General features: G+C 38.2%; 2 protein-coding genes across 14 annotated transcripts; both read right to left on the bottom strand.

Annotated features, from left to right (window-relative positions):
* Positions 1-18,660: 18,660 nt before the first annotated feature.
* Positions 18,661-25,981, bottom strand: LOC136225775 (uncharacterized). 7 transcript variants are annotated; one of them, XR_010687307.1, is made up of 8 exons: positions 25,745-25,981; positions 25,207-25,290; positions 23,372-25,100; positions 23,069-23,273; positions 21,472-21,707; positions 20,132-20,406; positions 19,735-19,849; positions 18,661-19,648 (listed from the first exon to the last, which is right to left on the bottom strand). XR_010687307.1 is itself a non-coding variant. In XM_066013883.1 (6 exons), exons 3-6 carry the CDS (start codon positions 25,234-25,236, stop codon positions 21,446-21,448), a joined length of 2,226 nt encoding a protein of 741 aa, XP_065869955.1. In that variant the 5' UTR covers positions 25,237-25,290; positions 25,599-25,656; positions 25,745-25,981; the 3' UTR covers positions 21,290-21,445. The 7 variants fall into 7 exon arrangements, 5 of the variants coding, with proteins under 5 accessions (XP_065869954.1, XP_065869955.1, XP_065869957.1 ...); XR_010687308.1 differs by having other exon boundaries at positions 18,664-19,648; positions 20,132-20,368; XM_066013883.1 differs by lacking the exons at positions 18,661-19,648; positions 19,735-19,849; positions 20,132-20,406 and adding an exon at positions 25,599-25,656 and having other exon boundaries at positions 21,290-21,707.
* Positions 25,982-28,644: 2,663 nt separating this feature from the next.
* Positions 28,645-41,308, bottom strand: LOC136225893 (protein FAR1-RELATED SEQUENCE 3-like). Of its 7 annotated transcripts, XR_010687365.1 has the most exons (8): positions 40,881-41,308; positions 40,537-40,663; positions 38,064-40,380; positions 37,858-37,947; positions 37,358-37,507; positions 34,838-34,953; positions 31,689-34,120; positions 29,015-30,892 (listed from the first exon to the last, which is right to left on the bottom strand). XR_010687365.1 is itself a non-coding variant. In XM_066014030.1 (7 exons), the coding sequence occupies exons 3-6, from the start codon at positions 40,287-40,289 to the stop codon at positions 34,843-34,845; spliced, it is 2,577 nt and encodes an 858-aa protein (XP_065870102.1). In that variant the 5' UTR covers positions 40,290-40,380; positions 40,537-40,663; positions 40,881-41,307; the 3' UTR covers positions 28,645-28,991; positions 34,838-34,842. The 7 variants fall into 7 exon arrangements, 5 of the variants coding, with proteins under 5 accessions (XP_065870102.1, XP_065870103.1, XP_065870104.1 ...); XM_066014030.1 differs by lacking the exons at positions 29,015-30,892; positions 31,689-34,120 and adding an exon at positions 28,645-28,991 and having other exon boundaries at positions 40,881-41,307; XM_066014031.1 differs by lacking the exons at positions 29,015-30,892; positions 31,689-34,120 and adding an exon at positions 28,645-28,991 and having other exon boundaries at positions 40,537-40,654; positions 40,881-41,307.
* Positions 41,309-72,089: the final 30,781 nt, after the last annotated feature.

The raw sequence follows: 72,089 nt of genomic DNA, 5'->3' as shown, positions 1-72,089 counted from the left end.
CGGAGCATAGAGAACATCTTGTAAGAGGAGAGTTTGACCGCCACGTAGACTCAATCTACATGTGCCAATCCCTTCGACTGCAACTCTCGAGTTGTCTCCCACATAGATCCATCTTGAACCGACTGGAATTCGTCGGAACTCGACAAAGGTCTCTCTTTCCTTCGTCACATGGTCCGTTGCACCTGAATCAACAACCCACAAAGGATCATGTTCAGCTATGAGAACAGTGCTAGATACATTTATTTCACTCACACATGAGTTAGTGTAGTGTACCTTAGGAACTTTGCAATCATTTGCATAGTGTCCTTTTTCTTGGCAGTTGAAACATTTCACACATGAAAGCTTCAATTTCTTTCTGTTCTTTGTTCTCTTTCCCTTTCTATTTTCTGTATTCACAGGCTCTTTGGCTTGCTCTTTGCCCTGGCCATAGAAGCGCTTACGCTTTTGCCTTGGAGGATTGGAACGCTGATAGGGGTATTTTACCCCTATCTTTTAGCGTGATTTACGGTTTAATTTGAGACTAAATAAATAAGTTTAATTACAAAAAAAAAAGTGTTTTAATAAAATAACATAGTAAGAATAAAATTCGTAGTGTTAGTTAATAATCTTTGTTTTTGGTTGAATTTATGAAATAAAACGTCAAGCTAACTCGGCCCCTAAGATTTGTATTTCAGGTACGAGCAAGGAGTGAAAATCCACTCAATACGCAAGGCGTATTTCCCTTCACGCGAGGCGTGAAACATGGAGTCAGAAATAATTGTCCTATCCACGAGCACCATGTGGAATCTAGTCAGCATACGCGAGGCGTATGCCAACCTACGCGAGGCGTATGACACATGTCAGAAATGATAAGCCCAATCCTGAAAGTCAGACTGCATTGTCTCCTAGGTCAACTATCGGTACGCGAGGCGTGTTTTGGGATATGCAGGGCGTACATGATGTATTTCAAGCAATTAAACGCCAGGAGCTCAAACACGCGCGGCGTATATCACTATGCGCGGGGTGTGTTTGAGACAACAAGATCCGAATTGGTCCACATGCAGGAGATTTCTGACGGAATGGGCATACACGCAAGGCGTACACCACCATACACGGGGCGTATTATGGGATTTCTACACAAAATGATGTTCCTCCATGCTTGCACCTTGTGGAATTACAATCTTGCCCCTAGCTTGATCTATAAATAAGAGTGACTAGCACTCATTTAAGGAGCTTACATCTTCTACCTTCTAGCACTTAACATACCTTGTATCATATATTTCTTCTTATATACTTTTGTAGATAGAGATTTTGATATATAGTTTTAGATTCGGTTTTTATGTAATAAAACTCTCCCACCTTGAGAGCTTGTTCGTTCATTCCAGCATTTCCTCGAAGTTCTGTTCCACATTCGTTCACCAAGCTCGAGAGTTCCACCTCCAAGTCCTAAGAGACAGCCTTGAGTCCGATTAGCTAGTTCCGAGGGCCGATTCTTCCCTCTTTACTTGCTAATTAGCTTGATCTCATCCTATGTACTAGGCTTGGTTGTATTCTATATTTTTATTCTCCATATGCATAATTTATGATTTGCAATTTCCGTTTCTATATACGTGTTGATGTTTATTGCTTGTTTTGATACTCATAATTGACTATTGTGTAGGGGAACGCGATTTTCGGCGCCATTCGGGCTATCTTTAGGGATTCATATAGGTGTTGCCTTACCGGAAGTGACAAACCGGAAACCGTAGGAATTGACACACCACGGAACTTACGGGCCCTAGTTTCTGATCCCCAGCATTAGACACGCCTTGACTAGGAACCACGTAGTCTAAGTACTTCACGGGTCGGTCGAACTACACGTAGTCGTATTTGTAAGAGTAAATCGTCAACCGAATATATTCGGAGTTATTGCCTATTATATTTATAACTTATCGTCACCCATATCATTCCGTGGAGTTTTCCATTACATAAATCTGTTTCATCTATAGTTAGGAGTAGTTTGTAGTTGTGTCTCACACCAACCTCAAAGTATTCACCGCTTAGATAACGTATAAAACCGAGTCGTCTAATACTTGTAGTTATAAATCCCGCGGATTCGATACCCGGTCTTAACCGGATTATTACTTGATACGACGGGGTACACTTGCCCCTAAGTAGTGACGTCTAGTAAAGATAGAGCACTTAGAAAGATTACATCCATAGTCGTAACGCACTTATCATAATATACATTTCGTCGTAAGAAACACTACACTAGACGGCACACATCAAATGCCTCCCACTTGAGTGGGCTCCCATATAATGGGCTTCAGCATTGATCTTAATCGATGCCAGGCGATCCTCCTCTAGCTCAAGGTGGCGACAAACAACATCAAAGGTTTGAATTGCTTCAGTGTGGGTTAGGTGCACCTTCATGTGCTCCCAACTGTTTGGCAAAGAGCGGATAACAGCTTGCACTTTCTGCTCATTGGTCAACTGATGACCTGCTTCATTCAGCTCACTGATCATGTTGGACATTTCTCTTAAATGCTTTTTCATTGTATGATCAGGCCTCTTCTTGTAAGTGTCAAACTTAATTGTCAAGGAGCGGAGCCTAGTTAGAGACACACCTCCAAATTTCTTCTTCAAGGCATCCCATAGGCCCTTGGCTGACTCAATCTTACAGAATTGCCTAGTGAACTCATCATCCATGGCACTCAGCATGATGATGCGGGCAGTAGAATCCTTTTTCTTTCATGTCGTATAATCTCGGCAAAGCTGAGCAGTTGCACCATCCTCAGGTTCGGCCATAACCGTATCCAAGTGAGCAAGCACATCTTGCTCTTCAAGCACATACTTTATTTTTATTGACCAAACCTCATAGTTATCCCCATTTAATTTCAGGTCTTTGTTGAGTTCAGCAACTATAGACTTTCTAGTTGTTGTCATTGATGACTGATCTACAATGGTATTGCACGACTTAGTAAGAAGTTATTAAAAGGTTCAATACACGCATTAATTCTCTAGACAACTTATATCTAATCAATCAAATTTTTATTCTAAATTTCGATTCGAAAATGAGACCGAAGTGGCTCAAATTACCCTTTACACTTTAGTATTAGATCCAACTAATTAGATACATTAATGCTTAGAGAATTTTGTTACTCACAAGTAACGATTTTGCAACTTATTACAAAAAATATATGATTGTTGTAAGGAATTAAGATGACTTTTGATTTATTATTTCGATCTTAATGTTGACTAATCTTAACTACTAAGATCGAAGATAATCATTAAATCAATAATAACTAATCACTGATTTAATAAATCGCAATTAAATGCTCACATACAATTATTCAAGCTCATCAATTCCAATCCAACATACCAAAAATTATCCAATCAAAATCGAATAATAGAAATCCTAACAAAAATTATAACGCTGGAATAATAAACCCCAAAGAAAAAATTTGTTCCAAAAATTAAATCCACAACCACACCAAAAACAAAAATGGTTCATTTAACCAACATAAAAATCTTCCATCTCTTCCATGTAGGGAATTTCTTGAAGTAAAATAGGCTAACGTATAGCAGCGGAAATATAAAAAATTTAACCTATTTCCATTAACCCCAAGATCCGTTAATCATTATTTCATATAAAGAGGGATAAAAGAAATACCTTTCAGAAGTTCTATCTACCGTTGCAAACGAAGTGCCCACAACTCTTACTTCGAGTTCCCGAGCACAAAACAAAACAATGGAAGATCAAGTTAGAATCAACCGTTTAAAACAACCAAAGTAGATTGTCTCTAATTAATCAACACAAGATCAAGGGTAAAGATAAAGAGATGAAAATCAATTGAACGGAAGGAAGCGGTGGAAAATCTCGTCATCGAGCTAGGGGTCGAAATTCTCTCTCTTGAATCTAGTGCTGAATTTCGAAAATCCCTATAAGGGGGGTATTTATAATCTCTTGTATCTAATCCTAAGTTAGATAGAATTAGGTTATTGAAATAAGAATTTAATTCGGAATAGAATTCTTAATTATTATCCATTAATATATCTAAATATAATAGATAATAATAATAACCTTATTGGATAATAATAGGAGTAATTTAATCTAATTAAAACTCCTAATTTATTTATCCTTTAATTAATTTAATTCATAATCCTAATCTAATTAGGATTAATAAAATCAAAGTAATTATTTATGTATTAACATACATAAATCGCCCCCCTTAGTAATTGGGCCTTATTGGGCTCAGTTGGGCTTCCGTCAATTAATTAACATCTGTTTCTCTTTTGGGTTCCAAGTCTTATGTGGCACACATTAGGTTCTTATTGCTTCTAGCCGTATGCAACTATTAAATTAATTTTCAAAGAATTATATTTAATCTTTTGCATAACGGAATGATGTACAAAGTATGTGATTAGCAAGTCTGTAATCATTCCCCCATAGCTATAAGAAGACAGGTTGATTCTGTCATTGACCTTTCCGTATTAGTTACGATATAATTCGATCATTTATCAACTACGTCCTTGAACTGAATCTTATGACTATGGATAATGTCAAGTCACATATAGCGAGACGTTCGTTTTACTTATTCTGGCCGAGTCAACTCCAATTAGATAGCTTAAGAGAAATCCGCATTTCAATCTTAAGCTATCACCTTGCAAGGATTTAGAGTCAAGTCTTCCACAAGCGATCCATGGACATATCTCCCATTTATCGGGAGTGATAAATGCTCAATCCAATGTATAACGATCCCGCAATTACTTCCTGTGATACCCAACGTCTGCTGTTCACACCCCAGAGTCATCTCTGTTAAGGATCGTGTTACAACAGGATCAAAGCGTCACATTCCGTAATCCAGAATACCAATTAACATTCCTTTGGGTCTGAGGATTATTTATACCTATTAATACCAATGAGATGAACAGGTGACAATGATGAATCTACCCATCCTGTTATCTCAAGTCGGGTCCCCAATCCTAATGAACTTCTTTTCATCGGATCCATGTAACTGTCCAGATATCTGTATATATGAAGCTTGTGAGATCAGCTTTCTGTCGGACAGAAGACATTGTTACATGCAAGTCTCAACAGTGATATGTCAATCCTGAACATATTACTTCACTTGGGGTGGTTTTAAGTTTATTAGTTTATTATAAAGTTTCGTCTCACTTCATGCTTGTATGAACACTTTATAATCACTTTAAACAAACTTACGGATTTCCTTTTATTAGACTTTATTTAGTTCTTTAAAAGGGATTGCCTTTATATAGTTATAAAACATATATCTCATTAAAACAAATAATATAAAGAACACTTCATTTACATTAAGTTTGTATCCTAGAACAATTGTCTATAGGACACTAAACCCCAACATACTCCCACTTGGACTAAAGCCAATTGTTTCTATAACTTATCCCAGTTGAAGTTAGATGACGATCATGTACTTTTTGGGTTAAGGGCTTTGTCAACGGATCTGCAACGTTGTCCTTTGTAGGTACTCTTTCTATTCTCACATCTCCTCTTGCCACAATTTCTCTTATAATGTGGTATCGCTTTAGGTAATGTTTGGATGTATTATGAGACCGTGGTTCATTTGCTTATGCAATGGCTCCATTGTTATCACAGTACAATGTAATGGGATTTACAATGTCAGGCACCACACCAAGTTCAGTAATGAACTCTTTAATCCAAACCGCTTCCTTTGATGCTTCCCTGCTTGGAACTCTTCCAACTGACCGCGCCCCAATTCAAGATAAACATGTATCCTGATTTGGATCTAAAATCGTTCTCATCTGTGAGATGACTGGCGTCTGAAAATCCTTCTATTTTCAGATCCTCTTCCCCGTACACTAGGAACATATCTTTAGTTCTTCTCAAGTACTTAAGAATGTTTTTGACGGCAATCCAGTGCTCGTCTCCCGGATTTCCTTGGTAACGACTCGTTATACTTAACGCAAACGCTACATCAGGTCTAGTGCATAGCATAGCATACATAATCGAACCGATTGCGCTGGCGTACGGGACTACAGCCATGCGCTTCTTATCATCATCGGTTTTAGGACATTGATGATTGTTTAACTTTACTCCATGTATCATGGGTAAGTTACCTTGTTTCGATTGAAGCATGCTAAACCGCTTTAGCACCCTTTTAATGTATGTAGCTTGTGAAAAACCAAGCAGTCTTCTTGATCTATCTTTGTAGATCTTTATACCAAGTATATAAGCTGCTTCACCAAGGTCTTTCATGGAGAAGTTACCTGATAACCATACTTTAACCGACTGTAGTAGAGCTACGTCATTTCCCATTAATAATATATCGTCCACATATAATATCAGAAATGCTACAGAGCTCCCACTTGCTTTCTTGTAAATGCAAGCTTCTTCGCAATTTTGTTCGAAACCAAATTGTTTTATGGTTTCGTCAAAACGCTTGTTCCAGCTTCTAGATGCTTGCTTGAGTCCATAAATGGATCTCTGAAGTTTGCAAACCTTGTTTGCATCCTTTGATATGAAACCTTCAGGTTGCATCATATATACATCCTCAAGCAGGTTTCCGTTTAGGAAAGCTGTTTTCACATCCATTTGCCAAATCTCGTAATCGTAGTGAGCGGCAATAGCAAGCATTATTCTGATTGATTTGTACATAGCCACAGGAGAGAAAGTTTCGTCATAATCAATTCCTTGCTTCTGACATATCCTTTCGCTACCAACCTAGCTTTGTAGGTGCTAACATTTCCATCCATGTCAGTCTTCTTTTTGAAGATCCACCTGCACCCAATGGGTTTTATCCCTTCGGGTGGATCAACCAAAGTCCACACTTGGTTGGTGTACATGGAATCCATCTCAGAATCCATGGCTTCGAGCCATGCTTTAGAATCTGGACTGTTAAGAGCCTCTTCGTAGTTTTCGGGTTTGTCGTCTAACGTGGGAACCTCATCATCATCTCCCACTAGAAAACCATATCTAATAGGGAGTTCACGAACTCTTTGTGATCTACGAAGTGGTGGCACTTGAGTCTCATCTAATGGGACTGCATCTGGATGATAGAAGTAATATCCCATAGTTTCCTTAGGGTATCCAATGAAGAAACATTTATCAGATTTAGAATCTAGTTTGTCGAACGCAATGCGTTTGACAAATGCTGAACAACCCCATACTCTCATGAATGAGAACACGGGTTTCCTACCAACGAACAATTCATATGGTGTGGAATTAGCGGATTTAGTTGGTACTCGATTTAGGGTGAAGAAGACGGTTTCTAAGGCATAGCCCCAGAATATCTTTGGAAGTAATGTTATGCTCATCATGGATCGTACCATATCTAGTAAGGTACGGTTCCTCCTCTTGCTTGGACTGACATAGGACCGCATACATCTGAATGAATAAGTCCTAGAGTGTCTGATACACGCTCACCTTTATTGCTAAAGGGTGTCTTTCTCATTTTACCTTTTAAACATGATTCGCATGTTTCCAATGATTCAGGATCAATTGAATTTATAAGCCCATCTTGATGTAGCTTAAGCATGCGTCTTTTGTTTATATGGCCTAAACGACAATGCCACAAGTAAGTTGAATTATTTAGCTTATGTCTTTTGGTATCAATTGCGAAAACAGAAATTTTGTCATCTAGCACATAAATCCCATTTTATGATATTCCTGAAAAATAGAAAATCCCATCTCTATAGAAATCGCAATGTTTGTCTTTTATTGAAATATGAAAGCCGTCGTCAACAAGACGGCTAATAGAAATAATATTTCTAGATATTCCTGGAATATCCTTAGGCTGCATCCGGTATCAAGTACCAAAAGATTCAGACTGTGAAATTTCAATATAAAACATACCAAATGTTGAAGTCCCGGCTTCTTCCCCTTTTGAGGAAGGCTAGGTACACCAACAGTTTCTTTTCCAATGCCCATCTTCACCATAGAAGTGGCACTCTCCTTTGGGCTTCTTCACTTCCTTTCCCTTAGCTCTAGTGGGCATGGCCCTCTTGCCTTTCTTGGGATGTTTAGGATTGGGAAAATTCTCCTTCCACTTCTTTGATCCCTCTATGACAAGAGCCGGTATTGCCTTGTCTTCCTTCATATTGGGCTCAACTGACTTGAGCTTATTTGCAAGCTCTTCAAGAGAGGTTTACAAGTCATTCATCTGGTAGTTCATGATGAACTATGAATAACTCTTTGGGAGGGATTGAAGAATTAAGTCTATGCTTAGTTCGTTATCCATCGCGAATCCAATACTAGAAAGTTTGGTAATATAGCCAATCATCTTGACACAATGTGTCATCACAGATGTGCCCTCTTGCATCCTGCAACGATATAACAACTTGGATATCTCGTAGCGTTCACACCTGGTCTGTTTCCCAAACAATTCCTTTAGGTGCATGATGATGGAATAGGCATCCATTTCCTCATGTTGCCTTTGTAATTCCGGTGTCATCAATGCAAGTAAGATGCATCCGGCATGATCGTCATCAGCCTTGTGCTTCTAGTAAGCATCAATTTCCTCGATGGGAGCATCATCAGCATGGATAGGGGTATCGTTGTATCAAGTACATACCCTATCTTATCGAATTTCAAAACGATTTTGAGGTTACGAAACCAGTCGGTGAAGTTTGAACCGTTCAACTTGTTATCGGTAAGAATGTTTTGCAGATTGGTTTTAGTCATGATTTTAAGAGTGTGTTGAATTAAACCTGAGAGTGAGAAAGAGTAAACGTATGTTATTCATTTGCTTTAAAGTATATCAATCTAAAATTATAGGCCTTTTAGTTTATTTTAGATTGCTCCCACTATTTTGCCAAATTAATAGCCCTCCATATTAATTCGAAGAATTTCACAAATCCTTTAGTGAGCTAGGATCCTAACTCCTGAGATTTCGCCTTGAGTTTACTCAACAAGCTAGTCTCATTCGTTAGGTAGATTCATGTAATCAATCACATCTTTAATGTGATTCCTAGGTTATTACTAACCACATTAGTAACTAATATGCTATTCATATTAATCCCAACCGTATTGCCCATTAGTTTATGAAAACATGAGTTTACTCATCCAATTATCATAATCTAATTTAAGTATTACCCCATATTCATGAAAAATGATTTTCGATAATTCAGGTGTTACCATAAGACCCCGAGCTTGAGTTTACTCAACAACCCAAAGGCCGTCAGTACTGCCGGCTGAATTATAATATTAGGGAGGGACAACCGATTTTAATAACTTGCTTATTTACTTAACTTTTAATGAGGGATTTTATTTTAGGTCTCATAATCTAACTTAGTCTTGATTTGCTTTAGCATACGTCAGACACATACATTGGCGTTATGGACATATCATCTAAATTATTCCGTCGAGCCAGAGAAGGAATAAAAAGGCCAAACCTAAGGAAATACTAACTATTACATATTTCTCTTTAGGTCCTCCGTCTTCTCCATGGCGCCTTGAAATTACATATTAATTTCTATACTACAAAAGAAAACTTCAATTAAATTGAAGGGAATTAGATGAGAGGAGAAATTACAATAGATAGTAGAAAGGCAAGACTCGCAGGCCCTATTTCAAAAATACCAAAAGACTAAAAGAGGGTCCAAATATGTCCATAACTCCAAACATGCATAGACTCAATTAAATAAATTTAATTGGTTGATTACATAAGTATTTATGTAATATTTAGGTTAATCACATTAACTCATCAAATTAACTTTCATCCAATTTTACTTCTAACAGTTTCATATCTTCTATACAAAACTTTAATTATACACGTCCCAATTATTTTGATTTCAATTCATTTAATATTTTGATTTACAAATAGGTAAAACAAACTTTTAAATAAATTTTCATTCGATAATCAAAAACAGAATACTATTAATTTCTGAAACATATATATATATTTAAAACTAATTTTAAACGATTTAAAATCAAGTGGGTCTCGGGCCGGGCCCGAGGTTGGGCTGCTGCCGTTTGGCAGCAGCCCTAGGCGTCTGATCCGCCGCTGCCTTGCGGCAGCGGCGGTCAGGCGCCGCGCGCGATTGCTGCTGTAATTTTTTTTATTATTATTATTTTTTAATTACGAATATATATATATATATATATATCAGTTTTAAAACGATTTTCAGAAACTAGGAAAAACTATTATAGATTTTCCATTTTATCTTTTAGAATAAATAAAACTGATTTTATCAATCTAACCATAAAACTAATAGATTTTGTTATAATGATTATCAACCAAAATTATTAGGAACATGTGCATAATTTATTTTAGTTAACAATTAATTAAAACTTATTTATCTTTTAGAACTAATTAATCAAAACAGTTTTGTTAATTATCCTAACTATAAATATTTATTCAACCTGATTGAAAAACTTCTAAATTTTCATAAATGAAATAATGGATTTAACGCAGGCTCTGATACCACTGAAGTAAAATAGGCTAACGTATAGCAGCGGAAATATAAAAATTTTAACCTATTTCCATTAACCCTAAGATCCGTTAATCGTTATTTCATATAAAGAGGGATAAAAGAAATACCTTTCAGAAGTTCTATCTACCGTTGCAAACGAAGTGTCCACAACTCTTACTTCGAGTTCCCGAGCACAAAACAAAACAATAGAAGATCAAGTTAGAATCAACCGTTTAAAACAACCAAAGTAGATTGTCTCTAATTAATCAACACAAGATCAAGGATAAAGAGAAAGAGATGAAAATCAATTGAACGGAAGGAAGCGGTGGAAAATCTCGTCCTCGAGCTAGGGGTCGAAATTCTCTCTCTTGAATCTAGGGCTGAATTTCGAAAATCCCTATAAGGGGGGTATTTATAATCTCTTGTATTTAATCCTAAGTTAGATAGAAGTAGGTTATTGAAATAAGAATTTAATTCGGAATAGAATTCTTAATTATTATCCATTAATGTATCTAAATATAATAGATAATAATAATAACCTTATTGGATAATAATAGGAGTAATTTAATCTAATTACAACTCCTAATTTATTTATCCTTTAATTAATTTAATTCATAATCCTAATCTAATTAGGATTAATAAAATCAAACTAATTATTTATGTATTAACATACATAAATCGCCCCCCCCCCTAGTAATTGGGCCTTATTGGGCTCAGTTGGGCTTCCGTCAATTAATTAACATCTCTCTCTCTTTTGGGTTCCAAGTCTTATGTGTCACCCATTAGGTTCTTATTGCTTCTAGCCGTATGCAACTATTAAATTAATTTTCAAAGAATTATATTTAATCTTTTGCATAACGGAATGATGTACAAAGTATATGATTAGCAAGTCCGTAATCATTCCCCCGGAGCTATAAGAAGACAGGTTGATTCTGTCGTTGACCTTTCCGTATTAGTTACGGTATAATTCGATCCTTTATCAACTACGTCCTTGAACTGAATCTTATGACTATGGATAATGTCAAGTCACATATAGCGAGACGTTCGTTTTACTTGTTCTGACCGAGTCAACTCCAATTAGATGGGTTAAGAGAAATCCGCATTTCAATCTTAAGCTATCACCTTGCAAGGATTTAGAGTCAAGTCTTCCACAAGCGATCCATGGACATATCTCCCATTTATCGGGAGTGATAAATGCTCAATCCAATGTATAACGATCCCGCAATTACTTCCTGTGATGCCCAACGTCTGCTGTTCACACCCCAGAGTCATCTCTGTTAAGGATCGTGTTACAACAGGATCAAAGCGTCACATTCCGTAATCCAGAATACCAATTAACATTCCTTTGAGTCTGAGGATTATTTATACCTATTAATACCAATGAGATGAACAGGTGACAAGGATGAATCTACCCATCCTGTTATCTCAAGTCGGGTCCCCAATCCTAATGAACTTCTTTTCATCGGATCCTTGTAACTGTCCATATATCTGTATATATGAAGCTTGTGAGATCAGCTTTCTGTCGGACAGAAGGCATTGTTACATGCAAGTCTCAACAGTGATATGTCAATCCTGAACATATTACTTGACTTGGGGTGGTTTTAAGTTTATTAGTTTATTATAAAGTTTCGTCTCACTTCATGTTTGTATGAACACTTTATAATCACTTTAAACAAACTTACGGATTTCCTTTTATTAGACTTTATTTAGTTCTTTAAAAGGGATTGCCTTTATATAGTTATAAAACATATATCTCATTAAAACAAATGATATAAAGAACACTTCATTTGCATTAAGTTTGTATCCTAGAACAATTGTCTATAGGACACTAAACCCCAACATTTCTCCTACACGGAACGGGCGAGGGAAGGAATGAATCACAGATCTCCTTAACATTTTAGGCATCTCCCCGAAAACCCTCCTGTATTGGACAGACCTAAGTTGTCTCCCGGACCTCAGTCTTACTCCATCGTCACTTACAGGTAAGGTGACATTCAGCTCATCTAGCTCATTTAAGAACAATAACACGGAATGTTCATAATTCAAGCTAGAACTATTAAAGCTATGCAAATATAGCCCATGGAGTCTTGGAGAGGACTTTAAGGTTTCAAGAAGGCCGGAGAATAATATTATTTGATCATGACCTCCGTCAAAATCTCCCATAAGGATGAGGCACTGCATAAGGTCTTGTACCTCGATCAGGTGACGCACAATAGCATCTGCATCATCCCATCGCACTTCCTTAGACTTTCTGCATTTCAAAAGTCTAATGTGAAATATCTCCCTGATAGCCACTTGATTGTCCGTTACAGGCTCCACTGGGGTGAATCTAATGATTGTCATGACTATCCAAAACAAAGAAACACCATAAAAGGTTAGTGCCACATTCATAGACCTTTTCCCAATCAAAACATATCTCGATTGTCATAGTGGTAGGGACCTCCTTAAATCTGATTTAAAATCATTTATAACACATAAACAATTTTATAAAATATTTTTAGAGAGTTTATAAAACATTTATAACACATTTAAAATATTTAATATACTCTAATTAAAAGAGATTGTATAAACTGCTCACCCAAAAATTTTGAAAAAATACCCAAAAATTCAGAAAAAATTCAGAAACGCGTTTCTGTAAAAAACGGGAAAAAATTGGTCACGGGAAGAGGCCCCACGCGCCTGGCACGTGTGGAGGGCCTCTGCCACGTGGCGCACGTTGGTTGGTCTAGCTGGCGCCAGCGCGGCACCGGCTGGCCAACCAGCGCCTGCCGCGTGGCGGGCTGGGGGGAGACACGCGTTTTCTGCCACGCGCCGCCTTCCCGGCCGATTTCGGCGACGAAAAATTTATGGAACCTATGGTTTTTGGGGTCTCTGGACTCGATGGTGTGGTCGGTTTTTCGATTTGACGAGCGGAACGAAAAATCAAAGGGTAACAGAAACCTAAAACGGGTTTAATTGAGTAAAAAACGTTTAAATCGAACCCTAATTCAATTTAATCACGCAATCAATCAATTCCAGTGTATAATCATAAAAAATAATAACAATGAATTATTTTTAATCTTTCAAAAAAGATTCAAACGCAAACGGATTCGCGGTAAAGACGGAATACTAGATCTAATGGCTCTGATACCAATGTTGGGATAAGAATATATTCACAACATATATTTATCCGAATAAGTAAAATACCTCTTGTAGCACGGATCCCGTTCTTGATTTGCAGCGGAAGGATTCAGATCAATCACTTGATCTAGTATCATCGGTCAAGCCTTCAACCACGCCAATAGAATTGGGAGAGGAAGACAATTGGTTCACGAACTAAAGCGACGACGAATCCCAAAGAGAGAGAGGGGGCGGCGGCCAAAAGGAGGAAGCAGGAGAGAAAAATTCTCTTTTCTGTGTTTTTGAGATACTGTATCTCTAAAACCTAATTCCTTATTCTCTTAGAATTAGTGTTGGTTAGGGTTTCTATTTATACTGAATAAATAGATAACTTAACCCTAATTCTTATTGGGTTTGGGCCCGTTCCATTTCGGGCGGGCCTAATTGGATCCATATCCAATTAATTCCAACAAGGCTCATTTTTTATTTTAACACACCAAACTCCTAATCATTTATTTTGAGTTGTCTAAAACCATCAACTAAAAACTAGCAGCAATACATCTTCCGATAACAAGTTCAACCACATACCTCAATGATGATTTAAGGAATTTGCAAATTATATACCAATAACATCTAAATTTTGACAGAGTGCGATGGTTTTCACCTGATCGGATGAAAATTAAGGGCCCGTTTGTTTTACCTATTGTTTGTTGTTGTTGTTTGCTGTTGCTGGTTGCTGTTTGCTGTTGGAAAATGCTGCTTTTCAGGTGTAAAAGACAAACAGGAGGTCACTAACCAAGCACTTAATGTTGCTTTTCAACTGTAAAAGGCAAACAGGAGAAGTCTAACTAAACACCTAAAAGTCTGCCTTTAAAAATGAAAAGGCAAATAGGAGGTGAAAAGTAGATAAACAAACACCCCCTAAGTAATTCCAAGACTTATATCTAATAAGTCTAGATCTAATGATAACTGATCAAATTTACTTAATTAATAGTGTTAGGGAACATATTATTTTTCGTTCAGTCATAGTATAGAATTTCCATTTATTAACTTTTATATTGCCTAAAATACTTATTATTTTTCAAAATACTCTTATTTTTTTCAAACTTTGTATATTTTTTTAAGTTTTTTAATGGTTTAATTTTTTGTTCTTGCTATATATTCTTTTTTGCTGGTTGTTTTTTTTTTCTTTTATCCATGATGATTTTTGCAATGAAGATGAATCGATAGTTTTATCGGTTGTGGTACGATGGTTTCGCAAAGACTTTTGTTTGAGAATACAATTGAAAGAATGGTATGATATCATGTCTTTGGCTTGAAAGGGAATAGGAAATTTTTTGCCCTCTCACTGCCACATGTTAGCTTATCACAGGTCTCATATGCAAAAACGTTGACAGCTTGACTAGCCATCTTCTATTGAAGGGAGGTGTATTAGATAGATGTTGGTTCTAGGCGTGGCAAAAGAGCAGGGATCATCCGAAAATTACGGGTACAAAATTGATGGAGAAAGGGAATCATCGAAAATCTTAAGGATGGGGGCGATTTTTTTATCTCAAAGCCGAAATAGGGATGTGAACGGGGATTAGAGTATTCGTCCCATATAGATATCCCCACCCCGTCCCCGTATAAATCCAAAGGGAATCCCTAAAAAATTACGTGGAGATCCCAATAATAAAATATTTACATGTTTTTTAATATATTTAATAATAGAGTTGTGGGATATTCGGTTGTCGCCCCCTGTCCTTTTCCTCCTAAGTCGGGAACTGTCTCTGTGTATACTCCGACAATCAAGTTAGTATATAAATATGTAGTGAGAGAGAGAGAGAGAGAGCATTTGGTCAATCGACTAATTGACTAGAATGCCCTTAATTAGGTGCTTTAAGTTAAATGTACTATATCTTATAAAACAAATGATAATGAACAATTCATTTACAACTGGTTTATATCCTACAACAATTGACTATAGGACACTAAACCCCAACAGTGTTGACATCAACATGAGTGATCTGGATATATAGCTTGTTGAATTTTTCGATATAATCCCTGAGGGAATCGCTTTCTTTTTGCGAGAGGTCATACAGCTTTTGGCAAGATACGACGAGTGGGATGCTTCCAGCAAACTTAGCACAAAATTCTTGGCTCAGTTGTTCCCAGCTATCTATGGATCCAGTAGCAAATGATTGAAACTAATTGTACGTCGGTCCCTTCAGGGTGGTTGAGAACATTCTACAAAGGATTCCTTCATTGGAACCATAAATATCCATCAACTCAATGTATTGCCTTGTATGTGCTTCAGGATTGTCTTCTCCCTTATACTGGGGCAAATTTGGAGCTTTAAACCTTATGTCTGCTTCATACCCTAGGATCCGTGCTGTGAATGGCGAATTCATATTAACTTCATGGGCGTATCTTTCTGCATTATTTTCTCGCCTATTCAATTCTTCTTGGACACGTCAGTTAACTTCATTATCGGTGTATGCATTATTGAATCGTCGTAGTGAGACTGATCCTTGGTTTCATTCTCGGGACCGTTCTGGTCGGTGCTCTAATGAATGTCTCGCATGAGAGCGGGAACACTCTCGATTTTGATATTGCCCTTGTTGGGGTTCTAGTGAGGCCTCGGACGAGAGCGAGAACGCTCCCAATTTCGAAGGTACCTAATACCCGTCACCTCATCATACGCCATTCCTGCCTAGGAGCGTATCTTAGCGAGTCTGCAAACAATTATCTTTGTATTGGAGCGGCTCCTAATATGGTATGGCTGACAGTTGCATCCATAATGTGTGTGTGAGGAGGGTTCCTATTGACTGGGCCTGTGAAAGAAGAAAGGTGGGCATCTGGCCCAAATACAAATTTTTCTTGAGCCCTTGTGGTATTTGGAACCGTCAAGTCATCCCAATGTCTCTGGTGACTTCCCGATCCGAATCGTTTGCCATATCCGTGGGGTGGGGCGGGGCTCTACCTGTTGCTGCCCCTCCTACGGGCTGGTTTTCCAACATCATCCTTACACGATTAGCAGCATCTTGACCCAGATTGTGTGTTATTATATCCATAACTTGTTCGTTAGTTATTGTACCCAGATTGTGCTGGTTGAATTACTGGGTCCATTGGAAGAATGGTATTGCCAATGGAGAGTGGAACGATGGTCCCTCCAGAGGAAGGGTTTAGCCCCTGCAATGTCATTATGTTCGTGGTGTAAACTCTATTAACTTCAGAGCTCCACCTTCACCACACCAATTGGTAAGTTGTAGAAAATCTTCTACCATAGCTCTTCCCTGGGAGGCGTTGTTGGGTTCAGCCAGGGACACTCTAACGCTTAAGTTAGTAAAGATTCTGAGAGAATAAACTATAAGCATAAAGTAGGAAATTCAAATGTATACCTTGAATACCTCAGAGTGGGGGTATTTCGGTGGAGATGAGACCGCCTAAAGGAATGTAACACATTGGGATTTGATTTTACCAATTTACATAACAATCGAAGACCCAACACTTCCCGCCTTCCTGGAGAGATGGGGGAAATTTATATGCTCATGTTTATTAACTTCGGAGCGACTCACAATTTCATCTCTCGATAGTTAGCTCAACCGTTGGGGTTTAGTTCAACGCCAATGCCTCCGATCAGCATTAAATTGGGTGACAAACATCGAGTCTTTATCCGGGAACACTGCCAGCATCTCTCTATCAATGTGGGTAGTTCAAATTTCACTTAGATGTTTTACTTTTCGATTTGGGTCCTTTTAACTTAGTCTTGGGCATGCTATGGTTAAATTCTTTAGGCGATGGTCTTCACAATTGGAAGTAGCAATGGATGCGATTTCTTTTAAAAGGCAACCAATTGAGTTGTGTGGGATAGGGAGTTATCGAAATGATATCTCAGCCTTTTAAGTTTCTTAGAAGGGGGAGATATTCAGTTGTTAAAAATTACAGGAAGATCAATTCATACAACCCCAAGATGAAAACTGATGCTCCTGGGTTACAGGACAATCAATTGATATAGCTCCAAGACTTTCTTCACCATTTCTGTACGGTGTTTGATCCCCTACCTAGATTACCCCCATGCAGAACACATAACCATGCCATTAATCTTCTATCAATGCACGAAGCAGTCAGTGGTCACCATTACCATCATTCACACTTGCAGAAAGAGGAAATTGAGCGACAAGTGGTTGAAATGCTTCAGTTAGGAATCATCAGACATAGCCCTGGTTCATTTTCCAACCCCGTTTTATTGGTAAAAAAAACAACAGCTAACAACTTTGCCTTGATTATCAACCTTGAACAAAACCACAATATCCCTATTGTTGATGAGCTAGTTGATGAGCTCAATGGGCTAATTTCTTCTCAAGGTTAGATTTAAAATCTGGTTTTTATCAAATCCGCATGAGGAAAAGCGATGAACCCAAGACAACATCTCACATTCATGATAGGCATTATGAGTTTCTCGTTGTTCCCTTTAAGCTTACCAATGCCCCATCAACCTTCCAAAACATGATGAATGATGTTTTCAAACCATGGTTGCATAGATTGGTGTTGGTTGGTGTTGGTTTCCTTTGACAATATTATGGTTTACAATAAGTCTTGGTATGATCATTTGGCTTTGGTTTTTTAGGTGCCATCAGAACATCAATTGCACGTCAATAAGAAGTTGTGTGCTTTCGACTAGACTATTATATGTTATTTGGGCCAATTTATCTCGAGGAATGAGGTATCCATGGATCTCGCCAAGGTTTCAGGGTTAAGTAGTGACATGTTTCTCGCAATGTGAAAGGAGTGAGGTTTTTTTTTTGCCTCATAGGTACTACCATAAATTTGTAAAGATTACGGTAAGATTACAAAGCCCCTAATTGAGCTTTCTAAGAATAATAATTAAAGCCAAAGCTTATAACAGCTCAAATAGCAAAAAGATACATACCATTGCCAGCTCACCAATAGGTTATAACTAACTCTTCCCTACTTACCCCCTACTCTTAACTGTCTATGATGAATTCTCATTCTGCCCTTTGTAAAACTCTCTTCTTCTTATGGGTATAAACTCTCAAAGGCTTGGGCTCAATAATAGGATCCAGCAAATCCCCGTTGTTGGCCCTTTCTCTATCACCATATTACGAGCGATACGTTTTTTGTTTTTTCACTTCAAACTGTAGATTAGGATTTTAAAACAGTAGATTAGGATTTAAAAAAAAACAACTATCTATAGCTATTTGAAAGGAAAACAGGAAAAAAAAAACATTAGACTAAACAGTTTTTAAAAAGGTTAATGTCCATCTTGTTTTCATTATTGAGTTTCCACTAGAAAAGGACTAGTTTTGTTATTTGTTGAATTGTAACTTTAGCCCACAATTTCTATATAGGCATCACACTCATTTGGTGCCCCTCTTCAGACTCAATTAGGACCTTAAACTATCAAAATCATCAAGCACATCTTGAACTAAACAAAAATCATAAATTGAGTCCACATCCTAAGTAAAAATCCTCAATTGAATCATCATCGAAGATCATTTAGTTGAACAGTTTCAGACCCTCTTCCCCAAACTCATTTTGAGTAACACATTAACCATAATAGTCCATGTCAAATAGTTACGGTTTCTGATTTTGGAATAGGACGAAGACTCAATTGATGATTTTTGTTTAGAGCAGAGACCTAATTGATAATTTTAATAGTTTAAGAACTTAATTGACTTTGAAAACTTTGAATTTTAGTTTAGGGATCAAATGAATGTTATGCCTTCTATATATATATTACAAATAACCCCCGTAAAGTATTTTTCTGCATTTGAAGAGCACTTTCTACATGAGAGGAAAATGCTGTACATGCGCAGGATGATTTCAGTTTCTTGCGTCTGCAAAACAAATGATCTCTTACCTTACCTGATAGGAAGAGACATAGTGCCAGAGATCTAAAATCTGTCTATCTTTTTTCTTCCTTGCATTGTAGCTATCTCAAATTCTTTAGTTTTCAACTTGCAGTTAAAGGAAAGGTTCTCTCTCAGTGATACAAGGTTATAGGCAATTCCAAGAAGATGGACACTGTCCAGGATAGTTTCGAGATTGCAGTGCAGACTTCTAATAAACGTCATGCTGCAGAAGATGATTACTGATTCATGCAATCAAGCTCATTAATTGAGGATATACTATTTGCTAGGTGCAAAAGTTGATAATGCCACTATCTGAATTTGATGAGCTGCAGTAAGTATGGAAAATTTGATTTGTGATTTGATCTATTTGATGAAAATAGGTACGGAACAGTTGACATGACTAGAGAAATACTTTGAGATTTTTGCTTTATGAATTCTAAAGGAGATGATGCACTACTTTTCTGCTTCCAGGTTCATCCTTTTTATCTACTCCATTTCTCATTTTCGAAAGCAATCCAAAATGAATTCTGAAACATTATATCATTCTATATATAAAAGTCTGTAACTGAAATTGGAAAAACTACCAAAAAATCAAGCACAAACCTAATAATAAAAAGTTTAGATAAAATGTGAACAGATAAGGTGCATTTCAAACCATCTTGTCTGCAACAAACAGTTCACAGCGAGCAAGTAAAATAAAAGAGCTACTTTTCTCATTAAATTTTTTGGAAAGTAGACATGATACAGATAAATCAGGATGCATAACAAAGGAAGAATTAAAATCTCTACTAAGGGTAAAAGCTAGGTACCTTGTTTGTTCTGTGTCTTGAAGTTTTACACGCTTTAAAAATAAGATATCCATGCCCTTCTCTTTCTCCGGATTCAGGCTTTCCCAGAGGACTGCCTTCGGGCAGGCATTACTGACCGTGGGATACTGGATGAAATACTTGATCAGATGCAGTTAAAGTCGCCTTTGAGGAGTTCAAAGTTGCCATGAAGAAAGAAAGCTCCAGCTCCCTAGTTGATTCACTCCTCTCCGAACTCGGCTAATAACAATGATTTCATTTTCCAATCATGTTAATTGCTTTGCCCATATCATGTTAGGGGCAATAGAAACCGTAACAGAATGAGTTATAGTCTTTCAATTTGCCATGAGCCATGAAAATAATGACATTTTAAGTCTAATATAAAACTCACACAATTACGCCAACTTTATATGCACTAAATTTGCATTGGGTTACAGGAAAGAATCTAATAAACATAACATATGTACAGATACAACTGCTCTCCTCCAAAGAATCAGAAACCTTAGTTTTCTTGGAAAGCCATTACTTGCAACTACTCAATTTTTCTTTTCTTTTTCACTTGAGATAGTTGGAAACATGAGAAGAATAGAGAGCATGAAACAGTAAGAATAAAAACTGCTTAGATTAGACAAATGCACAAGTAAATACCTAATCCTACAAAAATATACAATTATTATTATGCTATTTTTCTGTATACTGCAAACCCACGAATACTAATGCCTCCTTGCATTACAACTATGACTTATCTTAAAGAGGCCAATTGCAACTATGATTCGTCTTGAAGAGACCATTTAAGTGCAATATGTTACATTACGGGATTGTGCTTTTATACAGTATGAAATATATGATTTGCAATAGCATTGATTTGAGCGCTCAAGGCAATTTTGCAATCTTAGGAATGTTTTTAATATGGTTGAACTGATTTTGACACAATTAGTATACACACATGAAACCTCTAATGACAGGACAAATTGCTCCTTGTTGTAGGTTGAAGTTTACAAAATCTAACCAAGTAATATTTTCAAGGGAATGATTGTATATGATAGAGATGTTGATTATGACGCTGTTCAAGTGAGATGTTGGGGAGGGATTTGACTCTAGTGGCTATGTGCTCATTTTCACCCTATCATCATAACTCGTAATTGGTAGCAAAACAAAGTGTGATTAGGAAACACCTAACATTAACTGATATTTTGATGCGGAAAAAAACAACACTTTCATTTGACAAGACTAGGAAAATATCATCAACTCAGCTATTAATGCCTAAAGAACCAAAGAATAACATACAAGTTTGAACATAACAATATAAAGTAGCCACTATAAATCATCATCTCCAGCAATACCTCTTGTTACTTCACTATTCCTATCCTCAGAAGTACTCTCATTGGAATCATCAGCATGATGCACTTCTTGAACCAAAAAGGTCTTCTCACGGGGAACTGTTACGTCCATCCAGCTAAGGTCCTCACCCTCTGCTCCCGAGTCCTCGACCCAGTCTCCCATATTAGCATCCTTAGCCTCTAAGCATATAGGATCAAAGGTACCCTTTGTATACCTAGATGTAGTTGTTTCTGTTCGCCTAGTTTCATGATAATAAAGACCAATATTATAACAAGTTAGCATCTCTGGCACATCATATTTTAGGAGGGAACTTTGAGTCAGTTGACAATATTGAAGCTGTAAAAAGTAAAAGTAATTATAAGACGATAAGACGATAACATGTGTCATCAGGCAAGCTATAATTATCCAATAAAAATTAAATAACAGACAATATTTTTTTAAGTTGACATCAAAATTTGTTAGAAAAACACATTCATGAAAGTGTGTTATATTGAACATGATTCGCAGCAAACGGCATTTTTAAAAAATATGAGACACATGGCGAGCCTTGGCGCAACGGTAAACATTGTTGTCGTGTGATCGAGAGATTACGGGTTCAAGCCTTAGGAGCAGCCTCTTGCCAAAAAATTTGTCAGGGGAAGGCTTGCCCCAATACACCCTTGTGGTGGGACACCTCCCCGAACCCTCGCTTAGCAGGGACGCGTAGTGCATCGGGCTGCCTTTTTATGAGACACAGGTGTGGCAGGGACACTCCAATTGTTATTTATACATTTATATATATAAACCATAAATAACATTCAAATTTCATTATAGAGCGCAACACAAGTCCCACGGATTGAAGTTGAAAGAGAAAACAAATCGGAATTAAAAGAGAAAAGAAGCAACAGCCAGTCCCACCGATTAAAGAAAGAGAGGAAAGGAAATCCCTAGCTGCCACAACGCAAATCGCACAAAGTCAGAAAGTAAATTCAAGTTCCAGTGAGAAAGGAAATCCCAGATCGATGGGTTCCTTTACAAATCGAAATCGCAAGGAGAAACTCAGAAACTTCAAGTGGGTTCTTTAATCACTGGGGTTCTTTTCATCAGTGAACTCTTCAATAATCAGTGAGTTATTTTCTCTCTTCTATAATCGGTTCTTTTCTCTCTTTTCTTTAATCGGTGGATCGGGCTGTTGCTTCTTTTCTCTTTTATTTCCAATTTGTTTTCTCTTTTCTGAGTTGTTTTCTCTTTTAATTTCAATAATTTTTAATTTGTAAAATTATTTAAAAAAGACCTTGAAAGAAGTGTCCCCGAAGTGTCCCAAATTGATCCCGCGGTGTCCCCATATTTTAAAAAAAAACAGGGAGCCCTTCTTTTGCCGTGTCCGGTGCGTGTCCCGCCATGTCGGAGTGTCCGGCACTCGTATGGCAACCTCCTAGAAGTGTCTCAAAAGAAATAAAAATAAAATCCTTTCAGGCTGAGTCCCCATATCCCTATGTTTAGAGATCTGGCAGGCTAAATGTTTCAAGACACCTATACTCGGTACCTATTAGTAAGTTTGAGTAAACAAGGTCCTAACTCATAAAGCAATAAGGATATTACTAAGGGAAGTGAAAGTACCTATCTTGAAGGTACAAGTTATAGTGCACATGTATAACGTCATTCAACCTTTGGTGCTCCAACCTGTTTCTCTTCTTTGAATGGATACGTTCGAACATGCTCCAAGTCCTCTTAGATTGTGTGATGCTGCAGCTTTGATTTAATATCCTTATAGCCAACCGCTGCAGGTCAGGATAATCAGCAGCATAGAGTGACCACCATGTAGCTGTTGTAATGAGAGAAACCCGATAATTGGTTTATTATAGAAATATCTTAAATTGTTTTAAGTAAGACTTATTTGTACCATCTTTGGTAGATGCTAACCTGGCGTTAATGGTTCTCGACTACGTAATGCCACAGGTCGACCAAAATCTCCCACAGCTTCCTCGTAGAATTTTATCTGACTTGTGATTGTAACTTGAGCAGACAAATTAGGTTCTAAGGTTTTTATACAATCAAGTAAACCTTTTTGGACAACTTTATTGGAGGAGAAACTGGGGTTATAAAATAAAGATGGGTTAAGATAACGTGCAGCTGCATAAAGAGGACTATGGAACTCCTCTTGCCAAACATGATCAATAATCTTCAAGTACGCTAGGTAATCCGATTCCTTATTTTTAAATGCAATAATAATGCTTTTTTTGGCTTTCTCTACTGCATCATATATAAACCCAGAAGATGGTTTATCTTGACAATCCAAAAGGTATAAAACAGAAAGTAAGGGCTTTGCAACATTCAAAATTTGATCAGACAGAGACCAGAAACGTGGGTCCACCAATATTTCAGCCACCTCTATACCTGCCCTTTGCTTAGAAAAAGATGACTGCATCCAAGAAGCACTGGTAAACATCTGGTGCATATGGTCCTTCAAAGATACAATTGTTTCCAGTGTCAAAAATATGGAAGTAAACCTTGTCCTTGCAAGTTGGATAATATCTCGTCCACCAGTTCTTTTCCTCATCAGATTGAGGACCCATGCATTATTATATATGAACTGAGTAATTCTTTTGGCCTTTGTTAAGACCTCTCTAACTTCATCAATTTCTCCAATCTCTTCAAGCATTAAGTCAATGCATTCTGCTCCACATGTGCTGCAGAAAAACGTCTTATATTTTTCTGCTAAGAGTTTTCCAGCACTTTTGTAAGAACTATCTGTCACAAAATTGATAATATTCTTTGGTCCTACTTCTTGAATAACACTATCAAATATATTCAGGAGCGCGTCCGTAGATTTTGGAATTTCCGATGCATCCACAGATTTGAGAAACATGGTACCCTTAGGACAATAAACGAAAAAATTTACAACTGTTTGATCTTTTCCATTTGTCCACCTGTCAACTAAGATTGAACAACCTGTCACTTCCCAAGACTTCCTCAGTTCAGCACAATATTCCTCTATATCCTGCATGCTTCTGTTCAATAATTTACACTTCAAAGCATCATAAGAAGGCATCTTATAACCAGGGCCCGCAGCAGCAATATTATCAGCCATCTGTTGAAAATAGTAAGAATTTGCTGCACTGAATGGTATACCAGCTTCATAAAAGAATCCAGCTACAGCATTGTCAGCTAGATCAATGCTCTCTTGAGAAAGAAAATTATGACGCGTTTGTTGAGCAACAACAGGTGCAGCATCCATTGGAAAAGCTTGTTTCTTGCGTCTCTTTGTTCGATTTGAGGTGCCTTCCAAAACCTCCTTGCCTCTTCTCCTGCTAGCTGCCTTCTGCATGGACCCTACATCAACATCATCATCTGCTCTATCTTGCAAGTACGAAATACAAGAATTCTTGCCACAGTTTGCCTCTTTCTGCTTTTTTAACTTCTCCAAAACCTTGAAACCTAAGTGTTGTTGGATCTGAACCTTAACTTCTTCAGGTACATCTTCACATGGAACTACATTCCCCCTTTCACCAGCCAAATGCTGCTTCAGTCTGGAAATTCCACCACCAAGAAAAATTTTATGACAGTATTTGCACTTGATTTTTTGTCGACCACCATTGACCATTGTTCCATGGGCCCAACCAGGATCAGTAGCTCGGGGAGGTGCCAAACTCTGGTAAAAGGAAAATGTATAAAGAAGCTAAGGGTAGGATAAAGAAATGGCAGCTGCATAAACATGTACAATGAACGAATGGTTGGCATTGTTAGGGGGAATATACATTTCTTACTTGGTTATCTTTGTATTGCATAGCTGCAAAAGTTCCAAAAAAGCTGTCGAGTCTCCACCATCAAAGCTTAATTCTCTAGTAAAGAACAAAAATATCACGATGACAGGCAACTGAACAGATGGAATAAGCAAATAAAAGAAAAAAAAAGAAAGTGAAAATGACCAAAGTAGGAACTCTCAGTTGCATAGAACAGTTACTAAAATGCAGCAGAACAGCATTAGCAACTAATCATAATATCAGAGCACAAGGCAAAACCATATGTAAGTACTTAAGACACCAGTAACCAGATATCCACCCCTAAACCATGAGTCAATGAATTCGTTCTAAATCAATATTATATAAACTATTAACCCCGACTAAGAAATTCAGAAAAAATGCAATACCCAGAAGGCCTCTTTTCCGATCGATTCCATGGGAAGGAGTCCATGATGCAAGTCTCCACTGTAAAATTCCTATATTAAAAGGGAAAATAATATGCAAACTCAACTTGACTATAGCTCTAACTGACAAAATAGATGAAACCACTCACACTGAAGAGAAAATTCCAATGCGAAATATCGGAATATCGGATTGAAACGCCGATAGAGTCGGATCAAGCAAGTGACTCAATGGAAGTCGATGGTTTGGTACGGATTTGAATACAAATCACCAACACCTAACGTGGCACCGAAAATTCTATCGGCGAAAAATAGATCGCCGGTCGGAGAATCGGTGTATAGTCGAGAGTGTATTACATTGTATACAATAGGGTGAGATTTCGCTGTATCGTTTCGTTGCCTAATGACGTCACGTGCTTACGCTTCTGTTTCTTCTTTATCCCGTTAACGGATGCTACATAACACACACTAGACTTCCTCCCCAGTATGTACGACCACTAGGGGGGTTTTTTTTTTTTCAAACAAGCATGAACACTAGTTAATATCAAAATGTAGTTACAAAATTTTATGTAATTTTTATATGTAATATAATGTGATTTTATTGTTTAGCAATTGAAGGATTATTATCAACATTAGGATGTTAACAAACCGAACCGAGATTGAACCTTGGTAAGCTCGGTTTGGCCTGAAAGTGGTAAAGTCGAGCTTAGTTTGAGTTCAAAGCTAGTTGAGATTGAAGATTTAGGCTCGACTCGAATTCAAGAGAACTAAACACATGCCTAATTCAAGGCTCAGTGCGAGAACAGCTCGAGAATTATCTTTTTTAATATCAACATAGGGTGTTAACAACCCAACCGAGATTGAACATATGTAAGCTCGGCTTAGCGTGAAAGTGGTAAAGTCAAGCTGGGTTCAAGTTCAAAGCTCGTTGAGATCGAAGATTTAGGCTCGCCTCAGATTTAAGAGAACTAAACACACACCCGACTCAAGGTTCAGTGCGAGAACAGCTCAAGAATTATCTTTAGATTAAATTTGTACTTAAATGTATATGTTTTAACATTTTATTATCTAATTTAAATTTTCTAATAAAATGAAACAAGGGTAAATTACATATCCCATAAAAACATTTATGTCATATCACACTTTAGTGTAAAACCTTCATTTTTCCACACAAAAATACACTACTTTATGGGTGACCTCCCACTCAAGCATACAACTAAAAAAATGACTGGTCAACCCTGTTAACAACTTGGTCAACATAACTCATGTTCGAAACAACGTAACGCATGTTCTAAAAAACATAATGTATGTTCTAAAGTTTATAGTTTGTATTCCAAAAATTAAGTATAATGTTCTAAAAAAATCAGTAGATATCTGGATCGTTTTTTTATTTGTTCTATAATATAATTTATAACTCATGTTGGAAAAAACATAACACATGTTCTAAAAAAACATAACGTATGTTCTAAAAAACATAGCGTATATTTTCTTATATAACATAAATTTTTAATTAAATAAATAAGAAATTTGAGCATGTTCTTATATTTTTTTCTATTAATAATTCATTATTATGCATATTTAATCGATATTAATAAGTGCATGCGTCAAATATTAAACAATAGAAGCTACTAGCACAGTGGTATATTAAGCAGCGTGCGTGATATAATGTATAAAAGAAGCAATTATCTTAGTGGTAAGTATGGTGGAGTATAGATAAGAATGCCCAGGTTCGACTCCCCTATATATATATATATTGATTTTACAAGTTTTTTTTTTTTATCGTTGTTGAGATAATAAGCCAATGTAGATATATTTTGAAAGTATTTCAGAAAAAAAATTATTGTTGAAATACATTGAATGAGAAAATATAGTGACTTTTATTTAATGTTTTTTTTATTTTTTAACTAAATTCGGTTTGTTAAGTCAAAAACCGAACCGAACTGAATATTTTGGTTTGGTTATTTTCAATTTTGCATATTTATTCGGTTCAGTGTCAGTGTAAAACATTTTAGTAATTCGGTATTCGATTTGTTCGGTTTTGAACCGATGCATATCCCTATTTGTAATCTGTTTACCAAAATACCGACAATAATAGTCACTGAGAAAGACATGTAGGCTAGATTTCTATACATGGATAATAATAATAATAATAATAATAATAATAATAATAAAATACATGTCACCAAATCCCGCCTAATTAATTTTATTCATTCTCTGCCTTGCAATTTCTCACATCAACCGAACTTAGCATATATGCATTATTATTATTATTATTTAATCAACATATAATTTTTTTTAATTAAAATGCGATTACCAATCCACCAAAAGTGTCACATGGGTATCCATATATGATCACTTATCAAAATTTACCGAGAATGAAATTATTGGCCCTGTTTGGGAATTAGCTGTTAGCTGATTACATTAGCTGATTTGACTAGCTGTTTGTGTAGACCTGTTTGGTAAAAATTAGCTGATTGATAATAGCGGTTTGTGCAAAAAGACGAATAAGGGCATTTCTTTTTTTAATTTTAGGACCTGCAGACTAAAAGTAGGGTTAAAGAAGTTTATTAATTTTAATATTGCAAAACGCTAATTGAAAAAGCTCTTAAAATGAGCTTTTTCTAAATTAGCGCTTTCATCTCAAAACTCTCTCCCAAACCTCTCTTCACCAAACACTCCAATCAGCGGTTTCAGTGGTCAAACCGCTAAAGTTGGTTAAAACCGCTCTTTTTATCCCAAAACGCTCTTTACCAAACAGGGCCATTATGAACTATGGAATTCTTTTTGTTTTTTGAAAATGTCCACATTCTCTTGAAATATCAGTTAACCTAACAACGGCCAAAGATTAACATCGTCTGCAATCGGTATTCGTACAAAAGCCCCAGTGGATAATATTATTTGAAAATCTATTAACTCAACTCAGTTGACCTCTTGAGGCCATAATGTAAATTACATAATTCCTTGAAAATAATAGAAAACTCCAACTATTGAACAAAAACATAAACTGAAAATTAGATGTCAATAGAACCGAGAATTAAGACTGAAAGCATCATCAGTGTTCAAATATTTAAATATATGTGGTGCTCATTTCAATCAAATAGGAGTGAGTATCTAGAGCTTCTTTACATGTACAAATAGAGTTTCCACCACCACATTTGTTACAAGGAAATTATGTTACAAAGAAAAATATGCTCTATCTAAAAGTTAGAGATAAAGAATAATAAAACATACCTAATCTCATCTCAGCTAAATACAGTACATGTATAAACCTATGATGCCTAGATACTACATTTATATCCAAATTATGTCATGTCATATGATATCATACACGATGCTTTCTACTTCTACACATAGGAAAGGAGCTGCTTTCAACTCAGCTTGCAAAAAGGATGAAATGCTCTGCACAAAACCATTAAACATCAACAGATAAGTACATAAGACTGATACAATGAGTAAACAATGCATAACTCATCACAAAATCAACCTTCATGTTCCAATGTTAAATCTGCATTGCTTTAACAATTCATAATATGATCATTTTAATTTATACTACTATTAAAATTATATTTTAATTTTAATAGACGATAACAGTACCACACCCAAAGCTAAACTCCTGACTCTCACACTCCATTGTTTAGCTTAAAGAAGTAACATCAATTAGCAAGATAAAAGCAATTAAAAGGGTTAGTTCCAATTACTGTTACCAAAAATGTTCTAAACTCCATTTTGTAATATAAAATCTTCCAACTTCTGCTCTTGTAACATCAAAAAGTCCACTTCTGTGTTTGTAGTAACACTGAAAAATTCCTCCATCTCCAAGTCAACGTATTAACATACACGCATCACATATTGCTGCATTAACTCTAGGACTAATTCTAGTTTAATCATTCCTACTGTTCTCCGACCTATAAATTTCAAACTAAATTTGTAACAACCTATGAAGCACCGATACGGGTACGCATACGGCAAACCGCATTTAAAAAAATATGAGATACAAGTACAGTGGGAAGACGCCCAATTATCTCTCTCTCTCTATATATATATATATATATACACAACCATAAATAACATTCATAAGTAATTACAAACCACACATCACATTCATAAGTAGTAACAAACCACACATCACATTCATAAGCCATTATAATCATTTTCATGATCTTCATCTACAAAAATTTCATACTGATTAGCTTTTAGTTTTTTATTTATTTTTTTGCAAATGAAAAGGCGGGTGCGGACTGGTTTAGTTAATTATTTATATTATGGATTTATATTTTAATCCTTATTTTTGTGAAGTTATTTTTATTATTTAAAAAAAATCCTATTTTTTTACCTAATAACTCTGAAACATATCCCTGAAGTATCCCCACTTATCCCCCACCACAATTAAAATAAAAAAAGGGATACTTGTTTTGTTGTATCCCGTACGTATCCCAACGTATCCGTATTCCCTGTTTATTGGATACGCGTATGTCAACCTCTTAGAAGTATGGGTGCTTCATAGGTAACAACAAATCCAACTTTAAATTGTTCTTCACAATTGCTTCATGATTTGGAGCTGTAATTGTTCTCCAATTTTTTTTTTAATTGCAGCTTGGTATGTTCACACATATAGTCACCAACTAGTTGATAATATCACTAATTACCACACTCCCCCTCAAGCTGGTAAATAGGAACCCTTCCATTTTCAGCTTGGATACAATATTCTCAAATAGAGGGCGAGCCTTGGCGCAACGGTAAAACGTTGTTGCCGTGTGACCTGAGGTCACGGGTTCGAGTCTTAGGAGCGGCCTCTTGCCAATTAAATTGGCAAGGGAAGGCTTGCCCCCAATACACCCTTGTGGTGGGACCCCTCCCCGGACCCTCGCTCAGCGGGGACGCGTAATGCGACCGGGCCGCCCTTATACAATATTCTCAAATATTGAGCTACTTAGCCCCTTAGTGAGAATGTCAGCAAGTTGTCCATGTGTTGGCACATACGAAGTGCATATCAAACCACTGTCTAATTTCTCGTTGATGAAATGTATATCCACCTCGACGTATTTTGTCGTGGATTGTAGGCTATGCTTATTGCTGACTTGTTTTGGCAGTAGAGCTCCATAGGACCATCCCAATTGATCTTTAAATCTTCAAGGATAATTTTCAGCCAAAACAATTCACATATACCTTGTGCCATTGCTCGAATTCTGCTTTAGCACTTGAACATGCTACTACCCCTTGTTTCTTGCTCCTCCATGTCACAAGGTTCCCTCCAAGGAAGGTACAATAGCCTGATGTAGACCTTCTGTCAACCATTGATCCTGCATAATCAACATCAGTGTAAGCTTCAACTGTCCTATTTCATTTCTTTTGAACAAGATCCCTTTTCCAGGTGTTCCCTTTAGGTATTGCAGATTCCGTGTGCTGCTTGCAAGTGGACTTCTCTAGGATATTGCATAAATAATATCAAGTCTGGTAGTATGAATAATGTAAAAGGGTCATGTGCTTCTTTTATTACTAAGTGGGAAAGATGCGCGCTTGTGTTTAGCAAGTTCACACGTCTCACAATGAAGACTCTCAACATCTAGTTTTGAAAATAATGAAGGAAAGAAAGATTTAGTAATTCTAAATGATGGATGACCTAATCGATAATTTCTTCATTTGTTAACAAAGACCCACACATGAACGAGTATGGAGATTTATTCTTGAACATGTTCGACTTGTTTGATTCCTCAAGGTAATAAATACCATTCCATTCTCTAGCACTTCCAATCATCTTCCCTGAATCTTCTTCTCCTGAAATACACCGTGACTCGTGCGATTTATAACATTACAAAGTCAATCTTGTGTGGGAATCTGTATAGATACTAGATTAGTGGATAGCCTAGGGACATGAAGGACATTTCGCAAGGTAATATAAAGGTTTATTATGACATTTCCTATGCCGATAATGGTTGCTAAAGATCCATATGTTGTGGCTATTTTTTTATTGCTTGGGCATAGAGAGTATGTGGTGAAATGTTTGGGTGAATAAGTCATGTGGTCCTGAATCTATAATCTAAGATTGTTGAAATGGGTTTTCTGAGGAATTTAATCCAAATGAAAAAGAATGCTTACCTGAATCCGCTCAAATACAGCCTGTCCGCTTCTCCAAGTTAAAGAATGCTCACTCTTTCCACTTCATCTTGATTAAGACCCTTTAAATATTGCTTGTCTTGTCATTGTGGTGTGTCAGTACACGTTCGTTGCCCTTTTGTTGGTATCCTCTTCGCCCCCACTCATGACTTTGAGCCTTCCCTTTGCAGTTTCTTGCACTTCTCCCTTGTGTGGCGTGCCTTGTTCTAGTACATCCACCACAGGTCATCCCAATTTTGAAACTTGGGTGGACTACTTCTTTCGTTGTCATTAATAGTCGTTTTCTTAGTGCTAGCCGAACTATGTCTTGCACCTTCGGCAACCATAGCGAAGCCATCAACAGGTTGTGGATTAAGCATCATGATCCTCCTACTTTCTTCAATCCGAATAATGGCTACTACTTCATTGAAGCATGGAAATCTTAGTTTTCCTAAGTATTGAATTTTTACTTGATCAAAATCAGGTTTAATCCCACAAGAAAGTCATAGACTCTATCCTGTTCAATGAATTCTTTTAGTACAGTTGCATCATCAAGACACTTGGCCTGAATTACTCAATAATGATCAAGTTCTTGCCATAGAGACTTTAGTTGGTTGGCATATGCTGCCATGGTTTTGACCTTCACTTCATACACTTGCGCTGCATCTCTAGCCTTTGAATACGTTTGCTGAATTGCATCCCAAATATCTTTGGTTGTAGCAATAAACATCATGGTATCACTTATTTCAAGCATCATTCCATTCCAAAGCCATGCCATAATCAAGGAGTCCTCTTCATCCCACACATCAAAACCTGGATCTCCTTGCTTTGGTCTTGTTCCCAGCAAGTGACCGATCTTCCCCTTGCCTTTCAATATAGTACGAACAAGTTGCGACCATTTGAGATAATCCAATTTGTAGGCAGATTGAATGATTTGTAATTCCACCGAAGATTGATTCCTAGTTCCTTCGTTTGGTGAAGTCACAATAGCAGATTCAATCTTCTTTGCTTCTTTCATCTTTCTTTAAGTGCAGCTGATAAACCGAACAAAACTAGTCAATAGAACCAGCCTCGCAGATAGAGGTTGATAACCAGAATTTCCAGCAATGAAGGTTGGTCAAGTATACCATAAATACTTTGTTTATGAGCAGAAATAGAGTAAAAGATAGAAATAAAAATGATGGAAGAGATTGGCAACGAAAGCTCAACCCCTGTGATTTCCCAAAAAAAAAAATGAGCCTATAGCTTTGATACCATAACAGAGTTTATGATTGTAACTTGTGTATTGATTCAAAAGAATACACATAAACATTTCTCCTATAATTGCTCCTACTGCTCCATGATTTGCTGTTGTAATTGCTCCTCTATCTTCTTCTATTGCAGCTTGGTATGCTCGCACATATAGTCAACTACTAGTTGATTCATAATTTACAGCTAATTATATTACTAATTCCCAAGACTTGGAAATTATCATCCACTTTATTACTATTTATCATGGACTTAATAAAGAGTCTTAACATTGGTTTAATGACCGTTCTATTCCACAACACTTGAATATCAGCCCACCACTAAAACTGTAACTCCGCTGGGAAACTGAAAACTATTTTGTCCAATGAGTTCATTCTAGGACTGTGCACTAAAACTTCTTTACTAGACATACCACTTGGACTTTATTCCCCTGATGTGCTCCACATTAACACCCCCTCGACTTGCATCCTCGCCATAAATGATTGCCACTATTGTTACTGTTGTTCTTGGTGTCAGATCTAGGCTTCACCATTCTCATTCTAGGAGGATTCTGATTATGATTGAGAACCGGCTGACTAGGATATGGATATTGCAGGGTACTCATACTCATGTTTGTTTGTTTTCTTTTTTCAATTATTAATCAAGAGAGAGTCTAGGGAAATTTTCATGTTAGTGGTGTGGTTTTGAAGATGAGGAAGAACACAGCAATCAGAAAGCTGGAATAAAAAGGAATTGCAATTCAGTCCTTTAACAATGGCAAGCTCCGTGAATGATCTAATAATTTATTATGTAGGATATATAATTTGATACATAATTTGTAGTTAAATACGTGCATCTCAATTCCATTGAGGCCAATAACAAAAACTTATCTTGGCCAGATTCAGTTTCTGTTTTGATAGAATATACAGCAGTAACTGGAATTTTTAGATTGAATGATTTTTTTGAAGGACTATCGGTAGTAAAAAACAAATCATAATTTGCATGCTGGAAAGTAGTCTCATCAAGCACCGATGCTGCCTCAAAGCTTTGGATCTAGTTGAACAACCCCACCACAAACCTCCCCTCCCCATCTTCCCTATTTAGCACCACTAGATACACTGGTTCTGTTTGTAGGTGAATTATGAAGCTCTTATTAAATGGAATTGACGATTGAACAAACTTGGAAGAACCTCGCATTGTAGGTGGGCCTGAACAGTAAATGGATTTTAGTTGAATCATGCCAATTAATTTGATTTTTCCATCTATATAAAGATCAAGCCTATGGCAGGGAGTGAGGTGTAGCTTTATTGCTAGAGACAAGATTATCGAGATATTAGAACTGTTGGCAATAGTTTTAGCAAGAGTAATGTGGAGACACTTGTTTAATTTGGAGAAGTCTGTATTTGAGGAATGAGCAAGAGGAGAGAGAGAAAAAATACAGCAGTAACTGGCTTGTCATGAAATTAATCTATTACGATATGACATATTCGCATGCTCAAATTACAAGAACTATTTGACAAAGGTACTTCACTGTTACAAGAATAAAAGTGGAAAACGTATTATTACATAATGAGGTTTTGAAGGATTGCTACTGATTAGTGTTAATCAAAGACAGCCTGTGAAATCTATACTAGATATCAAGTCATGAGAATATTCATTTTTTATGTTTCTCCATTTGGGTTAGCTTACTGGAAAAAATTTGAACTTCAAATATCAATTATTTTCTATATGACTAGACACCAAGAATAGTTGATCCAGCTTGGATCCTCGAATGGCACTGACCTTGTTTAACATAAATTGATGTAACTCAAAGTAGCTAAAGTGCTCTTATTTCATCATTTTTTTGAAGAAATTAGACAATACTCAAAAGACTGAATTCAATCATGGACATCTTATTAATGTTCATCAGGGAATAGTATGCTTACAGTGATCATAATTGCTCACGGATGTATGCCATGGATCTCAACATGGAAGCCAGTGTATCTCTAGAAACCTGGAATTTCACCTCTGTTTCTCCCGTTATTGTTTTAATATCTTGGAGCTGGAAGGTATAAATAAGCAAATAAATAGGAGGTCAAATAATATCAGGTCAAGGAGCTAAATATTTCAACAAGAAACATGAATCCTGAAGTGCCTATGAGCATTGAAGTCAAGGTAATGAATCCCACAGACATGAACCACTAATAAAGAGAGATACTTTTGTTGCTTTCCAATTGGATGGCAATAGCAATTAGAACGCCTACCCTCCTCTGTGGAGAGAGTATTAAGCTATTTAAAATATTTCAGGGACTGCGATTTTTCTCTTGATGCAAAAAAATAGAAAAAAAGAGTAAAAGGTGCATACTTTCTCAAATGAATTACACCACTAAATCACAGACAAGATTTTGACTATAGTAGTCGGATAATGTGATATGGCTCCTAAATGAACCAAGGTTTAAACCTAATGAGCTAAAATTAGCTTTCAAAAACCACAGGTTTATCTCATCTTAGTAGTTATAACTTATACATACATACACAGTTAAAAATTAAATATTTAAGCATCGCTCACCAAATAAAATTTAAATTAACCCTAGATAATTGGCAAAAGATAAAATTTGGGCCCTATACTTTAGTTTTGGCATATTTGACTCTTACCGTGTTCCTCTTAAAATCCGACCATCAATAAATAGACAGTTTCATTACCAATGCATTACATGGTTCTTAAAAGGTGTGCTCAAACCGTGTGCTTCAAATGTGGGCAAAACCCATATTTTGGCCTATGTACTTGCATAAATTTCTTCAATAAGTCCTTGTAATTTGATTGGGGCTTAATTAGCCCAGATACTCTGATTTGCAGTATAGTCTAGTCCCTATTCTAGTACCTGGCGAATGGTTTTATAAAAAAATTCAGATGAGAGAGAAATTAGATCTGCAAAATGTGTAATTTGTACTGGTAAAAAGGATCTAATACCATATAAAAACATATAAAAATTGGCAGGACCAAAAATCTTCTAAATCACTTTTATCCTCAATTTTAACTAAAATTGTAAAATTTTAACATTTACAGACTAATTCCTCCATCTGAAATTTTTTACAAACTCGTTGGTCAGGGGTTAGATTATCTAATACATGAGCATGCAAGATCTAACTAAGCTCAACTTAAAGTACATGTGCTTAGTACAGAAATATAGGCAAGCATTCGGGCTAACACACGGGATTTGCCATCATTTGCGGTCTGGGTAACAATGTGTATATTAGGGAACCGTCAATCAAGGGCTAGATTTTGCAAACAAAAAAATATGCATGCATGCATACATACATACATACATATACATACACATATATGAAGAGGCAAATATGACAAAGTTGAAACAAAAGGGCTGGAAAGTCAAGTAAATGGGTTAAATGTGTCAAAATTAAAGTACAATGATCAATTTGGCAAATTTAACCAAGTACGGGGGCAAATATTGCTTTTTCTTGTGTATAATTGCAGTTGTCTCCCACCACTAAATAAAAAAATTATATTTTCTTCCAGCACTTGCAAATTCATTGTCCATTGCATATCAATTGCCTATAGAGCTTTAGCCTATATATCTAACCATCAGTTAGCTCACAGTGAAGCAGTAGCAAAGAAGTATTTGTCTTAAGATACTTTTCATGGAGTAAAGGAAAAGAATCCTATCCAAGATGATCACAATGTACTATACAAGCTACATTGCTTATAAACAAACCTAATAATGTGTAATCTCATTTTTTTATGCTTTTCATGTAATAGGATATAGCAGCTTTTTGGGTTCTTTACTGCTTAGACTTATAAAGTATATGGTCTCATGTAATGCATTATACAGAATATGTAACGCGTGCTAAATACCTGAGACTTATGAGCTTTGCTAAGTAATTCTCACCAAGAGTTTATTAAACTAGTCCTGACTGAACCTAAGATATTTTGCCTACTAGTACTAGATAATCAGTCATACAAAGGAATAATGTATTACAAGGCCAAATACTATATGCCATATTCAGTTAAAAAAAGACCAGATCAAAACTTTCAGAATAAGTTATAAATAGAGGATTTAAATATGAGAAATAATCCTGAGCTGCCACAAAATAACTAACAAACCATTAAATTTATTTGATGTACATTTGATTGTTAAATTTCAAAATCAATAGAAAAGCAGAAGAGGTTAAAAATCCAGTCACTTTATGAGAGGTCACATGTCAAGTATACCATAACAAATGCACAACCTCAGTGAAACCTATTTTAAGTGATTACCATTTTTTGACAAAAAAAAAAGTTATTAAGAATCATTAATTTATAAAACCAGGATTTCACTGAAACAACACATAGAAAATATGATATTTACTAGATTAAATTTCCATAAAATCAGTTGAAAATATTTGAGAAATAACCACAATATGGGAATGAGAAAGGAAAAACATTGTTTCAAGTGTTTGTGCCTGCGTACCTTTAGATTAATCACAGCAACTCTATTTGCTGGCGTCGAAAGCTGCTGACTGATATAAGCCATCGATTTCAACATAGGCTCCAGTGTTATTCTTGTTAGCCTAAACTGCACATCCGTCTCCCCTGAGGGATTCTTGCCATAATCTTGCAACTACAACAGTGATACAAGACATTAATATACAAGCTCCTGTAGAACATGTAGCAAATTAGCAATAGCCATAAATATCTTTCCTTTTTTTTTGTGTGTCAATCAGAATTTGTGGATAATCAACTAAATTTGGAAAAAGGTAAAGAGATAAGTAAGCTAAATAACCTCAAAATTGGCGGTGAGAATCCTAAAAATGTCACATGCTAAACAGGTTTTGTGGAGATAACTTTAATCGCTTTCAAATAATGTCAACTTGTATGTTGTAACAATTAGCAACTTGGGCTGTAGAACAATGTAATACAGTTAACTTTTTACCAAAGTAAACATATCATAGAAACGAAAGACAAGGATACCTTCAAGTTGATAACAGCTACTTTTCCGGCTGGTGTTGTAGTCTTATTTTCTATCACCCAGGTCATCGATTTAAAATAAGTAAGAACCACCTGCATCAATTAAACATAAAAATAACCAAAATCTTTGAGATTGTATTTACACAATTTTCACCCAACACATAATAATTGGCAAAGAAAATCATTAAAGAATTAGTTTACTTCCATACTGTGTTATCAGCGGGACCACCATCACGGTGGGTAGGCACAGGAACCATGCTGGGCTGGTTCAAATCAGCAACAGGTACACCCACATCATTAAGATTGAACTGATGAGGTACTGAATCTTGCCAATGCCATAAAGATGGAACCATCTCAGGAACTGAAAAGAGGGTTTTCTTGTTACTGTCTTCCGGACTATTCCCACCACCCTGGAAAGGAGGTGCTTTAGCAACATTTTTCTTCAAAGCAACTATCGTTTTCATACCCTCTCTTAAAATACTGATTGCTGCAGTATATGTCTCAACAGCAATTGCTCCTTCTTCTGCATATCTAATAGCTTCCATGGACAGATTGTTAAAGCGCGAGCTTAGAGTTTCAATGCCTGCCAGATCTGCATTCTGTTCCTCTAATCCAACCCAAGACTTGGCACTCCTTGTCCACCGTTTCAATATGTAATGGGGAGGAAGCATCAGAACATTCGTTACTGTGAAGACAGTTAGTATATGTCGACAGAGAATTCCACAATATTCAAACATCTGACAACTACAACTTGCTTTCTTCTCAGAAACATTCAAATCTACTATATATGCCTTGTCATCATGTTCATATTTTGCAACCCTATACTTACTTGCTACTTCGTCACCTTCAATGTTATTTGCTGTATACACAAAAGTTTCAACTAGTTCCTCTTGAAACTTTGCAAATACTTTCTTGGTATACAGGTTTGCAGCCTGTTGTTCCATTGGAGATGGCGTCTTGAGCACTGGACTGGTGCAAATTGTATCATAATCTGCTTCTATTTCCTTTTCTATAGACTGCTCAAGTGCTCTTTCATATATCTGAAAGAACAGAGGTATTGTGGTCTGTTGATTCACATAGCCATCAAAAAAAGACCTGACACCTTGGTTGGAAGAAAGCGCAGCAAAGAAAGTTCCACGAAAATAAACTGGTGCCCATTGTTCACGTGCATTATATACTGCCTGAAGCCACTCATTCTTCTGAAGATCATATTTATCCAGAAGAGCGCCCCATGATGATTCAAACTCCTCAATTGTCTCAGAAAAGTTAATGCATCCATACAGCTCACCATAAAAGGATGGATGAGCAAGGTATATATGAGACAACCTTTCTTGGCCTTCTCTCAAGATGTGCCACTTACAGATGCAGTGACGAGTTTTTGGAAGTACCTGAGCTACTGCCATTTGTATGGCTCTATCTTGGTCAGTGGTGAAAGAAACAGGAGGCCGGTCATTCATAGCAGATAGCCATGTCCTAAATAACCAAGTAAAGGACGATTCTGATTCATCTAGAAGCAATGCACAGCCAAATAATACCATCTGACCATGATGATTGACACCTGTGAAAGGAGCAAAAGGAACCTGATATTGATTAGGTCTATACATTGTGTCAAAAATAACTGAATCACCAAATTGATCATAAGCCATCCTTGATCTTGCATCAGCCCAAAAGACATTAGTCATGCGATTATCACCGTCAAGTTGTATTGCATAATAGAAGCCAGGGTTCTCAGCCTGCATTTTCTGAAAATAGTTAAGAATATTTTGGGCATCTCTTCCAAGGGTTCTCTTTCTGCTAGGAGGTCTTACATAGTTCACTGATGCATTAGCAACATTTCTAACTGGATTATTAGATTCTACAGGAGGGGAGTTCCTGACATGATTTGATTCATAAGAAACATGATTTCCATCAATCGAAACATAAATATCACTAGCATTTTCCAGTGTTTCAGCTGCATTCTTCGTAGCACCAGCAAAATGCCTCCGCGGTCGAAGGTAATGTACCTTACTGGGAATCATCATAGTATGATTATGGTCCTCTACAAATTTTGTAACAACCCAGCTGTCCGAATCTTTTCTATCTATCCTAAGCATTGCATTGCAGCTCTCAAAGTTCCTCCTTTTAAGAACCTCTCTAGAACATGAAAAATCCCAACTTACAATTGGTCCATCAGGCCTTGCTCGGGTAAACTGACCAACATGAGTGCTAAATCCTATCTGCCTGGCATATGAATCATAGAATGCCTTTGCAACATCTTCTGATTCGAACTCCATGCCCACAATTGGCACAGAACTTGCATCATCATCCTGATTTCTGACATTTACTTCTGCAGAATTTTCAGCTGCATTATGTTTGTCAGGCTTATTGGAATCAGCGTTTACTGTCATTTGATCATTGCCTCTTTTCCCTTCTACATGTACCACCTCAACATCCATAACTCTAGAATAGGAGTGAATTTTGTTCACTGCTGAAAGCCTATAACCTAATCTTCATACTTATCCCAAATTGACCATAGAAAGAAAAAACCTGCAGAAGAAATCTATTCATTACAGCTAAAACTTGTAAAATATAATTCAAAAAGATCAGAACAATCATTGCATTTAAGCATATCTAACTGAACAAGTAATCATATAAAAAAACGTGTAAGATTACACAACACAACTAAATAACTAAATCTTATACCATATTTTAAGAAGAAATGCTGAGAACTGAGAAGAAAATCTGACTTCAAAGAAGCATTGCACCAAGTAGCCATTCAGACTTCCTTTATCATATTATTTGCTGTTTTCTTCTCTTCTAACTGCCAATGCTGAAAACTCCGAATGTTAATTCCAATCGAATATTTAGTTGGATACTAATATCCCTAAGAATGGCTAGGCTGCAAATTACTAAATTTCAATTTTCAACACCACTAACTACAGTAAGGTACTGATTCCAAATACCACGGCACAAACAAACAGAAGCAATTTGAAAGTAACAGACTATACTATTATTAGTTAGAACAATTGTTTCCTTTCTTGGCTTACCTAAGAAAGAACAGTAGAGGCAAATGTTGCAGTCGCGGCAATGAAACATATACCACCGTGTCAGGGGAAAAAAAAGATCCCGTTTTATACCAAATTTCATGAAAGCATAGAAACAGCCCCAACTTCACTAATTCGTAAACTATTATCTGGTAATACGGAAAAAAGAGAATTGCGGAAACCAAAACCGTATGTAGCTGAAAGCCCTAATCGTTTCGCAAGAGAGAAGATGATACTGACCGTAATATAAGATTTGTTGCAGCCAATTGAGCTAACAAACCAAAAACCCACCTTTTCTCATTTCTGTTTTTTCTCGCTCTCTCCATATAATTGCATTTCTTTTCTTTTTCTATTTTCACAAAAACAAAAATTCGGTTTCGTTTCAGTTTGGAAACGCAGAATTGTGTGTTGTTTGACCAGTTATGAGTTGTACTTGTGAGCACAGGGAGTTGGACCCCAAACCCTCACAATGAAACCTTCTTTTTCTTCGTTTTCATCCTTCCTTATTTTCATTTTCATTTTCAAGCCCACAACTTTTCTACTTCTTACTATTTTATTCATCTTACAATTTCAAATACTTTTTTATTTTTTTTAAATTGCAACAAATCAAATGGCAAGAAGGGATGACAAAGTTCGGATCCTCATAATAAATCAAAGGACTAGCATTAAATCGAGCTGACTTAGCAAGACTATGGACAATTTAGGATTTTTTTTTTTAGGAGGTTAATGGAAGTAAATGGAAGTAATGGAAAGTTAAGTATTAAATTAATATTGTTTGAAAGTTATTTTTTGGGAGAATTACAAAACTAGCACCCTTTAAGGGGGAAATTACAAAACTAATACTTTTCAAAGGGGTAGTTTACATTTCTAGCTCCTTTTAAAAAAATAACCAAAACTAACACATTTCAACAAGTAACTTCCAAGTTTGCCCTCATTATTCCTAAACAGAACTTCATCTCTCTAACGTATCAAACGGTGCGATAGGAAGAGGAGGTAGAACGAGAAGCGACGGTGACACACTTAAAGAGGTGGAGAAGCGAAAGGCGGCGATAGGAAGAGGAGGAGAAGAAGGCGAACGACGAACGGAAGAGGAGGAAGAAGGCGACCCTTTTCTGGCAATCTCGTCCCAATATATATTGTTTCTCTTCCTTTTTCATGTTTTTCCTGGTTGTACGAACCCCAAAAACAGTGGCATTGTTATCTGAAAATTCATTTTGGTTGGAATATCAGTTTCAGATTTTTCCCCGACAGTGTCAATATCTGTAGATATTTATCGATATTTGTAGATATTTGTAGATATCTGTAGATATTTGTCGATATCGATAAATATTGTAGATATCTGTAGATATGTGTTGTCGATATCTGTAGATATCGACACTGTCGGGGAAAAATATCTAAAACTGATATTCCAACCAAAATGTATTTTCAGACAACAATGCCACTGTTTTTGGGGTTTGCACGATCAGTAAAAACATGAAAAATGAAGAGAAACAATATACATTGGGTTGTAGAAAAACAACCTGCTAGATCTTAATAATGAATGGACTAAGCTTTAAATCTTTTCAATGAAACTAAAAACTAATGAAAAACTTATATGATTGTAGAAATTTTGTTGTATGAACTGTGGGTTGGATTGATTGTTGTAGTATTCGTAATCGTTCTGTAGATTGTTTTGTTCTTAAGAGAGAGAGAACGCGAGAAAAAGAGAGAGGGGGAAAGACAAAGACACACAGTTATGTTAAGGAAGAAGACGAGGGTAAACTTGGAAGTTACTTGTTGAAATGTGTTAGTTTTTTGTTAGTTTTTTAAAAGGAGCTAGAAATGTAAACTACCCCCTTGAAAAGTGTTAGTTTTGTAACTCTCCCCCTTTTAAGAGGGTAGTTTACATTTCTAGCTCCTTTTAAAAAGCTAACCAAAACTAACACATTTCAACAAGTAACTTCCAAGTTTACCTTTGTCTTCTTCCTTAACATAACTGTGTGTTTTTGTCTTTCCCCCTCTCTCTCTTTCTCGCGCTCTCTCTCTCTAAAAAACAGAACAATCTACAGAACGACTACGAATACTACAACAATCAATCCAACCCACAGTTCATACAACAAAATTTCTATAATCATATAAGTTTTTCATTGGTTTTTGGTTTCATTGAAAAGATTTAAAGCTTAGTCCATTCATCGTTAAGATCTAGCAGGTTGTTTCTCTACAACCCAATGTATATTGTTTCTCTTCATTTTTCATGTTTTTACTGATCGTGCGAACCCCAAAAATAGTGGCATTGTTGTCTGAAAATACATTTTGGTTGGAATATCAGTTTCAGACATTTTCCCCCGACAGTGTCGATATCTGTCGATATTTGATCAATATCGACAGATATGACGATATTTGTTCAATTTCAGATATCGGATGGATATCAATAGGATATCGACATGGTATCGACAGGATATCGATAAATATCGACAAATACAATATCGATAGATATCGACCAATATAATATCAATGGATATCGACAAATACAATATCGATAGATATCGACCAATACAATATCGATGGATATCGACAGGATATCAACGGGATATCAACAGAAATCGACACTATGGGGGAAAAATGTCTGAAACTGATATTCCAACCAAAGTGTATTTTCAGACAATAATGCCACTGTTTTTTGGGTTCGCACGATCAATAAAAACATGAAAAATGAAGAGAAACAATATACATTGGGTTGTAGAGAAACAATCTGCTAGATTTTAACGATGAATGGACTAAGCTTTAAATCTTTTCAATGAAACTAAAAACCAGTGAAAAACTTATATGATCGTAGAAATTTTGTTGTATGAACTGTGGGTTGGATTGATTGTTGTAGTATTCGTAGTCGTTCTGTAGATTGTTCTGTTCTTTAGAGAGAGAGAGAGCACGAGAAAGAAAGAGAGGGGGAAAGACAAAGACACGCAATTAAGTTAAGAAAGAAGACGAGGGTAAACTTGGAAGTTACTTGTTGAAATGTGTTAGTTTTGGTTAGTTTTTTAAAATGAGCTAGAAATGTAAACTAACCCCTTAAAAAGTGCGAGTTTTGTAATTCTCTCTTATTTTTTTAGAGTAAATTGAGGTTAATTGGGTTAAATGTTTGCTTCTTCTAACCTCCAAACTCTAACCTCCAAATTGGGAGTTAATGGGAGTAACGTAAAGTTTTTTAATTTTTTTTATTTTTGCAGAGTAAATTTAACTTTACTTCCCCTCCATATTTCAACTCTCAAACGAAGTTAAACATTTAACCTCGTTTACATCCTATAAACTCTCAAACAATGTTAATTTTTAACTTTCCTTTCAATCACTTTCATTCCCTTTCCATTACCTCCTTTAACTCTCACCTCCATTAACCTCCAAACTCTCAAACAAGCTATTAATTAGCTTGACGTCCAATAAAGGAAAAACTAATTCATTACAACTCTTAGAAATGACTTTACAATAGTGGATAACACAAGCAAATTCAAAAAAAAATCTCCAAAAACTATGGAAAGCATACGCCACTATCTTAGAATCAATCTCAGTTACGACATTGTTGTAGCCATTACACTTGAGTCAATAGAGGGTCTTTTTCACACACACAACTTCGGCTAACTTGAGGTCAAATAGATTGGAGATAGGTTTGGAGTAGCTGAGAAGAGCCCGCAGAGTCGCGAATCACAAAACCATATCTAATTTGTCGAAGGTCCGAGAAGACAGCAACACCCATATTAAGCTTGATGAATGGAGCGACTTGTTTACTCCAATGCACAAGCAAAGAAGCAATTTCAAATATTTGAAAACTTTAACTAATTAATTGAATAAAAAAAGCCACAGTCGGTATTTATAAATTGATAACATCCGGATTTATCCATGTGGCAAATGTATAAAAAAATGTAGAAAGAAAAGGAGTTCGCAGCACTATGTCACACCACCTGTATCAAACCAAAGGAGATACGCTATCTAGGTAAGATACGACAAAAGTAGGTGGATAGGGAGATCCACCAGCTGAAGTATATTCGCCATCGTATCTCATCCTAACAATTTATGGAAAGATCAAACGACGCATCTCATCATAACAATTTATGGAAAGATCAAACGATGCATTTATATCTTCTTCAATAGCCAATGGATATACTTAAGTGACTATTAAAAACCTTCAAGAGGAGTAATGACGCAACTGTTCAGTTAGAACACCATTAAAGGCTAAAAGGTTACTAAAGCATGTATAAACACCTCAACTCGGGTATGTTGGCTAACTTCCCTCAAACTATTGTCATTACCTCTTTTTTTATCGAATATCATACTGACTTTAGCATCGGAGTGTCTCCGGTCCAACCTAACGACACCTCTCAAAGAAAGGATTTTAATCGAGAAAGTTTGCATAGTTATCAATTACTGCGGTGAGCGTGGAACTCTGCATGAAACAGAGTTTCACACGAATAAGTAGAATGACGTCTGATGGACTACCAATCCATCCCACTATTAAGATCCCTACGATACCCACTACTTGGAGTTCTATGATACCTACTACTGGGAATTCTACGATGCCTGCACCATTTCACATGACTGTTTCCAACTCATACACCGTCATAATGGAAAACTTAGACGAGGCATCCCCTCGCTCCTTCCTTAATGGGGTAGGGGTTGTTGTTGCAGCTAATATGAGTCAAGAAGCAAGAAACTGCTTAATTGTGATATTTGGAGACATAGCTGAAAGACTTGCAAAACCCACCCAAAATCAAACTCAATTCCCCATAAGTACACAACCAAGAGGTGTGTTGCATGGGTCTGGAAGTGCACGTCCTATCTCAAGGATAAGCGAACATCTTTACACCAACTTGTCGCCTACTCTCTAGAGGGGCAAGTTATGGGATCTCTACAGGAATTCTCCTTATACATGCCTCCGAGGATGATGAATCCTTCACTAGCTCAAAATATCAAATCTACGCTCGGTCAAAATAGAAACATTGACCGACTTGGAATCAGAAGTGAATTATTCAAAGATACATAAAGGCAAGAAGTTCGAAGAGAATTATGGTTGTTTGATCCACTCATAAGACAAAGGTTAACCCAAAATGTGGAACGTCCATCTCTTAGCATCGTAATAAGATCCCAACCGACAATACAGAGATCTGGGAATAGGGGAGTGATGCACCTCCGTAAGAAGGCTCACTAAGGGATAAGTGTACCCCGTCGTTATCAAGTAATAAAATCTGGAAAGTCCAGGTATCGAATCCACGGGATTTATTTCTGCAAGTATCGAGCTACTTGGTCTCAGGTGTTATCTAGGCTATGGGGGTTTGAATTGGTTTTGATTAAGTTAACCTACTCCTAATTAAGTTACTTCTACTCCTATCTAAGTTATTCTACTCCTAAGTGATCTTTTACCAATGTAATTGCCCGAAGGGACATGAGGTGATGCGATAATAATGAGAATAGATTGTTTAGACAACGGAATTAAAACCTAATCTAAGTCACTTGTGTCCGAGGCGATTAACCCTACCTATCCTCATGAGGTCCCTAGTTCGTGATTCCCTTGTAAGGCCGAAACTAGCTCTAAGGCTCAGCAATTTGGGCTTAATCTTCTATAGGGTCGTCAATCCTATAGGCACTGACTAGGTCAGATTCAGCTCGCAATATGTGCCAACTTAATTTTGGGATTATCGAATGAGTTAAACCAATCAAACAAAGCGTAAGACAAAGATTTAAGCAATAGAACAATTGAATAAACAAAACTATAACACATATTAAAGATGAAAAGTATTGTCACGAAGATACAATGAGCCTAGGATTCATAACATGGATCAGAGGCTAGACAGAATATAAAAGAAGAAAAATCTCTTTCAGGGAACCTATCTACCAATGCAGGCGTCTTCCTAGGACTTAAGGATGGAGCTTGAGCAATCCTCGATGAACGGAGCTTCGGAGGTGTCTTCAATGGAGGTTGAAGGAGATAGAGGAGGTGGAGAGGATTTCTCAAGGTGGAAGCTAGGGTTTTTACAAAGATAAAAGATATTTAACTTACAATTGGAAATTCCTATTTATAGACGTGGTTCGGGCCCTCTTTCTGACCTAATTCGTATCCTTTTGCAGGTGGGAAGTCGTGGGGTCAATCGTGTCTTCATGGGACCGGGAATCAGTCTTTTGACTGATTCCCGCAGGGCAGCTCGGCGAGCTGGACGAGCCAGCTCGGTGAGCTGGCCCCTGAGGGCCAGCTCGGCAAGCTGGCATAGCCAGCTCGACGCGAGCTGCCCCTTAAAGGCCTGCTCGACGGGCTGGCAGTGCCAGCTCGCCGATCCGGCCCCAAAAAGGCCATTTCGACGAGCGGGATTGCCCAGAACGCCTTGCGCGACTGCTGGATGTCCCGAAATGCAACTTTCACCCGAACTTGTTCCTGTTTTAGCCTGCACATGCACGAAAACTCCAAATGACATTAGTTCTGAAGCTAAATTGACCCGCCAATCGCTCATTTTGAGTAAACACTCCGTTTGGTGCGACTTTTGGCAGATCAATTAGCTATAAAAGATACTGGAAATTTAACGTGCATGCCAATTTGGCCATATTTGCCTAAAATAACCAGAAAACGAGCCTAAACAACGAAAAGTAAATAGAACATATCCAATTTCTAACTAACTCACACAAAAGCATATAAATGCGAGAATTGCTCGCTTATTCATGAAATAACGCTAAAAACCGTCCTAAAACCGTACCCAAAGATAGGGGTTTTTGACCCCTATCAAACCTCCTCGCACTTAAAACTTTACTTGTCCCCAAGTAAACTAAAAAACTAAACCCGCAATCACAAGCAAGCTAGAAAACCTCCTGGTTTGACTAGGTGCTTGACACAATTTCGAGCATCTGTAATTACATGCATTCGGAATTACAAAGTAGAGACACGATATCCAAAAGCCGCATTTCAATTAGCACAGGTCATATGTTTAAGAAAAAGGACGCATGTTCAAGTAAAACATCTGATCATAGGTAGTTCACTCAATTCACACAATTTTGGTGGCTAAAATGTTTACTCTCGGCTTATGTTCTTGCTTAGGATTACGTTGATTTTGCACGTTCATCTGAGTTCCTCTAATATGCTATATGACTCCGATGATATAAAAAATAGCCTCGAATTGGGGTTGTAATATGGTTAGAGGGTTAAAGGTAGGAGTTCTAGCACTAGAAAAACAAAGTTTAAAATGGCTTTAGCAAATTGTGAAGTGATTGAGCTTTTTATTCACATATTTTTCTGAGACGTTCTAATTTTAAGAACTGGGAGATAAGGTTCCCTTTCGTTTGTTCGTCTCTTTTCTGTTTTTCTTTTTCTTTTTTTTTTCTTTTGGATAGTAATGCTCATTCACTTCTTAGCCTTTTGGCTTGCTACTACGGTGCCATAGACAAAGATAAAGCGCTAGAAGAAAACAAAGGCTCAATGCGAGCTTTGCAAAAACTCGGGTCAAGTAACAAACCAAGTGATGGTTTGCAAAAATTGGGTTAGAACGAAAGAAAAATCTACAAGATAAAAAAATACAGGCTCAAATGGGCTTCCTAGAGTAGATGAAAAAGAGAAAATAAGGTAAAGAAAAGGTTAATTCTAATGAGGCTGATTCATCGTTTAACATATCAAATCATCGCATGTAGGTTCAACTCAGTATTAGGTGCAAAATCTGTAATCTTTCCACAAGTCAAAGCATTCACACAAAAATGTCAAGAAAAAGAGCTTTTTGATGTTCGCTCTTGGGCTCAAATTCGATTCACAGTTCTTGGGTTTCAAATTTGTGCTTACTAGTTCTCCCCAAACTCAAGTTTAATATCACATGCCTTCAATTCTTAAGTTATCTACCTAAGTAATGATTTTAGCATTTCTTCAAAAGTAGGGTCTAAATGCAAACTTTAGCTCATGCTTTTACAGATACAGGATTGTGTCCTACACCTAAACTAGTTGTCATGAAATTTTAGATTCGGTTCTCGGCCCTCAAGGACAAATAACGAAGTTTAGATTCGAAGGAGGTTCACGGTTTTAGGTCCTAAACATGCAAAAACATAAATGAAGCATAAATAAAACCCGAAAACGTTAAACTAAGCTAGACACGACGCAACAAAAATTTAAAAATTATACAAATTTTTGTAAGTTTGTCTACCCCTCCTCCTCACACTTAAAATATGCAATAAGTTCCAACATTGCATCTAAAACCATAAAGAACAAGTGTAAAAAGTTAGGGTGGAGAAGACAACTTACTGATCGGCTGGGGGATATGGCCATGGCATGTTGTAGCGCTCGTAGTAGTCTGCCGCTACGTACTCGAGACCCGTGAGCCTCCGATCCATGTTCTGCTCAAAATTGGTGAACCGTTGGTCCATTTGCTGAATAGTGTTGAAGGTTCGGAGGTTGAGATCCCGCATTTCTGCCATCATCGTGTTCATAGCTTGGAATTGAGCCTGCACCCCCGACTCTTGGTACTCCGTTTGGTACCCTTTTGCTGCAGCTGCAGCTCCTTCCCCCTCAGCTTCTACTTGCTCTTCCTCTCTTTATTGTGGTGGTCTCCGTGCTTGTTTCTGCGTCTGGCTGCTTGAGCTTGCTCCTGCAGATGGATCCCTATGCAAAACTGCATGAAAAGTAGATCTTCCCAGAAAATTGGCGTTAAGCAGTATAGGATGGAAACCATCTTCGTTAATGACCAAGCCTTTGAACTGGTCCTCAAGGAAGTGGGTCACCAAATAACCAAGCCCAATGGAGCCGCGTCTCTTACTTTTTTGGCTCTGGAAACCCTCAAAGATGGTTTTAACATTATCAACAGGTTTATTATTTGCCACACACCACAATATAAGCACTTCTGTGCTAGAGACTTTGTTACTCTCGTTCTTGCCTAATAGGTTATGTGCGAGAAATTTGTGTGCAAGATTTAAGAGTGGGTCTCGAAGAGATATTGGGCTAGCAGTGCCGGAGTCATAATCTGACGACCCCGTCAATTCGTACCAAGCGTCGCTCAAAGTCATGGGTTTTTCAAAACCCGAGACTGCATCACTTGGGCTATAAACTCCCATGCAAGCTGTTATTATTGTATCACTGAGGCGATAAGGTCTACCGTTCAGTCAGAAGGAGTATTTATCAGTACCTATGGGTGTCTCCTTTTTCAGGGTACTTAGAAACTCTACAGTGTAGCTGTCATAAGCGACAGTCCTTTTTTGTGGCTAGGTGATACCAGCCTTGGAACTTTAGGATTTCCTTGAAATCCTTGTCCAACCCTATAGATGCTAAGTATTTTTGGTCAATGATGATGCGGGGGAATGGTCTTGTTTGGAAAAACGATCATATAATTTCCCCTCGCGCTCATCGATTAACCCAAAAGGAGAACCATACTTATCTTGCAAGGCGTCGCTGAACTCGATGTCGGAGTCGGCCTCATTTTCAACAACAACCTTGGCTTTGCCTTTTCTGCCATAGTTCCTGAGAATAAGAAAGGAGGCCAAAACGGACTAGTTAGAACATACTCACATAATCATACCTAAATACCCAAATATCCAACCTATAGACATGATTGAAGTTTAGAAACTTAGGGACCAAAATGTAAGGTTTTGGTCCCTAAAATGAAGTAATTAACCCGTAACTCTTAATCCGTGCAAAATCAACGAGGCCCAGCGACCAAAATGTGTTAAGAATGTGAAAAGGGGCCCTATTGACAAGTTTTCAACTATAAACTGCATAGTTGAATTTTGGGCAAAAATGAAGTTTTTACCCAATTTGAGCAATTTCTCCAAAACTCACAAATTAAGAACTCAAATCATACCTAAAGCACATATTGATCATAATAATGGCATAAATTGTAAGGAAATCAAGAAAAACAAGCAAACAAATGATCTATTTGAAAAGGGGTAAAAATTCCCAAAACCTATGGTTACCCAATACTAAAAAACCAATGTTCTAAACTAAAATCTAATCCTAGAATCATGTGAGAAATCAGAAATAGGTAAGAATCCATACCTTGTTCATTGATTTCGGGTTAGAAACGGAGATTTGGGGGTTAGGGTTGTGAGAAAGAGAAAAGAGAGAAAAATGGGAGAAGATGAAGAAGGGGGATGAATGTTCATCCCCCTTAAATACATATATATATATATATATATATATATATATATATATATATATATTAGTTCAGGATTAAAAATCTCGAACTCTTGCCCGTTTCGACTGGCTAGCTCGCCCGAGCTGGGTGTTAGGCATGAAATTGACTAAGTTTAATCACAATATTTATACGAGAATTGGGGTGTTTTCTGTTATATTGCAAGAATGAAGGGCTGATTAATGTTTTTTTTGCAGATAAGTAAAGATTAAGCTGAACAACACTGGAAACAGCTTGTTTCGCAACTGCCAAAGAGGAGTGGAGCCTTTTATGATCCAGCGGTCAAACGCCGGATATTCTGATGACGGACATCGACAGATCAGAGGTGGGCGTGATAGAGGCAGCAGGTGGAAAAGTGTTTCGATGGCATTACCTAAAGTAACATGACGACAAGAAGTTTCGACCCTTGAGTGTTCAAGGGTAAAAAAGATCCATAATCATTTCTATTTTGTTTAGTTATAGTGAGTGTTGACTTATTTCTGCAATACTTTTGAAAGGGTACTTTCGGGTACCGATTTTGGCCCTGGTCTTTCTCCTTTAAATAGATGTAGCAAAGGAAAGATGGGGCATGTTTTTTGTCGGATAGGATATTATAATTTAGAACAGAAAAGTCACTTTTTAGGCGGGAGAATAGAGCTCCAATGGAGTTTCTGAATGTATCAAGAACTTCTGATTGCTTACTGCTTGATATGAGTGAGTAATCCATTTTGAATGGGCACGACCAGTCCGGGCCGGTGATGTAAGTCTTATAACTCTTGCAATGAATTAGTAGTATTTTGCCAATGATGTGTTGAGGAGGATTTATATTTCTGTGCTTCGGCATTTATGCATGTGATAGATGAATGTTAGGACACTGCTTGCATCTTCACTGATATCTCTATCAATCTCGCAACCTCGAAGCAGACATGTTAGATGGTTGTGTTAAAGGTTTTCTTAACAAAAATTTCAGCTTTGATCTTAATGCAAGAAAGAAAGTTCCTTTAGGATGCTATTGGTTCTAGTAAATCTTAGGAACTTAAGAACACACGAAAGTTGACTTAAGTGGGCATTAAAGTTGATACTTTGGCTTCTTTGGTATTGTCACTAATTCGTTGGTTTGTTGTATGACCTTGCACAACCTGTTCGGTTGTGCCTAGCCTGTTCTACCCTTTTTAACTGTCAACTATTTGTCATTTCTTTTATAGCTTTAGCACTCTTTCGTCTTAACTGACCAAACTCAAACAATCAATCATACTAAGAAGATACCTTTACACACACACACTGTTCAGCAACGATTTTCTCATATAATTTTGGATCTCAATCCCTGTGGAGACGATACTTGACTTATCACTTTATTACTTGTATCTAGTGCACTTGCTAGAGTCACATCTGAGGACAACACTGGGCGCCCAGCTCGCCCGAGCTGGGCCTATCGGGGCGAATTTCCGTGATTTTTTTTAGTAAGGATACGGGATGCATATACGAGGGTTCAAAAATTGAAAATCTAGATGAACAAAAATAAAAACGCTGAAAACACCCAACAAAATTCATAAAAAAAAGAAAGAAAAACTAAAAACTTTAAATGATTGTTCAACTTTTGAATTTAAACCGGGGAAAATCCGATTTCCCCCCTTACTCAATCCTTTCTCAAGATCTTTGGGTTCTTCTCCGTTGTGCTTGGGAGAGAACCCTGTGGCCTTTCCTATCTGTCCCTGTTGATCTGAGCTACCTGATTGCTCAGATCCTTGTAAAAGGCTTCATTATTAGCAAGCCTAGCCGAAATCTCTTTCAGGAGAGTTACCACTTCATCAGATTCCTTAGGAGGTTGTATTGGCCCTTGGTTCTGTTGTTGATATGGGGGCATGCCAAGCCCCTGCTCTCTGTGCTCTTGAACAAAATCGTTGGGAGGTCTAAGCACATTCTGATTTGAATTCCTGTAGGATAAGTTCGGGTGCTGAGGCCTCCTGTAGTTGTTGTTGGGGTTGTAGTTGTTATAGTTCTGGTTGTACCTCGGTTGTCCCCCAACATAATTGACCATCTCCACCCCATCTCCAGTGAAAGGGCTACCTGCTTGACAATCCTTTCCATGGTGGTCTGTTGAAACACCTTTCCACAGGATTTTGATTTGACAAAATTAATTAAGTGAAATTAAATATTCTACAACACACTAAGTTTAAATGCTTTGATTTATTGTTACTAATGTGTTTGTTCAATGTTGAGTTTATAATTTATTATAAGACATAAAGATCATAAGGCTCAAGCCCTATATGGAAGTCAAGGCCCAAGTCAAACAAGCCCAAGATCACTCAGCCCGCGTATTTCAAAACGCTGCCGTTGAAGTGATGAAACGCATGCTGAGCAAAGAAGGATCCAGAAGATCCACGTAGACAACTTCGGTTAGAAGCTGCTGAGCTGTCTCGACAAAACGTACAAGATAGTCGCTGACCACAAGACAACTTCCAGATAAAGTATTTCCTCTTTTAGTAAAGATCAGAAGACGCAGCAAGCTGTCTGGTTGACGTTACCTAAAATGGAGGAACATACTGTCACACTGACCGAAGAACAGAAGATGCTGGAATCTGATTGGCCAAGAGAACTGCTGACAAACTGAGTGAAAACGACCTGTAGCCGTTTCCCTCCAACGGTTATTTCGAAATTCAAAATAACCAGAACCTCTCACAGCTCTCTATAAATAGAGCATTCAGAATCCACATTCAACAGAGAACTTTGAGCAAAAGCCGTTACGCTGACCAAACGTGTATAAAAGTTCTCCATCAAAAGCAAAGCAAATTCTTACACTACAAGCTTATTCATTTGTGTAAAAGTCTAGAGTGATTGATCCTCAATCATCTAAGGTGTTCTAGCAATTGTTGTTTAGGACAAATCTTAATCATTTCTAGGAATAGAAAGGAGAAGCTAAGTACTCGGTTTTAGTACTTAGTGAATTAGAATAGAAGTGAGTAGAGGTATAGAGGAAGGTACTCTTGTTATACTCAGCTTCTGACTTGTAAAGGGTTTTCGAGTCTCTACCTTTAAAGAGCTCAGTAGTGAATTGGAAATCTCGGAACGTGTTCCGGGGACAGGATGTAGGCTTAGAAGAAGCCGAACCTGGATAACTCCGCTGAGTGAAGTATTTCTAACCCTTAACTCCTTAATATATTGCTTGCTTAAAACAACTAAAACTGACCAAGTAAAAGAGGTCAAGCTGAGTTGTGCGCTACCAACGAGTTAGTTCAGGAATAGACTCTAAGTGCTATTTCCTGACCTAAGCAACGAAGCTGACCTAGTCACTAGTTGACTAAGCCAGTGTCTTGCTGATTGCTAAGTGCCGCTGTTATATAATCTTTTCTCAAAGGAAATAAATCTGCCCTAATCATTTAAAAAAAAGTAAAATAGTTCCTAACCCCCCCCCTTGGAACTATATTTGCAACCTTACAAGGGACCAACAAGTGGTATCAGAGTATAAAAGCTCATTACTAAAGGTCTAACAACCTTGAGTTGATCCATACCATGGGTGAAAACAGCACTCGGTTTCTCCCTGGAAACCAGACAACTCAGATATTACCTGAGGGGCTGTCCATTACTAGGCCTCCCCTATTCTTCGGGTCAAACTATACCTTTTGGAAGAATAGGATGAAGAACTTCATTCAAGCTACAAACATGAGTGCCTGGTTATCTATAGTCCAAGGCCCGTTTGTACCTATGAAAGTTGTTGCTGGCCAGTCAGTTGTTAAAGCTGAGATTGAATGGACAGAGGATGATCTCAAGAAGCTTCAAAACCATGCTTCGGCTATCAATATGCTTCACTGTGCGCTCGATGCTGCAGAATATAACAAAATCTCAGGTTGTGAGTCGGCACAAGAGATCTGGAAGAAGCTGGAAGTCACCTACGAGGGAACAAACAAAGTAAAAGAATCCAAGGTGAATCAGCAGATGAGACTGTACGAGCTGTTCGAGATGAACAATGATGAGGGCATTTCAGACATGAACGCAAGGTTCGCCAACATCATTAATGAGCTCAAGAGACTTGGAAAAATCTTCACTGAGGAAGAACAAGTCAAAAAGATACTCAGGAGTCTTCCAAAAGACTGGCAAGCAAAGAAGACAGCAGTTGAGTAAGCTCAGGATTTAACCACCTACAAATATGACGAACTCATCGGTTCATTGCTGACCCATGAGATATCCATGAAAAACTTTGAGGTGAAAGAAAAATCTGATGACAAGAAGCAGAAGTCACTTGTCATGAAGGCTGACTCCACTGACGGGAGTTCAACTGATGATGAAGAGATGGCCATGTTCACAAGAAAGATGAAGAGGCTGTTCAGGAAGAACGACAAATATTCTAAAAAGTCTTACAAAAGGTTTGATAAGTATAAAGCTGACTCAAGCGACAGCAAATACAGAAAGGACAGCTCAAAGCCCATTACATGCTTTGAGTGCCATCAAGCTGGCCATATTAAGTCGAACTGCCCCACGCTGAGGAAAGACAAGAAGAGTGGGAAGAAGGCAATGGTGGCTACTTGGAGTGACAGTGATGAATCTTCATCAACAGAAACTGAGGCCACCGAGTCAGCAAAGATATGCTTTATGGCTGACGAACTTGCTGAGCCATGCGTCTCTGAGCATGCTGACCCATCCATCGCATCAGATGATGAAGAGCAATCAAATGAGGTAATTTATCTTCCCCAACTCAGAAACGATATGGTTAATGCCCTGAGTGATCTCTATACACTTGTTAAGAAGTGTAATAAAAAGGTTAGAGCACTCAGCAGGCGCTGTGACGAAGTGGAAGAGGTCAAACTGAGTGACCTCAGATACCTTCTTCAGGACAATTCGACTCTGCATGATAACATGAAGATCATGCATGAGTATGGGTCTGAAGTCCAGTCAGTTTCAAAGAAACTGAGGAAGGACGTCACAACCATCCAGAACCAACTAAAGGTTCCTAAGAAAAATAACATCCCTCTGAGAACTCAGTACCAAGGTACTCAGCAGAGATGGAATCCCCAGTGAAAAGTCCAGTGTGACTTTTGTGGGAAGTTAGGACACACTACTAAAGTGTGCTGGCACGCTCAGCACTGGGGTGCTGACAAGTCAGTAAAAAATCCTAAACAGAAGGTCAGTTGTGACTTCTGTGGAAAGAATGGCCATACTGTCCATATATGTCGCCATAAAATAAAATATGATGCTATACCTGTTGCACCTAACAAGTCAGGACCCAAAAAGAATTGGGTACCTAAAGGAAACTGATCACAATGCAGGTAAGCCTGAGATGTGCCGAGAAGTCAAAAATGTGGTATATTGACAGCGCATGCTCAAGGCATATGACGGGTGATGAAACTCAATTCATCACGTTTGAACGTAAACGAGGAGGAAGCGTAAGTTTTGGAGACAATAGAAAGGGTAAGATAGTAGGATCAGGCACCGTTGGAGGTAATCCCACTATTGAATCTGTCTCCCTAGTCAGCGGACTCAAATATAACTTACTCAGCGTAGCTCAGCTATGTGATAATGGGAGAAAAGTTATATTTGATGATACTGGATGTAAAATATATGAGGGAAAAACAAATGAGTTAATCTTAACTGCCCCTCGGGTAGACAATGTCTTCATGCTGAACCTAGAAAAGAAGTTTTCAAAAACTGTATGCTTAGTCACAAAGGAAGAAAATTCTTGGCTATGGCACAGGAGACTTGGTCATGTAAGCATGGACCTCCTGGCCAAATTAGTAAGAAAGCAATTGGTTGAGGGACTGCCTGAACTTAAATTTCAAAAAGATCAACTATGCCATGCTTACCAAGCTGGAAAACAAACCAAACAATCTTTTCATAGTAAAAACATTGTCTCAACTAAACGTCCGTTAGAGTTACTACACTTGGATCTCTTTGGTCCAGTCCAGCCGCTGAGTCTGGGTGGAAGAAGATTTTCCTTGGTCATTGTAGATGACTTCTCTCGGTATACGTGGGTTATCTTGCTGACCAGCAAGGATGAGACCTTTGAGACATTTTCAAACTTGGTTAGAAAAATTGAAAATGAGAAAGACCTAAAATTAGCTCATATCCGTAGTGATAACGGTGGAGAATTCAAAAACCAAAAGTTTGTTGAATTCTGTGAAGCCAGCGACATTGACCACAACTTCTCTGCTCCTAGAACGCCTCAGCAAAATGGAGTTGTTGAAAGGAAGAACAGAACTCTGGTTGAGATTGCCAGGACAATGCTGGATGAGCATAGGCTTCCAAAGTATTTTTGGGGAGAAGCTGTTAACACAGCATGCTATATTCTGAATAGGGCTTTAGTTAGACCTATACTTAAGAAAACTCCCTACGAACTTTGGAAAGGACGAAAGCCCAACATTGGATACTTTCGTGCCTTTGGCTGTAGATGTTTTATTTTAAATACCAAAGATAGCTTAGCCAAATTTGATTCAAAAGCTGATGAGGCTATCTTTCTAGGCTACTCAACAAACAGCAAAGCATATAGAGTTTTTAATAAGAGAACTCAAGTATTAGAAGAATCTATACATGTGCAATTCGATGAAACTGACCCTGCAGGAAGATACCAGCCGCTGATAGAAGATGAACCAAACTCAGCACCTGCTGATCAAGAACCAGCTACTGAGTCCTTCACAAAACGGCTGACCAAGAGTAAGAGTGAACCTAAAATTACTTTCACTAACCCATCTACTTCTGCAGAGAATGTTGAAACACAAATAGAACAAGACACGAATCTACCCAAGGAGATAAGAGTCCCAAGAGGGCATTCAGAAAATGCAATTCTTGACTCAGCTGGAAATACGCTGATGACAAGGAATCAACTAAGGAAGTATCTCGGCAATGTAGCTTTCGTCTCAGTTCAGGAGCCGAAGAACTTTGCCGAAGCTGAGCATGACGAATTCTGGATGAATGCCATGCAAGAGGAACTCAACCAATTCAGGAGGAATAATGTATGGGAGCTAGTGCCACATCCAAGGAGCCAAAAGACCATTGGAACGAGATGGGTCTTCAGGAACAAGCTGGATGAACAAGGAAACGTAGTCAGAAACAAGGCAAGACTTGTAGCTCAGGGCTACAGTCAGCAAGAAGGTATTGACTACGGTGAGACCTTTGCCCCAGTGGCAAGGCTAGAAGCAATTAGGATTTTATGTGCATATGCATCTTATATGAATTTTAAATTGTTTCAAATGGATGTTAAAAGTGCATTTCTTAATGGAGTAATAAACGAGGAGGTCTATGTCAATCAGCCTCCAGGGTTTAAGGATTCTAAGTTCCCAAACCACGTTTACAAACTCAAAAAGGCTCTGTATGGTCTCAAGCAAGCACCACGTGCTTGGTATGAGAGGCTGACCAACTTCTTACTGACTAGAAATTATGTCAGAGGTCAAGCTGATACAACCTTATTCATTAAGAGAAAGGGTAAAGATACCCTGCTGGCACAAATATATGTAGATGACATCATATTTGGTGCTACTAATGAATCTATGTGCAAGGAATTTAGCAAGCAAATGCAGACTGAATTCGAAATGTCAATGATAGGAGAACTCAACTTCTTCCTTGGACTTCAAATTAAACAAGGAAAGAATGGCATATTCATCAGTCAAGCTAAATATGCCAAGGAGATATTGAAGAAATATGAACTAGAACATTGTAAGCCAATATCCACTCCTATAGGCACTGACACTGTCCTCTGTGCTGATGAGAATGGTAAGTCAGTAGACAGCAAGTTGTACCGAGGTATGATTGGCTCTTTACTTTACTTAACAGCAAGTAGGCCGGACATTCAGTTCTCAGTATGTTATTGTGCTAGATATCAGGCTAACCCTAAGGAATCCCATTACATAGCTGTAAAAAGGATCCTTAGATATTTGCAAAGCTCAGTAAATGTAGGTTTGTGGTATCCAAATACTCATGACTTTACACTCATTGGATACACTGACGCTGACTATGGACGGGACAAGCTCGAAAGAAAAAGCACCTCTGGAGGATGCCATTTCCTAGGAAGCTGTCTTGTATCTTGGTTCAGCAAGAAGCAGGCGTCAGTAGCCCTGTCCACAACTGAAGCTGAGTACATTGCTGCTGGAAGCTGTGTTGCTCAAGTCCTATGGATTAAGCAACAACTTGAAGATTATGGTGTTCAAACAAAGACAATTGAAGTCAAATGCGACAACAAAAGTGCAATTGACCTCTCAAAGAACCCAATTCAACACAGCAGGATGAAGCATGTCAGCATAAGACATCACTTCATCAGGGATCATGTACTCAAGAAAGAAATTAAGCTGACTTATGTGCCAACAGATGAGCAGCTTGCTGATATCTTTACAAAGCCTCTAGCACGAGAGCAATTCAGCATACTGAGAGAAGCCATTGGTATGTTTAATCCACTGTCTTAAAATTCCTAAGTAAAAATGTGATATGATGCATGCTGAATGAGTGATGCCATGCTGAGTGCCTAAAGATTTTCATTCAAAATCACATGCCCAGAAATAAATGCACACTGAGTGAGTTATCTCATGCCGAGTAACTAATCTCTATAACTATCCTTTGAACAAAACTGACTACTCAGAAAATGAAACGTTTATAACAACACACGCTGAGTAAAAGTAATTATTAGCATTTAATGCCACCACACGCGTAATGACACCTGTACTGCGCATGCGCCGAATACGTCTTAAAGTGTCATAAATGTCAGGGTTTCTGCCGATTGGACAACCCAAGGGCAAAATCGACCTAAATTCAAACGGAAACCTAAATTTTAAAAAAAAAATCTATAAATAGTGGGTATTTCCCCACTACTTTCTCTCTACGCGTACTGAACTATAGAAAGCTTCAAAATTTCCTTAAGCACTTACGAACTTCAGAACCTCCCAAGATGACAAAACCCTCTTTCAACGTCTCCGGTTCCGGTCGTTCCAAGAACACCACCGATGAACCATCTAACAGTAATCCATCAACTCAGCCTTCACCATCCAAAGCTGTTGGTAAAGAACAAGCCACTCAACCTCAGGGAAAACCAGCTAAACCTAGGCAGTACATTCGCGTATTCGAGAATGTATGAGAATGGAAAGTAGAACCTTCACGATGGGTTTCTCAGACCTTCATCGACTCAGAACAACCGTTCTGTGATTGGATAAAGAACAACGGCTAGACCGAGCTGTTCTCCCTGCGTTTTCCCACCTACCCTGACTTGGTTATGGAATTCTACCATAACCTCAAAGCTGACGTAAAAGACCATGACTACTTAGTCACCGAAGTCAGAGGAAAAACCATCTTCATCAACCCAACGTACTTGGGATCCCTACTCAGTCTCAAAACTGAAGGTGCTGAGTTAAGAAAAACTGGTGACTAGGAGGACATCTACTATGATGAAACCTTCTATAAGCCTGCTGGGTACATTGGAGAAGTATCCAGTTCATCCATGGGTCAGCATCAGAAGATGGCCCACTTCCTGCTGGTTCAACTGATCTACCAGAAGATCCACTGCACCAGCTCAGCATCTCACTTCGAGATGTGCTTTATATGGCACATGCTGACCTACAAACCGATCAACATGTCAGTGTTTCTAATAGGTGGATTCCTGCGCAGCACAAACAATCTAAGGCTAGGCTCCCTAATTACCAAAATCCTAGTTGACCACCAGGTTGACCTACAAGGAGAAACCTGGATGAACGGATCTGAGATCACAGCAGCAGCACTGCGTGCCCTAAAATTCAACCAACCATTGAAGAAAGGGAAATTTATTGAGCAGCCAGAAGGGCAAGCTGAGGAAGTGCTACCTGCTGAGGTAATCATCCCAGCAAAAGGAAAACGGACAAAAGCTCCAGCGACTCGAAAAAGGAAGCCTACTGGTACTCCATCTAAAGAAGCTGAGCCAAAGTCCAAAAAGACCAAATCAGCTACTGAGTCACACCAAGACAAAACTCAGTCAGCTGAACAGCACTGCCGGCAAGATGAGCCTGCACCTGAGGATACAACTGATCCTCCTCAGAAGAAGCAGAAAACTTCTACTCTTTCACCCATCAACGCCCTTCCACTTGACTTTGTAGTCACTTCGGATTCACACTATGCTCAGCATCATGCTGAAGAAACTGAGCAACAAGAGGATGAGGTAGACCTGGATGAACACTTCGTCGCTCACCTCGAGGAAGAGCTTGAAAACGACGATACTGAGGATGAAGGGAATACACAGGAGCAAGCAGAGGAAGCTGACTCTGAAAGGACAGCTAGTGAAAATGCTCAAGCTGATCAAGCTACTACTAAGTCAGTCGATGGAGTTGAACAACATCAAGAACAAACTGACCAGCAACCTGCTGATCAGAACATACAAGGCTCTCCATCTCAAGCTGATGAGAATCAAGCTGATCTTCCCCATGTACAAAAGCCCAGAAGAAGAAGACTGGTAAAGGCCAGCATCTTAGACCAACCAGTCAGCGCACCGGTACATGATCCTTCAAAAGTAAAGATGACCTTCTTTAGGAAGCCAGTTCCTTCTGCACCAACTCCTCAGCCTTCCCAGGCCTTAGAAAAACAAGCCTCTGTTTCTACACAGGAACATGCCGAACAACCTAACCCTGTAAATCCAACAATCCACACCGAGCAAACTCAAGAAGAAAACATAGCACCCGTCAGCTCTAAACCTATCCAACCTGACCATTCCACTGAAGCTGACCCTGCTCACCAAATATCTGGACAACAAACACTTGAGCAGAACCCAACACTAACTCCAGTCCCTGACCCAGCAACCTCTTCTTTACCTGGTCAAACTGATATCTCTCTGGCCACAACAAATGTCACTAAGTCCAGTCAAAGAATCATTGACTCAGTGCAGGCCCTGATTCGAGACATTCAACACTCAACTCCTCCTACTGCTGCCATTTCTCCAATTGAGTCTACTCAGCCTTCTCAAGTAACTCAACTTCTCAATGAAGTTAAGGAACTTAAAGATCTGCTAAGTCTTCTCCTATCTTCGCAAGCACAGCATGCTAGGCAGGATTCGATAGCTAAACTGGCTAAGATCCAGCTGACCACTGTTCAATGCCTCACTACTCTATCTACCCAGATCCAGAACCTGTCAGCTGTGAATCCCAATCTCGCCACGTCTTCTGAGTTAAAGATGCTGTTTGCTCAGCTTCACACTGAACAGAACAAGACAAATGCTCAGCTTGCAAACACATCTCAATGCTCAATGGAGCAACTAAGTGAAGCAGTTCGTCTACTCAACCTTCACAAAGAGGAAATGGACACCGCTCAGCTCAAACAGGATGCGCTACTGACCACTTCCCAGAAATTTTTTGACCATGTCAGACATACGAATCTTCAGCGCGAGCACTACGACACTTCACTTCTCAAAACTTTCCATAACTCTTTTGCTGCGCTGACAGACACAATTACATGGCTGGGAAAAGGACAAGCCTATGTACTCAGTATGCTCAGTGCTGCTGACATCCGTATTAGTCCTGAGGTCCTAAGCAACGGTGCTCCTATTTTTGATGGGTTAGACGAAAGTGCTGATCGCTTGAAGACCTTCTCTGCTGAGCTATCCAGAGATGTTCTTTTGGACTCCTTCAAGTTTCCTCCACCTGGTGCTGGCAAAACGGGGGAGAAGAAAGATCAGCGAAGAACTCAAGCTGAAGGCAGTCAGCAAAAGAAGAAGAAATAGATAGCTCATTTAAACATAGTCTATACTTAGTTATTTCCTTCTTCTTATGTATGCTGACTATTCTATGTTATCTAATATAATACTTGCATTATCAATCCAACTTGTGTTACTTATCCTACCATGCTAAGTATTATGAATGCATCTTCTAAGTACAAATTAAACTCAGTAAATGAGTAGAATACCTATTAAATGCATGCTGCGTAAAAATTAATGATTGAACCTGTCTAAACTAAACCATTGAACAAATAAATTACTCAGCGCTCTGTCACTATACATTACTTCCGCTGAATACTGAGTAAAATAGAATATGCCCCATAAGCTGACCTATATCTGAAAACTGATCTTAGACTTATTCAGTTAAACCTTAGAATGTTTAGAATAAAACTAAGTCAGTAGCTCAGCCCTGACGGGGGAGTTCACTTAATCAAAAAGGTCAACTATCATGGGGGAGCTCAACGCTGAGTTCCTTGCTGATTAGTTTTGCCAACATCAAAATGGGGGAGTTTGTTGAAACACCTTTCCACAGGATTTTGATTTGACAAAATTAATTAAGTGAAATTAAATATTCTACAACACACTAAGTTTAAATGCTTTGATTTATTGTTACTAATGTGTTTGTTCAATGTTGAGTTTATAATTTATTATAAGACATAAAGATCATAAGGCTCAAGCCCTATATGGAAGTCAAGGCCCAAGTCAAACAAGCCCAAGATCACTCAGCCCGCGTATTTCAAAACGCTGCCGTTGAAGTGATGAAACGCATGCTGAGCAAAGAAGGATCCAGAAGATCCACGTAGACAACTTCGGCTAGAAGCTGCTGAGATGTCTCGACAAAACGTACAAGACAGCCGCTGACCACAAGACAGCTTCCAGACAAAGTATTTCCTCTTTTAGTAAAGATCAGAAGACGCAGCAAGCTGTCTGGTTGACGTTACCTAAAATGGAGGAACATACTGTCACACTGACCGAAGAACAGAAGATGCTGGAATCTGATTGGCCAAGAGAACTGTTGACAGACTGAGTGAAAACGACCTGTAGCCGTTTCCCTCCAACGGTTATTTCGAAATTCGAAATAACCAGAAGCTCTCACAGCTCTCTATAAATAGAGCATTCAGAATCCACATTCAACAGAGAACTTTGAGCAAAAGCTGTTACGCTGACCAAACGTGTATAAAAGTTCTCCATCAAAAGCAAAGCAAATTCTTACACTACAAGCTTATTCATTTATGTAAAAGTCTAGAGTGATTGATCCTCAATCATCTAAGGTGTTCTAGCAATTGTTGTTTAGGACAAATCTTAATCATTTATAGGAATAGAAAGGAGAAGCTAAGTACTCGGTTTTAGTACTTAGTGAATTAGAATAGAAGTGAGTAGAGGTATAGATGAAGGTACTCTTGTTATACTCAGCTTCTGACTTGTAAAGGGTTTTCGAGTCTCTACCTTTAAAGAGCTCAGTAGTGAATTGGAAATCTCGGAACGTGTTCCGGGGACAGGACGTAGGCTTAGAAGAAGCCGAACCTGGATAACTCCGCTGAGTGAAGTATTTCTAACCCTTAACTCCTTAATATATTGCTTGCTTAAAACAACTAAAACTGACCAAGTAAAAGAGGTCAAGCTGAGTTGTGCGCTACCAACGAGTTAGTTCAGGAATAGACTCTAAGTGCTATTTCCTGACCTAAGCAACGAAGCTGACCTAGTCACTAGTTGACTAAGCCAGTGTCTTGCTGATTGCTAAGTGCCGCTGTTATATAATCTTTTCTCAAAGGAAAGAAATCTGCCCTAATCATTTAAAAAAAAGTAAAATAGTTCCTAACCCCCCCCTTGGAACTATATTTGCAACCTTACAAGGGACCAACATGGTCGCCGCCACAATGCACACAGGTAGGAGGTTGGCTAAACCTAGCCAACAGGACATCCATCTTCCTACTCAGATCCGCAACAACCGGGTTCGGTTCCTGATCTTCCACAGAAAACACCCACTGCCTTGAGGGGCCAGCGAGTTTCTCCTCTTGCCACTGGACACTCTTCCTTGTCAGCTCATTGATCATGTCATACGCTTCTGTTGCGGTCTTTCTGAACAAATCTCCGCCCGCGGCGGAGTCCACAGTAGCTCGGTTAGTGGGCGTCAAGCCGTGATAGAAGATGCTCACCAATTGATGTTTAGGTATGTCATGATGAGGGCACATGCGCATCATTTTTCTGAATCAGGTCCAAGCTGCATGGAGTGCTTCATGCTCGGGTTGGTGGAATGAAGTAATTTCACCCCTTAGCATCACTGTCTTCGAGGGAGGAAAGTAGTAGGATAAGAACTCCTTCTCCAATCCTGCCCATGTGGTGATTGACCCGGGTTCTAATGTTCTTAGCCATTCCAAAGCTTGCCCAGTCAGTGAGAATGGGAATAGCTTCAATCTGACAGCATCTTGGGGAACCCCGTTCGTCTTTGCAGTGTCTGCACACATCAGGAAGCGATCCAGATGATCATTCGGGCTCTTATGCAATTTCCCTACAAACAATCCCGTCTGCTGAATCAAGTGAATTATGCCTGACTTGATCTCATAAGAGTTAGCTGAAATATTTGGGGTGACAATCCCAGCCAGGTGCTGGTGTCGATGAGGCACTAAGATCTCGCTCATTGAGCGGGTGTCAGGTCCCAGTTCAGTGTTCTCATTGTTCCTATTATTGTTGGGAGGGTTGGTCTCAGCCATCTTGATAGGCTCAGTGATTTCGTCTGGCTTGATAGTCCTATTTTGCTTGCTCTTACAAAGAGTACGTTCAAGTTCAAGGTTAAGAGGGACACACGGTATTTCCGCTGATCGAGTATGCATATGCTGAAAAGAAAAGATAAATAAAAATAAAAATGTTTTCCTTAAAGAAGGAAAGTGTAACTACCGAATATACAAGTTTATCATACAGTATTATCGTATAATGTTATATAGTCTTACATGAGTATTTTAACCTGTTTTTGGTGAAACAAGTAATACAGATCTTTACACGACAACATGCCACGTTCGTATGACATATATACAGAGATTGAGAATGTATAACCTAATTTATTCAACATATGAACAAGTATACAATAATATATAAACAAGTATAGATAAGTATAAAATATCGACAAGTATATATGATATAAACAAAGGTATTCACAAACGAATGCCTAAACTAACAAATCGACCTTTGGTTCGATATTGCAGAAGAAATAAATCCCCGGCAACGGCGCCAAAAACTTGATGCGCCTCCGTAAGAAGGCTCACTAAGGGATAAGTGTACCCCGTCGTTATCAAGTAATAAAATCTGGAAAGTCCAGGTATCGAATCCACAAGATTTATTTCTGCAAGTATCGAGCTACTTGGTCTCAGGTGTTATCTAGGCTATGGGGGTTTGAATTGGTTTCGATTAAGTTAACCTACTCCTAATTAAGTTACTTCTACTCCTATCTAAGTTATTCTACTCCAAAGTGATCTTTTACCAATGTAATTGCCCGAAGGGACATAAGGTGATGCGATAATAATGAGAATAGATTGTTTAGACAACAAAATTAAAACCTAATCTAAGTCACTTGTGTCCGAGGCGATTAACCCTACTTATCCTCCCGAGGTCCCTAGTTCGTGATTCCCTTGTAAGGCCGAAATTAGCTTTAAGGCTCAGCAATTTGGGCTTAATCTTTTATAGGGTCATCAATCCTATAGGCACTGACTAGGTCAGATTCAGCTCACAATATGTGCCAACTTAATTTTGGGATTATCGAATGAGTTAAACCAATCAGACAAAGCGTAAGACAAAGATTTAAGCAACAGAACAATTGAATAAACAAAACTATAACATATATTAAAGATGAAAAGTATTGTCACGAAGATACAATGAGCCTAGGATTCATAACATGGATCAGAGGCTAGACAGAATATAAAAGAAGAAAAATCCTTTCAGGGAACCTGTCTACCAATGCAGGCGTCTTCCTAGGACTTAAGGATGGAGCTTGAGCAATCCTCGGTGAATGGAGCTTCGGAGGTGTCTTCAATGAGGTTGAAGGAGATGGAGAGGATTTGTCAAGGTGGAAGCTAGGGTTTTTACAAAGATAAAAGATATCCAATTTACAATTGGAAATTCCTATTTATATCGTATCCTTTTGCAGGTGGGAAGTCGTGGGGTCAATCGTGTCTTCGTGGGACCGAGAATCAGTCTTTTGACTGATTCCCGCAGGGCAGCTCGCCGAGCTGGCCCCTTAAAGGCCTGCTCGACGGGCTGGCAGTGCCAGCTCGCCGATCCGGCCCCAAAAAGGCCATTTCAACGAGCGAGATTTCCCAGAACGCGTTACGCGACTGCTGGATGTCCCGAAACGGAACTTTCACCCGAAATCGTTCCTGTTTTAGCCTGTACATGCACGAAAACTCTAAATGACATTAGTTCTGAGGCTAAATTGACCCGCAAATCGCTCATTTTGAGTAAACACTCCGTTTGGTGTGACTTTTGGCGGATCAATTAGCTATAAAAGATACTGGAAATTTAACGTACATGCCAATTTGGCCATATTTGCCTAAAATAACCAGAAAACGAGCCTAAACAACGAAAAGTAAATAGAACATATCCAATTTCTAACTAACTCACACAAAAGCATATAAATGCGAGAATTGCTCGCTTATTCATGAAATAACGCTAAAAACCGTCCTAAAACCGTAAGATAGGGGTTTTTGACCCCTATCAGGGAGCAGATTATTCAACTCTCCAACCTACTATTATATATGGAACCGATGATGAGATGGACAAGCGAGTGCTGGATACTTAGATGAGATATGGATACTCGGCAAATAGGCCAACTCCATCCCAAAAGGATTCGCCATTCTCCTTATGAATCTTAAGCTATGAGAGAGATCGAAGGTTCAAACATCCCACCCTGCCATATTACATGGGAGAAGGCAACCTGAAGGCCCACGCTCGACAATACAAAGAACTCATGGACCTTTTATGATACTAATGAATGGATCATATGCAAAGTTTTATCAACAACCCTTAAGGGTCCAATGTTTAACTGGTTCTTGTTGAAACACCTTTCCACATGATTTTAATTTGACAAAATTATTTATGTTAATCCATGATTAAGACAATTAAATTTAAGTGCTTTGATTTAATTGTACTAATGTGTTTGTTCAATGTTGAGTATAATTATAAATGAGAAAAGAAATAAAAAATAAGACAGGACGAAGTCAGCATGAGACACAGCACAAGCTAAGTAGAAGTGTAACTCAGCTTTGTAGAAGAAAAGTCTTCTTCAGAACAAATGCTTGAAGACGAAGCTGCCCGTAGACGCTGAGTAGAATGGTACTCAGTCTCCAATATCAATAAAGAACAAAGGCAACATCAATAAAGTCAAGCTGAGTGTTCGTCAGGACAGCGCGAATGATCCGTTTACTAAAAGACAAGATCCGACATGAGTCTGCGCCAATACAAAAGCTTTGGAATTAAGCAAGGAGACAGTTTCGAGATGCATGGGTCAACTGGCATTTGACTAAATGACGAAACTGGTGCTAGAAGACGAACCTGGCGGAAGAAGACAAGCCTGACACCTGCTAAATTCAGACGACATGATTGGCCTACAAAACTGTATGCTGACCAGTGAATGACGCAAGAAGACCGTTTGGATTCAACGGATACATCCGAATTCAAATGATTGAGGCATCAGATTTCACTATAAAAGTACAAGTTCATCACTTGGATCATTTGCCGAAATACAAAAGAGAAGAGCATACATACAAGCACATACAAACAAGAAAAGCAAATACTTACACCCAAATCCTACTTCTGTGTAAAAGTCTAGATTAAATTTGTATTCATCTAAAGTGTTCTTCATCTAGAAAGAACAAATTTGTATCAATTGTAAAGATTGAGAAAGTGGTATCAGAGCTCAGTAGCTCACTACTCAAAGATAAAACTATCTTGAGCTGATCCCTGTAAATGGCTGAGAACAGCACTCGTTTCCTTCCTGGAAATCAAACAACACAGATACTCCCTGAGGGATTATCTATTAGTCGGCCTCCCCTGTTCTTCGGATCAAATTATACATTTTGGAAGAACAGAATGAAAATTTTTATTCAAGCTACAAACATAAGTGCGTGGCTTGCAATAGTTCAAGGCCCGTTTGTGCCTTACAAAATGGTCAACAACGAGAAAGTTGTTAAGAGTGAAACTGAGTGGTCAGAAGATGACCTTAGAAAACTATAAAATAATGCTTCGGCTATCAATATGCTTCACTGTGCCTTAGATGCTGCAGAGTACAATAAAATTTCAGGTTGCGAGTCAGCACAGGAAATATGGAAGAAGCTGGAAGTGACCTATGAAGGTACCAGCAAGGTCAAGGAATCAAAGGTGAACCAACACATGAGACTATACGAGCTGTTCGAGATGAATGACAATGAAGACATCTCCGAAATGAATGCTAGATTCACCAACATCATAAATGAGCTGAAAAGACTCGGCAAGAACTTCACAGAAGAAGAGCAGGTGAAGAAAATCTTGAGAAGTCTACCCAAGAGCTTGCAAGCTAAAAAGACAGTTGTGGAAGAAGCTCAGGACCTGACCACATACAAGTATGATGAGCTCATAGGATCTCTGCTGACCCACAAGATCTCCATGAAAAACTTTGAAGCTAAAGAAAAGTCAGAAGACAAGAAGCAAAAATCACTTGTCATGAAAGCTGACTCAACAGAAGCTGACTCATCAAATGATGAGGAGATGGCCATGTTCACAAGAAAGATGAAGAAGCTGTTAAAAAAAATGACAAGAACAGTAAAAGGCCATTCAGAAGAAGCGACAAATACAAAGTTGAGCCCAGCGACAGCAGATACAAAAAGGACAGCTCGAAGCCTGTCACATGCTTTGAATGTCATCAAACTGGGCACATTAAATCAAGATGTCCCACTCTGAAGAAAGAAAAGAAAGGCAGTAGAAAAGCAATGGTGGCAACATGGAGTGACAGTGATGAGTCAACCTCATCAGAAGCTGATGCCACGGAGTCAGCAAACATATGTTTCATGGCTGACGAATCTGGTAACCAATGCCATTCTGAGTAAGTTGACCTCTCAGATGAATCTGACCAAGAGGAGCACTCCAATGAGGTAACATCTCTTCTCTTGCTTAGAAATAAAATGGTTAACGCCCTGAGTGATCTATATACACTGACCAAAAAGTGTAACAAAAAAATAAAAGCACTCAGCAGGCGATGTGATGAGATTGAGGAGGTCAAACTGAGTGACCTCCGACATCTGCTTCAAGACAACACTAGGAAAGATGAAAATTTAAAAATAATGCATAAATTTGTCTCTGAAGTCCAATCAGACTCCAAGAAGCTGAGAAAGGACATCATAAATATACAGAACCAGCTGAGTACATCGGCTAAGAAAAGGTTCTATCCCAATGCTGAGTATTAAGGTACGGGTCAGCATCGACAGTGTACTCAGCAGAACAGTCAGTGTGACTGTTGTGGAAAAAGAGGACACACTATAAAGGTGTGTTGGTATGCTCAGCACCATCGTGCTGACCAAAAGAGGAAATACCCTCAAAGGGAAATTTTTTTGTGACTTTTGTTGTAAAGATGGCCACACCATAAATGTATGTCATCACAAAATAAAATATGATGCTTCACCTGTTCATGCTAACCAACGAGGACCCAAAAAGAATTGGGTACCTAAAGATGAATAGTCTAAATTGCAGGTGAGCCTGAGGTGCACAGAGAAGTCAAAGCTTTGGTATATTGACAGCGCATGCTCGAGGCATATGACTGGTGATGAAACTCAGTTCATCACACTTGAGCGTAAACGAGGTGGAAGTGTAAGATTCAGAGACAACAAAAAGGGTAAGATAGTAGGATCAGGTACTATCGGAGGTAACCCTACTATTGAATCAGTCTCCCTAGTCAGGGGTCTCAAATATAACCTATTGAGCGTAGCTCAGCTGTGTGACAACGGTAGAAAGGTTGTATTTGATGCCACTGAGTGTCGAATACTCGAGGGAAAAACAAACGATTTGATTTTAACTACCCCTCGTGTTGACAATGTTTACATGTTGAGTTTAGAAAAGAATTTTTCGAAAAACATATGCTTAGTGTCAAAGGAAGATAACTCATGGCTATGGCATAAGAGACTTGGTCATGTAAGCATGGACCTCCTTGCCAAATTAGCAAGAAAGCAATTAGTTGAGGGTTTGCCCAAACTTAGATTTGAGAAAGGTCAATTATGTAATGCTTGTCAGTAAGGTAAACAAACCAAAAAGTCTTTTCAAAGTAAAAATATTGTCTCAACCAAGCGTCCATTGGAATTACTACACTTGGATCTTTTCGGACCTGTCCAACCACTCAGCTTGGGTGGTAAGAGATTTTCCTTGGTCATTGTGGATGATTTCTCTCGGTACACTTGGGTCATCTTGCTGAGTAGCAAGGATGAAGCTTTTGAGACGTTCTCAACACTGATCAGAAAACTTGAAAATGACAAAGATTTAAAATTAGCTCACATCCGTAGTGATAATGGCGGAGAATTCAAAAACCAACAATTTGATGAATTCTGTGAAGTCAGTGGCATTGACCATAACTTTTCTGCTCCTAGAACTCCTCAACAAAATGGGGTAGTTGAGAGGAAGAAAAGAATATTAGTTGAAATAGCTAGGACAATGCTGAGTGAGAATAGGCTTCCAAAGTATTTCTGGGGTGAAGCTGTCAACACAGCATGCTATATACTAAATAGGGCTTTAGTTAGACCTATTCTCAAGAAAACCCCCTATAAACTTTGGAAAGGACGAAAGCCCAACATTGGATACTTTCGTGCTTTTGGTTGTAAATGCTTTATACTCAATACAAAAGACAACCTTGCCAAATTTGACTCTAAAGCTGACGAAGCGATCTTTCTAGGGTACTCAACTAACAGTAAAGCATATAGGGTGTTTAATAAACAAACTCAAGTCGTAGAAGAGTCTGTCCATATCAAGTTCGATGAAACTGACCCTGCAGGTAAGTCAAGACAGTCTGCCGAAGATGACCTAGGCTCAGCTTCCGCCGACCAAAATGGAGCCGCTGAGTCATTACCACACGGGCTGACCAAAGGTAAAAACGAACCTGAAATTACCTTTGCTGACCAATCTAAAACTGCAGAGATTGTTGAAACACCTGCTCCTGACAACTCAACATTACCCAAAGAAATCAAAATCCCAAGAGGACACTCGGAGAAGTCCATTCTTGATGCTGCTGAGAACAACCTGATGACAAGAAATCAACTCAGGAGATATCTTAGCAATGTTGCGTTCGTCTCAGTTCATGAACCAAAGAATTTCACCGAAGCTGAGCACGACAAATTCTGGATCAATGCTATACAAGAAGAGCTTGATCAATTCAAGAGAAATGAGGTATGGGATTTAGTACCAAAACCTAGAAATCAAAAGACCATAGGAACTAAGTGGGTCTTTAGAAATAAGCTAGACAAGCAAGGCAAT

Source organism: Euphorbia lathyris, chromosome 4, assembly GCF_963576675.1.
Source record: "Euphorbia lathyris chromosome 4, ddEupLath1.1, whole genome shotgun sequence".
Classification (NCBI taxonomy): Eukaryota; Viridiplantae; Streptophyta; class Magnoliopsida; order Malpighiales; family Euphorbiaceae; genus Euphorbia; species Euphorbia lathyris.
This window is presented reverse-complemented; position numbering and strand designations above follow the sequence as displayed.

What these genes read in the sequence shown, in the direction of transcription:
- LOC136225893 (XM_066014034.1), bottom strand. Translation starts at nt 40,289, where the DNA reads ATGGATGTTGAGGTGGTACATGTAGAAGGGAAAAGAGGCAATGATCAA. An exon ending in GTGGTCCCGCTGATAACACA is followed by an intron (nt 37,948 to 38,063) that starts GTATGGAAGTAA and finishes TAATTGATGCAG; the next exon opens with GTGGTTCTTACTTATTTTAA. An exon ending in TTGCTGTGATTAATCTAAAG is followed by an intron (nt 34,954 to 37,357) that starts GTACGCAGGCAC and finishes TATACCTTCCAG; the next exon opens with CTCCAAGATATTAAAACAAT.
- LOC136225775 (XM_066013882.1), bottom strand. Translation starts at nt 25,236, where the DNA reads ATGCAATACAAAGATAACCAAGTAAGAAAT. An exon ending in AAGATAACCAAGTAAGAAAT is followed by an intron (nt 25,101 to 25,206) that starts GTATATTCCCCC and finishes TCCTTTTACCAG; the next exon opens with AGTTTGGCACCTCCCCGAGC. An exon ending in AACTTGTACCTTCAAGATAG is followed by an intron (nt 21,708 to 23,068) that starts GTACTTTCACTT and finishes TCATGAAACTAG; the next exon opens with GCGAACAGAAACAACTACAT.